The sequence below is a fragment of the Ammodytes marinus genome, assembly GCF_949987685.1.
Source record: "Ammodytes marinus genome assembly, chromosome: 6".
In the NCBI taxonomy this organism is placed as follows: Eukaryota; Metazoa; Chordata; class Actinopteri; order Uranoscopiformes; family Ammodytidae; genus Ammodytes; species Ammodytes marinus.
The window spans coordinates 7,810,252-7,882,340 of NC_137235.1; the positions used below are offsets into that span (position 1 = coordinate 7,810,252).

At 40.8% G+C, this 72,089-nt stretch overlaps 4 protein-coding genes across 7 annotated transcripts in view; all 4 read left to right on the plus strand.

The window, feature by feature from the left end:
* fhdc1 (FH2 domain containing 1) overlaps nt 1-3,221 on the plus strand; it is a gene marked incomplete at both ends in the record, with an annotated part of 11,374 nt that extends 8,153 nt beyond the window's left edge. The window contains 2 exons of the mRNA XM_080030062.1: nt 1-25; nt 1,032-3,221. The exon at nt 1-25 is cut by the window's left edge and continues 140 nt beyond it. Coding sequence (XP_079886188.1) covers nt 1-25; nt 1,032-3,221 — 2,215 coding nt within the window. The remainder of the gene's footprint in view (nt 26-1,031) is intronic.
* A 14,684-nt stretch (nt 3,222-17,905) lies between these two features.
* Nucleotides 17,906-38,266, plus strand: trim2a (tripartite motif containing 2a). 2 transcript variants are annotated; one of them, XM_080028781.1, is made up of 12 exons: nt 17,906-18,014; nt 26,211-26,389; nt 28,672-28,909; nt 29,613-29,764; nt 29,955-30,135; nt 32,826-33,549; nt 33,887-33,990; nt 34,190-34,357; nt 35,251-35,431; nt 35,877-35,947; nt 36,203-36,343; nt 36,783-38,266. In XM_080028781.1, the coding sequence occupies exons 2-12, from the start codon at nt 26,256-26,258 to the stop codon at nt 36,933-36,935; spliced, it is 2,247 nt and encodes a 748-aa protein (XP_079884907.1). In that variant the 5' UTR covers nt 17,906-18,014; nt 26,211-26,255; the 3' UTR covers nt 36,936-38,266. The 2 variants fall into 2 exon arrangements, with proteins under 2 accessions (XP_079884907.1, XP_079884908.1); XM_080028782.1 differs by having other exon boundaries at nt 35,251-35,419.
* A 3,824-nt stretch (nt 38,267-42,090) lies between these two features.
* rbbp6 (retinoblastoma binding protein 6) lies at nt 42,091-58,483 on the plus strand. Of its 3 annotated transcripts, none has more exons than XM_080029624.1 (20): nt 42,091-43,214; nt 44,096-44,195; nt 44,328-44,367; nt 47,235-47,276; nt 47,406-47,494; nt 47,633-47,729; nt 47,848-47,990; nt 48,154-48,326; nt 48,672-48,775; nt 48,913-49,262; nt 49,357-49,420; nt 49,855-49,912; nt 49,996-50,044; nt 50,788-51,123; nt 51,255-51,347; nt 52,684-54,328; nt 55,060-55,676; nt 55,796-55,860; nt 55,978-56,062; nt 56,427-58,483. In XM_080029624.1, exons 1-20 carry the CDS (start codon nt 43,049-43,051, stop codon nt 57,349-57,351), a joined length of 5,241 nt encoding a protein of 1,746 aa, XP_079885750.1. In that variant the 5' UTR covers nt 42,091-43,048; the 3' UTR covers nt 57,352-58,483. The 3 variants fall into 3 exon arrangements, with proteins under 3 accessions (XP_079885750.1, XP_079885751.1, XP_079885752.1); XM_080029625.1 differs by having other exon boundaries at nt 50,791-51,123; XM_080029626.1 differs by having other exon boundaries at nt 47,854-47,990.
* Nucleotides 58,484-67,353: 8,870 nt separating this feature from the next.
* The window catches only part of LOC307251621 (voltage-dependent T-type calcium channel subunit alpha-1H-like), a gene marked incomplete at its 3' end in the record, with an annotated part of 43,126 nt that continues 38,390 nt past the window's right edge, over nt 67,354-72,089 (plus strand). Inside the window, exons 1-2 of the mRNA XM_080028996.1 lie at nt 67,354-67,391; nt 69,717-70,000. Coding sequence (XP_079885122.1) covers nt 67,362-67,391; nt 69,717-70,000 — 314 coding nt within the window. The 5' untranslated portion in view covers nt 67,354-67,361. The remainder of the gene's footprint in view (nt 67,392-69,716; nt 70,001-72,089) is intronic.

Sequence of the window (72,089 nt, forward strand, 5' to 3'; positions counted from 1 at the left end):
CATCAAGTTCAATAAAGCAGTAAAAGTCAGTTTTAGTGAGAGGATCACTTTGTTTTATTACAACTTTTCATTATGGACCTCAGTCCCACGATCAATAATAACGTTGTACTCACTCAGCTGATTGCTGAGATTTGGAAACAGATCGAAGTCAGACTGGGCAGGAAACCCAAGTCGACAATTACCCAGGCTTTGAATAAACAAAACAAAATCGAAAAACAGTCAAATTATTACCAAATTTGATGTTGTAACTATCGATCATTGTGTACAGAACTTCAACTTTAAACCTGAGCTTTCACTTTATTGTCCCCAGGGGGAAATTGTAACACAGCCAGGTATCCAACTTTGGAATATATTTTAGCCGTTCTGTTCAATTATGTCAAGCAAAGCAGTCTTCTATGTTGTTCTGGGAGTAGAGATTGTATCAACAAATCAGTCCGCTAAAATAAGACATCAGGTTGTGAATGATCCAGTTCTTTGGTGAATACAACTTACTTAGCTGATTCTTGCTGTTCTCGGTTTGTACTCTAACAGTTGAATGCACTTATTGCAAGTCACTTTGGATAAAAGCGTTGGCTATATGATTGTAATGTAACTAGAATAACTTGAAAATACCCAATAAAGGGGGATTCAGCAATTCTGGTAAACGCTTATGGTGAAAATCACTTCTTGTCAAATTAGGTGAATATCTCTTCACAATTTGCTACCTGTCTGTACTGTGTGTGCACTGCAAACACCTCCTGTGTTGATACAAAGCCTAGGCTCTGCACACGGGCATGTAAACAAATGAGGCCCACCATAGCTAGAAACATGCCTGTTTACAGAGCCTAGGCTGTGGATTCTTTTTCAGAACTCACACAGTACATACAGGTTAGCGGATCGTGAGGAGTTATTCACTGATTCCGACAAAAGCGATTTTGACAACAAGCGTTCTCCAGAATCACTAAGTCCACCTTTTAAGATGAAGATGATGATATTTACATGATTTATTGCGTCTCCCTCCCCACCTTCCCTTTCATCCTTTCATTTCTCAGGACAACACAGACCGGGAGTTGAAGGAAGCGGCCAGACAGCGGCGACTGCGGGAGTTGGAGGAGAAGCGTTTTGCGTGGTCGGGTGCGGACCAGAGCGGCGCTGGGTTTGGCCGCAGCAGCAGCGAGAGCGACGTGCAGATGCTCACCAAGGACGGCCTGCTGGACTTCTTCCAGCAGCGCTCTCAGAGTCCACACAGCCCGCTGGGACGCTCGGCCAGCGCCCGCCGCCACCGACACACCATGACCTCCATAGCCGACAGAGAGCTCAAAGGATACCTGGAGCTATTTGGAGGGGCCGGGAATCCCCCCGACTATTCCAAGTTTAACAGCCTTCCTCGGTCGGGCCGCGCCGTTCAGCGAAGGTCGGCCCCCTGGATGTTAAACCAAGACGACAACCGTGAGCTGGGCTGCGACAGACAGCTGACGTCTCCACACACAGAAACAGAGCCCATCAGCCCACTGGCCAGGTTTTCTTCGTCTGGGCTAAATGACAACGACCCGTACAACAACTACAACAACATTTACTCATCTGTGTCGGAGGGCAGTGCTCTGCCTCGACCATATTGTGTCTTTCAGAAGCCCGTCCATCTTCCCAACCCGACAATTACCGGCCACATGAATGTCAGTTTGGAGAAGCACACTTTAGTTCGAGGTCCTCAAGCTTTCGACCTACCCAGTCCAAACAATAACAGTAATCCTACGCACTTTGTCAACCAGGGGGATGTCGTGGTGACGGATTTGGAAAAGGAGAGACAGTCACCTCCCATAAGTCTCGACAACTTCCTTCATGGCAACGTTTTAGAAAGAGGAGCAGATCCCGAGGCGGCTTGGGAAGGGAAAATAGATATTACGACGCAGGCTGGCGTCTCCCCAGAGAGAGAAGAAGAGGACAGCAGTACTTTTTCATCAACTACCTGTGATACACCCCTCCCACTAGATACCCCTACATCCAATAAGAAATCAGTGTTTAATGTACTAGACTGCACAGAAACAGACTGTTCCGTCGCCTTGGATTACTCTGAGGTCGAAAGCTCGTCTCTAACAAAAGATGGACTTCATTTCAATACGACTGAATGCAGCAAAGATCAGGAGACCCAGCTGGATCCAAGCTCTCTGTCCTCTAATTTACAGTCCTTGTCTCCAAGTGACCAGTCCGTTTCCACCAATGAGCTTTCTGCACCAAAGTCTATGGACACGTCGTCCTTGACTCCGTCCGCTACCACAGAAGAGTGGGACACCGAGAGCTGTGACACCGCTGAGGGGAAACAAGCCGGGGAAAAAGATGCTCAGAAAAGCAGCAAGAAACCAGTGCAATCTAAGAGCAAAGCTAACAAAGCTACTAAGGTTAGCGGAGGCCGCGGTGTGCGAACGCTGACCACCAGCGAGAGCCAGGGCATGCGGAAAGTCGTGCCCATTAACAAGCCTACGAAGACAAGTAGCAGCAAGAGAGCAGAGAGACCTGTGGGGATCGAGAGTGTAGAATCACTCCGGCCTGTTCGTGACCAGAGCACCCCAGCCAGAGGAAGGAGTGAGAAGACCTCAAGACCTCTTCGACACTCCAGTCTGCCTCCTGACGAGTCAAAGGCTCAGAGGGCCAGTAGCCTCACCGGCGCCATTTCCAGATGGGCCCGCGACTCGACCCCGGGAAAGGCTTCCATCCACAAGCCCAGCGCCAAACCCCTGAGGAACATCCCCAAGCCTCCACCAGAGGAGAAGATGTGTCGCTCCACCATGAGAGCCCTGGCCCAGGCCCAGGCCCAGGCCCAGGCTCAGACTGGAGCCCCCTCTGAGAACAGCAGCTGTCACACCATCACCACCAAAAACCCCTCCGATGTCCCTGGCTTTGCCCGCAACACAGTAGCTTCGCATTCCAGGACCAAGAAGGAGCTGGCCACCCCGTCAGTCCCCTCCACACCCTCTCGCAGTCCCTCACTCGTAGGTCGACAAACACCCGTCAAGCAGAACAAGTTGTCGCCCGCAATTACCGCCAGCGAGGAGCGGCCGCAAGTGACAAACCTGCGACGAGTGCAAAGCGTGAAAGCGTCCAGTCGCAGCACCTACCGCAGTGAAACTCCCCCACCTCCTACGAACCGAGAAGACATTAGGAAGACTGGTAGCTTTACTGAGAAGTTCGCCCAGCCTAAAGAGTTGATGACGCCCAGCAGAAGCGCGAAACCAACCTGGAAGTAAAACAAACCTAGTAGAAACTGACTTAAGAAAGACAAAGATAGACTTTCTTGATGTAAATTGATATTCGCTCTTCTTTCCCATGTACTGCGCAGACTTATCCGCTCATATCATGCAAAAGACAGAAATCTGAAAAAAAGATATATGCTATCTCACATTGTAAAGGTTCCTCCAGTAGATAACTGTGTCAGGTTTATGGATTGCAAAGAGCAAGATGCAATGAACTGCACCTCGTGTTCCCGTTTTGTTTGTACAAAAAAACTATTGTAATGTTTTTTGCATTTTTTTCTTCGAAAGGGGGGCTTTAACTTAACTGACAAATGGCAAATATGTGTTTTTACACATACGCGTCTTTGCCTGCTTAGCTGTCTATGTACTGTATATGCTGGTGTCTGTGATGATGTTGAAAACGACTGACGAGATGATGCTGCTAATTAGCTCAGACAATTTGAAAGTGAGTTTCAGTGTCTGTTTCATTCAGGGTTACAAGATTTTGTTGTAGCTTCTCCTGCTGCTCTTACGTTGCATCCTCCTGTGAGATTTGCTCTGTTTGATTTTCATTCCTTTATTTGTTACCTCAGAAAGATCGTAGTGGCCTTGTACAAACAGAAAAAAGGTAGAACTTGTTTGTTAGGCTCTGCATGATAAAGTTCTAGACGAAATATTAATAATTGGATGAACTGCAATGTCACTTTTTACAAATCCCTGGTATATTAACATTACAATTACAATATGTAAAGTCACAGATTCTGAACCAACTGTGGTACTTGAGGTACCTTGTGTTTGTATGTGTCAGTAGTTTGCTAATTTGTTAGAACTCCTCCATAATATCTTGGAGTAGACGTGCACGTAGGAAATGTTTCCTGTATACTGTAGGCTAATACATGATCAACGCTGATGCTTTGAGGCACTGAATGTGTTAGAAACGACACCTGAATGATCATCACATCAATCATGTGATTATTTCTCACATTCTGGTCTTATTTTACTATTGTGAATGTGGTCATCTTAGGCCTGCACTTTTCTTTACAAGGTTAAACTGCAACAATTGCCCTAACTGGTCCTTATTCAGCGTACCCCCAGTTTGTGCCTCTCATGTACAGCCAGTACATTCAAGTCACAGAGCTAAGCATCAGTTATTTCCAAAAAATAAATATCCGCAGATCTATGAAAACTATAGGTGGTTGTTTAACAGCAGTACAAAATATTGTACAACAGTATTTAAGCTATTTCCAGAAACCACAAAGACTCTTCTGATCATGTGGAAATAATTACATCCAGTGCAAGGTTATTTATTTTTCAAAAAGGGCAGATGCTGCTCTCCCTGACTCAAACGTTAACGTGAGGCAGAAACTGGGGTTAAATTCAGCCCTGTTGACCATTTCACACCACTTGCCTTTTCAAACTGCATTGTGCCATTGCCTCGATGGCAACAACACTCACAACACTGCATTGCCTTAAGGATAAATGTAGCCGGACCATCACCAGTAGAAAACACCTTCATCATTGTAAAAAGGAGAATAGAAAGTTTTTCCTACACTCCATCACACCGAGCTGAAACAAGTCACTCCGCTGCTTAGTCATTCACTTTGTACATAATGTAAAGACATAGTATTTTTCTGACTTATCAATATGTTTACATAGCATTAAAAACAATGAAGAGTAAAAGAGTAAAGTATGTGAGCGCACATATATTTTAATAAAATGGTCCAAGCGTCCATATCTCCTATCAGATTATAGAGAGCCCTGACCTGCGGGTGCCTTCCTCTTCCCTGTAATGCAAATTAAGTTGATGAAACAACGACACAAAAGACCCAGTGTGACACATGATGTGTGTGTGGCCTGCGTGTAGCCCAAAGTTAAGTAATGTAAGTAAAGCAGATCTGAAACAAACTATTACTTTAGTTATTCATCATCTGACTTGTTTTCTTGGTTAACCATTGAGTCCATAAATGGTGAGAATATGTTTTTCTTTTTAAAAGCCCATTCCAAATACCAAATATACATAATAAAATCTAGTCTGTGTCTGTCTGGGCATGATACAACTTGTGAAATTTCCACTTCCTATGTTTTAATAGTTTGTAACTTCTTAACCTTTTTGTTGTCACCCTACAAGGTTAAATCATGGAATCAACTTTTTATTTACATGTGTATTATGGATCTGGCTCTTCAAAAAATAAAAAGACACATTGTCTTTTTTTGCCACTTCACCAGCTGAAGAGATGCTAGTCTCCCAAGCATGAGACAGTTTAAATACATTAAGTCTGGATCCTCTGCACCCTCTCAGTCCCTCTTTGTGTATCCCACAATGCCCCCTGCTGCCATCTCTTTAACAGCATTACAATGGATGCCCTTTACATTACTCTGACTGGCTTACGGCGGTAGAGCTGCTGTGGAATTTGAACACTTACTCGCTCTTTTCAGCCCCGATGTCCTTGTTACCGTAGTAACAGTCCAAACATCAATTACCACTACTTTACTAACGGCCCTATAAACCCTGAAAGTACTGTGCCGCTTGCAAACCTTTGTCACGTTGTAGCCCCAAAGAGAAAAGCCCACAATATGTGACTATAGTTTGTTTAGAGTTAATCTTATGTGCTGTTCTTAATAATAACGTGCAGAATTTCTGACTCTCTGGGTGTACTTAAATGTATTGCCTGAATTATCTTTCACCAAATGATTAAATGTGTCTTGCTTTGGCTGTCATTTCACCAAGGATGTCTTATGTACACTGTAAAGGAAAGTGTGTGTGTGTGTGTGTGTGTGTGTGTGTGTGTGTGTGTGTGTGTGTGTGTGTGTGTGTGAGATGAGATTCTCAACATGACTGTTGTAGTTTTAAATAGGCGCTCCACTGCTCTGCTCGGACTTTGACAATCTGAAATCTCTCAATAATAAAAAAAAAAGACTGATTGCTTTGTTGAACATCTCTGATCACTTGACCACTATTGTGACACTGCAGTCTATGTATTTCCTGATGATGACAACTGAAAGAGAAATAAAAAATCACATGTGTGTAAACTGAAAACTTGTTCTTGGTGTTTCTTCTTATGGATGGCCGAGAATGGACACTGTTTATAATCTAATCCTGACTATTTTTAAAGCCACAATGTAAAATCTGAAACGATCATTCCAAGCTTTGCATTTGGATAATGCTAATGTAGTCCGCATAGTTTAAAATAAAATTATTATTGGAAACTAAAAATAAAATTAATTATTTAATTAAATTACTTAAATTAAATTTAAGTTTTGAGTATTTCTCATGTAGATTTTCATCTGTAATGTGTATGATTTGATTCTAAAATAGAAGATAAAATATACTATTCTGAAAATATTTAAAGGGTATTTTGTCATATTGACCTAAACTGAATACTTACTCATTTATAGTGAAATACTGCTGACAGTAGAACAGTACAAAAACACATTAAAGGGATAGTTCAGTATTTTTTGAGTGTGGTTGTATATGGTACTTATGCATAGTTATCCTGTTACCTAATGGAGATGTAAATCAGTGCAGTCATTTTTAAGGACCTTTGGGGAGACATCGCTGAAGCAGAATTCATTATTGTACTGTTGCAGAGGGGGCCAGCTGAAAAATGGTTCTTTGCCACGTATATAAATGCTTGCCCTAAAAAATTAATATCAGCTCAATTGTATGCTAAATCTAGGATGATTTCACTGCTGATTTGCAGACTGATATTCTGAACTGCACCTGCAGATAGCTGTTTATTTTGCACTTTTTTCTGCTAGCCCCCTCTGAAACAGTACATGACTGACTACAGAATAACTACATAATACAACCCTACTTCAAAAATACTGAAACTATCCCTTTAATGGATGAACCTCAACAATCAACCACTAGAGAGCAGCAGAGCATCTCCTGTGTCAAGATTGTTCACTGATTTGTTTCTACAATATAGGTTTGAACATGCAGAGGTTTTGCCACTGCATTTAAGTATTTTATATTATTTTATTTTGTAACCTTTGTAACCTTTCTTGATAATTTTTAAAAGAGATGCGGGGTACAGTTTGGGATGTTAGGCCTATAATAGGGCGAGGGTTAGGGTTATGACTTTTAATTGGAAACACAGTTGGATCTGAGGGTCAGACTACATTGTAATATAATAAAACTAATACAATAATCTTGGCTATTGGATTCAGACTTTTGGACTCCACTGTATGTCACTCTCTATATGTTGTTCATCAGCTATCTGCTGTTTAACTGTGTCTCATTTTCTTCAGAGCTTGAGAGGGTAGGCCTTAACAATAGATCAGGTTTGGATATTCTTGATTTGATATCACTTGATTGCTCTATTTGTCTGCTGAGGAGTTCCAAAGAGACTGTAAAAAAACATTTTTTTTTCTTGGACGCCCTATTTTCTTATTTTAAAGGTCACATATTATACACATTTTCAGGTTCATAATTGTAATTTGGGTTTCTACTGGAAACAGTTTTCATGGTCTAGTGTCCCAAAAAAACTTTATATTTCTCACAGTGCCATTACTGAATCTCCCTTGTTCAGCCTCCATCCGAAACACTCCGTTTTAGAGTCTGTCACTTTAATCCCTGCCTTCCAAAAAGCCTAGTCTGTTCTGGTTGACTTTAACTGCCCGTTTGAATCTTACTGCCAGTTTGATTTTGCATTTTGCATAATAGGTGACCTTAAATATAACTGCCACATTTGGATTCATAGTGCAGATGATATGACATGTGTCCATAACATATATGCGCCTATACTATACTCTAAAGGCACTGACCACTGACCAGTATGGGTGACTGCTCAGTACTGGGTGGCTTTTGACTTGGCACGTTTATCTCTAGATCAAAGTCGCTGTAGCCATGTGCGAGGGATTATGCTCCTCTCAATCCCTCCTTATCCTACAGCTCAACGCAACACCTGAAGAGTAAGATCTTTACTCTCACTCTCTTGCTGCTGCAGGAAGGTAGTGGCGGGTCTCGACATCATTGTTACATGTAATCCTGCGCTAGTGAGGGAAATTCTCATGTTAAATAGTTATTTTGTAGGTTAAGAGATCAGCTCAAGGATGTTCTCCTGCTCTTCATGAAGGAGACAATTGGAATTCTCAGCTACCTGTTTCCTAGAAAGAGTGAGTCACAAATTCTGTCAGTTTTTATCAAACATTTTCAGAACAGTGCATTCTGGGAGTTAGACATTTCTAAAAAAGCACATCTTCTGGTAAATGTGGTAATTGTTCATTTGCAGCCAGTTTTTTTCTGACATTTAAGACAACAACAACAACAACAACAACAACAACAACAACAACAACAACAAACTAAATGCTAAATGCAAATGTTTCTCCTAAACATACACAACTTCTTTTTTTATTATGCAATGCTGAGTTCATGTGAGTTCATTCCTCAAACTGGGTTTACTCTCACTCTCCCTGTCACAATGTCAGTGCTAATTCTCCTCAGCACTCTGACCTTTAACAAACACAGCACGCTAGACATACATACGGTGCTACAGCAGACTCTACAGCACATTGACCAACGTACAGAACCTAAATACAACCGCCTCTTTGTGTCCAGAGACTGAACAGGTTCAAATTCATCCAAATGCAATATAAATGCTTGGGAAGCCTATTTTATGGAATTGAATGGCAAAACCACTATTTGTTTGTCGTGCAGTGATGCTGATATATTCCTCGTGTCTTCAGATCTACATTACATGAACACAAAGTGAAAGCCTCTGAACCGACTCCACAACTGAGAGAGACGAGACCAGAGTGATACCAGGGAAACAGACATGGGGTGAGACTAACACGGTTTTACACAGCGGATTAATGTGATGAACTGCTTTCTCTTCCAGTTGGAATGCTGCTTTTTACAGATTGGGTTACAGTTCAATGCTCTTCAAGTTTCTTTATCTACCTAGCATGGTGGTAACATTCAAACACGCCTCCACTTTCACCTTCTAAATATCAGTGAATCTCCTATTCACTGTACAGTGCAGCTTCTTAATAGTTTCGTTGTTTTCAAGAAGCCCTCTAATTACCATTTCCTGCATCAAACTTTCATTGCAATTTGGTCCCCAACATATGTTTAATAAAAACAGCATGAATGAGACAAAGGAGGTTGGTCAATTATGCAGCAGCCATTCACAGGACTCTGTGCTAATCCCAGCATGCTCTAATGGACTAATGACAGTAGCAGGTGCAGGCAGCTGTGACCAGTTCAGGAGGAAATCATTAAGAAAACTCTGCTCCCAAATGTTCTGCTTTTGACCTCAAAGAACTGTGGAAAAACTGAAATTTCTTTGGCCTTGTTGGTGCAGAATTTATCGACTGTTGACGTGTTTCTTCTTTGATGCTCTGATTTCTATTTGACTCTTCGTCTGAATCATTCAAAGCAAACAAACATACTATTGATTTTCTCTCCAAAGTTTAATCATGAATATGGATTTAGCTTTACAGCCAGCTGCACTATGTTGGTGTTTAATTCTCCAGACTAAAGCACTGTGCTGTTGTGAGTTCATACTATGTGTTTGAATGAATGGTTGAATGAAGCTGATACTGTAGTCTACCTATTAAGTTATTTAGTAATAAAAACAGACGTGAGATGCCGGAACGAACGGAAATCTTTGCACAGAGCCTGTGATTGCCCACTGCATGTTAAGCAGGTGCCCTTTGGCCGTGGCACACACACACACACACACACACACACACACACACACACACACACACACACACACACCATGAACGGTGCTTTCGTTTTTTTTCTAAAATAGTTGTGAGGCCTTCGGATGCATTCAGATCGTCCCCTCCCCCACCTCCAATACACACTAAACAATAAACCTCATTCCGCCTTTTTTTTCTATCACACAAAATCTTTAATGGAAAAGGAATGCAAATAACTTGTTTCTGTCTCTCTTTTCTTCTTTTTTTTTGATCTGAAAAGAGTCTTTCATGGGCTGCTGCATAATGTAACGTTGTCATGGCAACAACCTCCCTCATAAGAAGGGAGGGGCTTGACTGGAAACAACAGTCACTGCTTCAGCTGGGATGTCCCATCAGGAGTGGTCTCTTTTACATTTAATTTGTTTCTGTTCATAGTAGATACTATGAATGTAAATAATCATTGTAGTGTTTTAAGGTTATATGTGTATCTGTTCTAAGATGAGGAACATAACTGAGAGCATTTACTTTAAAGCTAGTGCGTAACTTTTTTATATAAATGGATGACGGTTACATTCAAGCCATCACCAAACGAGTTGACACAAAGTTGATGAAGCCTAACAGCTCTACAATACACTTTCTGTATTTCTCAGTATGGCAGTGTTTACAAACTGGTGTCACCCCTCGACACTGGCACTGGAGCTCAAAAAAATCCCAAGAAGCTTCCAAGAAATGTATCAGTTGTTGATTCTACTGAGAAAAATCCTGGACGTACAGCAGAAGGTATAAAATCCATACGCGATCACCGAAGGCTAACCTCATGTTGATGCACTCACAGTGTTGTTGTAATTACTCAGAATTCCCCATGGGGGTGACAGATGTAACGCACTATAAAAGCAAATGTTTGATAATTTGGGAAGTCAATTTTTTTAGCTTTCTGGATGAGAATGAGATGAAATTATGACTATCTGTTAAGTAACAGACAACAGCCAGAATAAGTTAACCTTAATTTAGTTTAGCTGAGCTTAAATACTGGAAACAGGGGATAAAGCAAAGAGGTAAAAGGTCAAGAACATCAGACAGAGGACAAAGGTGCTCACAAGGCCAAACATCGAACTTTCTACATCCCATTCCCACTTTGGTAAAGGAATAATCTGACCAGATGTAATGTGAATATCAAAGTAGAAGCAGCACAATGTTCAAGTTCAAATTATCATTATCATTAATTACCTTATGTTTTCTTATTTCATCTCAAGAACGTAGCATATATTTTATTTATTTAAAAAAGAAAACCCATGTAGCTGCTTCTCAAACACAACGTTTTTTAATTCAAAATGTGATTTAAAATAGCCTATATGAAAATCATGAAACTCTCATATATTAGCCAATTTAGTGAATCAAAAGTTGTAATCTATAGCCTGCAGTTCCTCCTATAATAAAGTAAAATACTTCATTGTAGCCCTTTGTAGCTCTGCATCACATGACATGACAAAAGCCTGCTTGTATAACCAGTGTAGGAGTTGTACAAAATAGAAATAAGCCATTTGTAACCGAGGCTATTTTTAAACGTGAATGTAATATTGATGAAGTTGGACTGGATCAGCTCTAACTGCATCCGGCTGACTGCCTTTCCCTTTTATTGTCGGTCGGCAGGTCCCCTTAATTAGTGAGGTGGAAGTGAGTGGAAGCGGCTCATAGCGGTAGCTCGGCTTCAGTGTGTCCGTGCAGAGCAGCTCACAGGACGGATACACGCAGAGGGAAGACAAGGGGCAAAGAACCATAGCAGCGGGTTAAACAGGGAGAAGTCCAGTTGAGATCATCTGACACATCCACGCGTGTCATTGTAGCTCACGCACACCGGCAGAAAACCGGCACTTTAGGTGAGTGAGTCGCAACTTTATTTATTTATTTATTTAGTATTCTTTCGGACAATTCCACACAATACACAATTTTCTCTTGCAAATATTCATACATCATACTTTGTGTACTTCCTTCGCATGTCTTAATTTGGGGGAAAAACATCATCTTATATTGAACATTGCTTTAATGATTCTACATTATATGTATCCATTAAACTGTAGAAGCTTTTAAAAAATCCTAAATGTCTGGATTGACGTTGATTGGCTGTGTAGCATACACCATAAAGTGCAATTGTGTTTTTTTTCTTTCTGAGTGTGGCCTTAGTTCTTCGATGATCCATTTACACAAACTGCTGCTATATTCCAAAGACAAATCTGTATCATGACTAGTCACTCACGCTTAGTGTCAGCATCTTAAATCTGCTCAAACCTGAATGGAGTTCTGTGCTGACTGAGTTATGAGTCACACAGGATCTCGTGTCACACTGCATGCTGCTTCTATGTTTTATAGACATATTTTCATATGCACAGACTCCTTATTAATGTATTATCAGGTTTGCTGTGGGAATAGTAAGGCTTCAGCTGCTACTTTAGGCCTATATTCTCTTAAAAGAGATAGTGCCAGCTTAGTATTTTATTATTTGTGTTGATCTATTTATGGGTAAGGAGAATTGGATGGGTAGGCTACTAAAGTTCACACAGATCATGGAGGCTTGAAACGATTTACTGATCTTAAAGATTTTCTTTAAAAAGCAACTAATTCATTAACAGACTACTTATTCTAACACTAGTGAACCCTCTGTTTATGCTTGGATTATGAAAGATGTGATTAATCAGTTTTGAGTTGAAAGACGATTTAATCTGTGCATTGCAGCTACAATAGTCACTGGAAAAAAAGAGCCATAACTAGAGACTGAAAAGAAAAACACTTATCCAAAGAAAGTAGATAATGCTCTTAGTGATGTTTATTCAGAACATTTCAACTTGTTTGTGTTAGTTTTCTGCAGCGTTGTTAAAAAGAAGCATGACACCTCCTCGTCTTCTAAATGAGGGCATAGTGTGGAAGTGTTTGATGAAAACATACACACCACTCTCATGTCTGTAAACCTGCTTACAGTCCACAACTCACCATAGAATTTTCACTTTTTGGATTTCTGCTTAACAAATATGCAACATGTTATTGAATGAACATTAGCTGTGCTGATGGGGTTTTGTTTTGTACCTTTGGACAGCAGGCTAGTTGTTTCAGGATCTCGCTAAACTTACAATTAAGACTCACACGTTATACCTGGTTTGTTTTTGCACGAACAATAATGTAAAAATCCCAGTTTGTGCTTTTCATGCCATTTTTCTATCTGATTTCAGTCTTTATGCTTAGCTAGGCTAATCAACTCCTGGTTCCAGCCTCACAGCAACTATCCTAAAATGTTGAACTGTCCCTTTAACCTTCTACTAGAACACATTTATCATTTGTTATTGAAGTGAAGAACATCCAAACAGCAAAGATGAATCACAGTTTGGAATCCCTAAACTGTGAAGGAAACTGTTATCATATATTATTTACACAAAGTAATTAATTCAAGAGAAGTTTAAAAGAAAAATTCATTTATAAATTATTCAATTAAATAAATGTTTAGTCAGTAACGTTATCTTTATATAACATTGTTTTTGACACCACATGACTCATCAATATTCATGTAATTAGATGGAAAGTTTAACAAAGTGGTTTAGTCTCCATTACATTTGCCTTCTCTGTTCTTCATGTCTGATCTGCAGTTTTGCTATGGCTGCTCTTTTTTCTGTCGCTGTGACATTAGAGGTGCTTGAATGCAGCAAGTGACTCTGGGAAACTGGAGGGCGAGGGTGATGCAGTAAAGGCAGCATGACTCTCCCCCTCGCCGCAGTAGGCTGCAGCTGCAACGCTGCAACTATGGAAGGAGATATACACAGCAGCCCCATTAAGACGATTGGTGCACTGAAGTAATGCAGAATATGCACTATAGTCGGTCGACGTTATGCCATGCATCAATGCTGCTCAGTAAAGTGAAGGCTGTAACAGCATTAAAATGTGCACCAGTTCAGTTTGGCGTCATCTAGCGGTGAACATTTCTAGATTTCAACACTCAGTCTCAACTTGTTTATAGTAGGTTGACCCTGAGTGTATCATTATCCAGATAAAGACGTACATCGTATTCCACTGCAGATGTGGACTGGTTGTTGTATTGATGTTTATGTAGGGCTTGTTCTGCGACTGACGGCCCCGCAGGCTGGACTGTGACACTCAAACCTCTCGGAATCAATGGCCATCGGTCGTTGTGAGTTCTGCTGGGGCTTCACAGCAACATCTGTCTGGTTAAAGCTTATTGATTGGCTTTGGACAGCAGCCACTTTGTGTGTGTGTGTGTGTGTGTGTGTGTGTGTGTGTGTGTGTGTGTGTGTGTGTGTGTGTGTGTGTGTGTGTGTGTGTGTGTGTGTGTGTGTGTGTGTGTGTGTGTGTGTGTGTGTGTGTGTGTGTGTGTGTGTGTGTGTGTGTGTGTGTGTGTGTGTGTGTGTGTGTGTGTGTGTGTGTGTGTGTGTGTGTGTGTGTGGTGTCATCATTAACATGTACTGCAGCACGACAGTAACGGGAGGCACTTCAGGGCTGGTCACTCGATCTATAAGACTGTTTAATCAGTGGATGCTGCCCAAACTGTAGCAAAGCTTACACGTGTGATAAAAACATGGGATACAACTTGTCTGTTAGTGAGCTTCTTCGAAATGCTCGAAAAATGCAGCAAATCCTCACATGCTAGAAGAAGCAAAAGTTTGGCCTTTATGGTTAAATGTTCTCGCACACCTAAAAAAGGTTATCCGTTCTGGCTGGTTGGAACTCTTTTTAGGACGATGCTTGGCACAGCTGTGATGGGATTTACACGGAGGCACTAAAGATTTAGGACTCAGGAATGGAGCGTTAATCCGGTTGATTCAGTGATAACACCCATGTGAGTGGACCATGACTTTGTAGAGGTTTGAGACCATTTAGTGCTTCTTATCAAGATTACTGTATACTTTTTGTTGTTCCTACGCTGCGCCTGCAACCTGGAACAAGCTCCAGCAGAGGCTGAAGCTGTCCAGTTTTATTTCTTTAGGGGATTTTAGACTGCTAGTAGGAAGGCTGTTGAGACAGTCCGTGGGGGTCTGCACTTGTACATAACTTAACTTGTACTTAACTTGTTCTTTGCCCTTTGTACTGCGTTATTTTACCATTTGTGTTCTGTGTTGTGTCTCCTGTATGTTTAGTTAGTCTGTAACTTTGTGTTGCTGCTGATGCCTACCTGAACAGGTCTCTCTTGTAAATGATACCCTGGGTCTCAATGAGATTTTACCTGTATAAATAATAAAAATAAAATAAAAATAATTTAAAGTGCATTTCATGCTCCAGCCAGCAGGGGATATCAGTGTAGCACAAATGAAACTCCCAAATAATCAATATGTAGTGTAAGCCCATCGTATTACAATTTGCTCTACCTAATGAAAGGAAACGCATGATATATAATGCACAATACAGTGCTCCATATCAGTTTAACAGTCTTATTTGATCGTGATTAAGAGAGAGCACACACTGGAAGTTCACAGCAAACCAATAATTGTGTGCACAGTGGGTTTGTGTGCACTACTCTCCTCACCTCTCTTTTGTCATACAGGCAGACTGTTTGCGTTTGAGAGTATTCTGATTTCCGTCGCTGTCTGTTCTCTTCCATCTAGGTCGAGCTTTTTGTCCTTTTTAATGTTTTTCTTTGCTCAAGGGAACAAGAGAAGTAGCAGTCAAAATAACTAAATATCTAGCATTCTTGTTTTTGTGATTCCTATTCCCAGTCTCATTTTCTACACAGTGTGTCTTCAGGTAATCATTGTACTCGCTTATTTATATTTGAACATGTTTTATAGTACTACTTTTTTTTTGTTCATATTAACATGCTTTCAGAGATCAAAGTGGCATTTTTAGTTGAGTTTTAAATCGTGTGTACAGTAGTATATTGTTGTAGATCTTTTCAGCAGGTTTCCCTTTACTTGGTTATGCAAAAGACACAAGTTGAAAAATAATTGAATCATATTATCCTTGTGTCTGCACAGAGCCATTCTTTCTGCTCAAAGTAATCCAGTTAAGTGAGAGTGGATGCATTTGGATAATTACTACAAACATGGTTTGTGGCCAGCCAATACGATTTAAAGCTTTCAAGAAATGGGAAAAACTCTCTTGGGGAATACCCATATCTGTGTCACAAAGTGTATGTATGTTCCTGTCACGAAGAGTGTGTGTGTGTGTGTGTGTGTGTGTGTGTGTGCAGCCTGAAAAAGACAGCATGAGTTATTTGTTGTTGTGGAACCACCAACGTTTCTCTGCCAAGATGGAAGTATGAAAAGTGTCAATCAGAGCAAGGCTGCCCTCATGGTGTCAGACAGAACAGGATGCTTAGGTTGAACCTTTGAACCAAGGTCTAGAGAAATTCAGTAATGACAGGCAAATACTGTAACTATCATTCTACAGTACATCCTGCAAATGACTTCAGTACTTTTTTTGGTACTGACCAAAATTAAGTTTCAAAAGCTGCCCTAAATGTCAGCTCAAATTTGTAGCCTTGCTTACTTATTATTTAATGTATTGTGCAATGCCATGTTTAATGGGTAGGTTAGAAAACAAGGTCCATTATCTCAATCTCAAAAGCACTTTTAAACTTCTTAAAGATATGATTAAAATGCATTTGAACATATATGAAATCAAGTTTGAATGTCATACCTTTGCCAGTTGTAGCTGACGACATTTAACACTGTAGAAATGTGACTTAGTGCACTTGGTGTGCGATAAGAAAATGCCAACACACTCATAATAAAACATGCTGATATTAAGCAGGTACACTGTTTACCATGTTCGCTATCTAACATTTGCTTATTAGCACTAAACACAAAGAACAGCTAAGGCAGGTGGGAATGTGAGCCATGGGAAACCAATGGAAACATTAACGTAAAAAAAATTTAAAACCACAAATGTCAACCTCTTGTTGCTAGGTGAAAAGGTCGGGGATCAGCAGAGTCATTATTATACATCATTTAGGAACACTGAATCTTATTAAAAAAAGGTAATTAAAATCTATCCAATTGTCATTGAGACATTTCAGTCCGCACCAAAGCAGTGGACTGACCAGTGGACATTGCTAGTATAGCTAAAAACCATTAAAAAAAACTTGGATATTGTATAAAGTAGAAGCCTATTGATAATTTCCCAACTCTACACACCCCTACTACAAATATCAAAATGAAGAGTTTCTCAAACTTTGATTTGCGTTTATTCCGAGTGAACATGTTTATCCCAGGGATTTGTGGGAAAAGCAGTTCTCTTCCTGTTGTCTCTCCTGAGTTGTAGTTTTCTTCTGTTCTGTTGTATCATCTCTCTTGTTTACCGGCGTTGCTTCAGTGCATCGTGTCCCCAAGGGCCAAATGGCAACAGATACAATCCTGTTTGTTTAACTGTTAAATTACTGCATCAGAGGATTGTTACAGTTATCGTGACCATTTGGAGCATTTTTGGTTTTACATACAGTAGCCTACATGCATAACTTAGCTGCCTGTTACTCTTGAACTCTTAAGTCAAGGATTCTCAAGAATGGCAGTTGTGCAAATATTCAACTGTTTAAACTTCAAAGACATAAGTTTTATCTTTGACAAGGGAATGTCATTCCAGCTGGCTAAATGTACACGTTGGGCCTTTGCACATAATATAATCAGGGTTCAACTTGATCCACCTACATTTTACTGAAAAGGGCAAAACAGTAGACCTTGAAGCATGTAATAGGCCTACAGAATAAGATTACCAGGTTCAGTGCTTGAAATAATGAAATTATCTAAAGCTCTTGCTGGAAGTTTTGGTTTTCCTTTCTCTTTTCTTTCTATCAGATTCCCCTTCCCCACCATCACCCCATATGTCTTACTCATGCCACTGGGACTCTCTGGGGTTAAAGAGCAGCACAGTCTTTAAGCCCAACCTTCTCCCTTGCCTCAAGCAAATCTCTGATTGGTCCGTGGGTTTTTTCCCTCTCTATATCACCGGCCGGGCCCTCCCTCCCTCCCCTCCCCGTCTCTCACTGTCAGTCTGTTTGGATTATTGTAACAGCTCAGGCCTCTCACATGCGCTGCCCTCTCTGCGTCCACTACACACACTACACACACGCTACACAGCGCATCAGAGATGAGAAGGATTAGGTGACGGAGAGCAAGCGTTTTGTTTTCACCCCCAGGGAAGAAACAGCAGAGCAGCCATGGAGTCAAAGTAAGTGGGATGTTTAGGATTTAGAGATGTCGTGCAGAGGAGCTTTGGAAAGAGGGAGTCATTGATGGAAAAACAACATGAGGAAAGATATTATGATTTAAAGGAGAAGTCAAATGGTACCAATGCGGTTTTGAAGAAAGTCCTCATGCAGGATTCAGTGTTTATCAATTTTGTGTGTGTGTGAGTGATAGTCTGTTTGGCTTCTGCAACAGGGAAATGTTGTTATTATTGTTCAAAGATGCCTCTGTAATTCCAGGATATATCTTTGGAAGGAAGTCTTGTGAATTAATACTAGAAATACAGGTTCCAGCTATAGTTTACATGATAGTGTTCACATACTCTAGAGAAATGCTTTAAGTCACTTTTTTCTGTGCAGGTGTATAGCCTGCAGTAGCAGGAATATATTTGCTTTATTCTCATTTCCTTTTTTTTATCTAACCCAACCCTTTGTCTTCAAAGGGCTTACAATGTGTACACACACCCAATCTGCATTTGGTTAGAAAATACTTGTTTATTTATCCATTACATAAAAGTGTTTGTAAGTCTGACTTATCAGTATATGGAAGCTTCAGGATGACATCCACAGAGAATAAACAAAAATACAAAATCTGGCAGGCAATGTATCAGCTGCTCATTTAATGAAATATCACATCCAGCAGCATCATTAAATTGTCCAGGCTATAAGAACTGGCGCAGTTATCATTTTGAAACGCTGGTCACCTACTGACTCATTGACTTTTAGCTAGTTTTTGCAAAAGGCCTGCAGCTATTTTCTTGGACATGGGTTTAGGTACTACACAGCTTTCCCTCTGCAGCTTGTTCCATTTTGACTGCCAGGAAAGTTGGAAAACACAACTCTGACAGCAAACCCATTACTTCACTTCTTTTCTCATTTAATTCGGTGCCAGGCTAAACATCTGCTAATGCTACAGGGGATGTGGAAAGTGTGGAAAGTGTCGTGTAGTCCCTACTTTCACAAAGGAAACAATTAAAATTATTGCATTTTGAATTATTAATAGATATATGAATTGTTTAGGATTCTGTAAAAGTGCAATTATTTGCATCTGGCAGGGAATTTGATTCTTGTACTTAATAAACAAACAAGACATAATGCCTTTTTTATTATCTTTATCGAATTCATCTACTGTAGAGGTGCTGGTAGTTAGATGGTGTTACCTTTTGACAGTCAGGCTACCTGTTTGCTCCTATCTCCAGTCTTTGTGCAAAGGTAAGCAGTTTCTGGCTGTAGCCTTATATTTAATAGATGTGTGAGTGGTATGGATCATTTGATCCAACTATCTGCCACAAAGAAAATAAGTAGGCCTATATTTCCTAGTAAAAACATTTGAGGTTAATCTACAAAGTATATTCATTGTAATACATCTTACAATATGAAACACATATATTTTTTTCTATTTTAGCAATAAGCAGTTTCTTATTACAATATATGTCAATAGATTTTGAAGTGCCAAGAAGGAAGACTAAACCCATTTTCTGTTGGTGCATTCTGTCTGGACATTGCGTCACGATGTTTTAGCTTCACTGAATTCTGTTTGACATGAGAGATGTGCTGCATGGACAGTCTCCAATGGCCCTACGCTCGCACATCTGTAGGCCTTTTATTTGAGCTTGAGTAGTAGAAATACATGCACTTACACACCCAGACGCCCAAACAGAGCATTGTCTTATCTTGTGTCACCAGAATGCACGCTTGGCTGATATATGTATAACCCAGTGATGCATTGACAGGGTTTCCTTGTTCAAGTCAGAGTAGTACCGCCTTCTTTTCTCCACACAAAACATCAATTTGACCCGACAAACCTTTTGAAAGGACGATGACTATAACAGGAATTGTAAACAACAACCCTCATGATGGGCGAGGTTGAAAGCCCTATCGATCGGTCCACTTTCATCTGGAGGTTTTCAGATGCTGCTGCAGGCTGTTCAGACTTTTCAAAGAGGAAGGGGCGGATGTGGAGTAGAATGAGGGGGGATGTTCGGGTTGAAGGCGTGCCCTGCTGCTGTAATCTCTCATCATTCTGTCCCCAGTGGATCCTCTAGATTAAAATGAGTCTTCTTATAATGCAGGGACGGGGCTTATGTCGCTCAATGAAGTGTTGAAGCCATGTGCCGCCTGATTCCACTGAAAGCTGGAAGGCACTATATAGAGGTGTGGCTTCTCTTCTATTTCACATGAACTTCCTAAAGCTGATGCTAAATAATTGCTTGGCTGATGAAATGGTGTGTTTGCCAATGGACATAAGTCTTATAGACAGACCATCTGGCTTTAGGTGCTAAGAGGATTTCCAATAAAATAAATGCTGAAATCCGACCAACACAATCAGTTATGCCGATGATATAGTGGGATCCATAGTGTGTAGAGTCAACACAGTTGCTGTAGTATTCAGTCCATGTTGTCCTCTCCTGATTACGGTCATCAAATGTGAACCATTGTCTTATCTCGTGTATCCAGAATGAATTGTTGGCAGACACAGTATAGAACCAAGTGAAGCATAGACATGCTGCAGGTAAAATGTGGTTGGACAGTTCAAAGATGAAAAGATTGAAAGCGCGTTCGTGCCTGCTTGTTAAGTTTGTAGCAACTGTGAAGATTCCATTAGCCTAGCTTAGCATACAGCAAGGGGGGAAACGGCAAACAACATCCCGCTATTCCCACCAAAACGCAGTTGGTATTTATACTAGCAGCATAGCCCATTAGCTATGTTGGTCTGTTGGGTTCGTCCACAAGCCTTAAATATGTTGATAGATTGAAGCTAAAAGGCCTGTATGAGTGCTTAGAAGGTCTTATATCTGAAAATATTTCCTGGTCATGGTTTACCTTAAAAAAAAATGCACTGTGTTAAGGTGTGTGGAACATAACATCTATTAAAGTGCAATAAAAATGACTGTTAACATAATAAAATCTGATTTTAAATTGCTGATGTGAAATATATCGGCTTTGCTTGCAGTAAACTGTCCTGTGACTCTGTTATCAGTTGACACAAATGTGTGAGCATAGCAGTGAAGCAGCATGTGACTATTGGACTTCTGCCCCGACAAAATAATGAGTTGTACGCCAGAAAACATTATGAACCGTTTAATAAGGTGCAGGTGTAGTGAGTCTCCCATCTGCTTTTCCAAACAAAAACTCTGAATGAAAAGAGTCCGCCTGTTTGTCTTTAACCTGGTTTACAGTTTTAAAGCGGTCTTTTATGGGCAGTGTTGTTATTGTGCAGGGCGACGTGGCATTTTATTTTTCTAGAAAGGGAGAGATGGTGAAAAACAGCTGAGGTCAGTGCTCTGGAAAGAGCTGTGGGCTGGACACCAGAGGGAGACCCAGAGTAACATGTATGTAAACCAAAACATAAACTATACCTGAAAGAACCGTTTGAAAACAATTTCCTCTTCCCCCATCATACAGGTGAGTGGAAATAAACTTAGTTAAAATTTAAGATTAATTAGTGTTCTTGTTGTGTTTTCCGATTGAAGGGCGGAATAAGAGAGCATCGGATGCTTTTATTTGTCTGATGTGGGTGGGAACAGTGAAGCAACACAATGCCATTAAGTGACATATTTACTCCTCAATTTGTGAATGTTTGTGTTCATATAAGTTTGTACTATTAGTTAAAGTTGTCTTCTTACCAGTTATCCATTGGTCATGCTCACAGCGTGGCTCTAGAAATAGTTGATCTGTTGATTGGTCCATTGCTTAATCATTATGGCTTTGGTGATTCCTTTTACTGGAACATCATTGTGTGGTCACATCTGTGTTTCTACATCTTTTAGATTGATTGCCATAAAACATGGCACAGGCAGTTAGGCCTTTGACTGGCAGACACAATCAGTGTCTTTACTGATCCTTACTTAATATAATAAAGTATTTTTCGAGCATCAGAAGAAATCTCTAATAAGTTTGATATAGCTGTTCCTAATGTTGGCACCAAACTGTCAGTCTATCCTTTTGGAAGTCGTAGCAGAATCCAACTTAATGCTTTTGAAATTGATTGATTGTGTCATGCATCTGCACAGTTGACTATTTGGCCGTTAGGTTTTCTTCTTTCCTCAGGAGTTTCATTTGTTTTCTCTTTTGTGTCCCACTTCCTACTGACTCAGAGCTCAGTGAGTTTGGCAGTGGCTGAGATGAGATCACAGAAACGGCCTCAGCGCTGCCAGGCATAACAATGTGTGTGAAAAAAGCTCTGTCAATATCAGAACTGTTATAAATTAATTGAAGTACTCCACTGATATTATACAGTTATGTACTTGTGGATAGAGAGCAGCAATTTCTCAGACAAATTTTGGTTCTCCGAGAATCTTGGAAGTCTTGGAAATGGTGTCAAACTTCCAAAATAAATGTGTTAAACTAATGAAGACACCTGACAAATAGAACAAACTATAAATAACACATACTTGAAGACTAGAGACATTGTGAGTCTCAATGGCTGTACTGTCATTGTTATCAAAACACCAATTTTGATTCTGAGCAGAATGATCTTTAACTTAAATGTTATTTAAAATATGTACTATTTTTTTAAAATCTTGAACTATTGGAGTAATTCATGTCTTAAAACTTTATGTTCTGACATGATATGTTTGATTTATCAAAGATACTTGACAGGAATAATGAAGTATTATGATATGGAATGTAGTTTCACTTAATTCATTCAGTCGAAATTGTGTTCAATGATTTCTTGTAGGGAGCTAGGGAGGGTTATTTTGTTTTGTTTTGCCCCAACCAATCAGTGGTGAGGTGCGTATTCTTCCAGCTGATGTCATTTTCAGTCGACCATTAAGATGTGCTGCAGCAGCAGCTGCCAAAAGCAGTTAACACTTTTCACATTGATCAAAGAATATAACAACTGAGTTGTTTTTTCTGTGTTAATCTCAGCCATTTTTCCTACGCTCCTTTTCAAGGCTGCATTTAAGTTGCCATGCAGGACAATGATGCCCCCATTGTCAATCCTGGCCTCCAAAGATCTACTTATTTGGTTGACCGACAGCTTTGAATGAGCAATGACACTGGACCTGTTTCAAACATGGAACAAATCAAAGATGTAGGCAGTAATTCATGCGCTTTATTTAGAAAGTCAGCGGTGTCACCACTGATTGAAGGTTGGTGCTTTGCTTTCTTTGTTAGGTGATTTATTCTAGTAAATGCACAGAGCTCTATTGCATCCTCTGAAAGCACATGTACCTTCTGCAGTCTTCACCTTTTCTCAAAAACAAGGAAGTAGGGTTCACCTACAGGTCATGTCAAGGGGCCATGAAGAGTAACCACATATTGTTAAGAACTGACCTACTCATGCTTTGTCATACATCATGCCAAGGTGGAGAGTGTGTGTCTAGGCATATATACATGCACATACAAGAGTCTCTGCTTTTGCGGTCTCTCTCTGTCATATTTTCATTCAATCCAGATCCTCTTTCATCTTTTCATATTTGTGCCCGTCTTATCTTTTTGTCTTGCTAAGCCTCTGCGTGTACAGTGAGTCAGCAGCAAGCACGCACAGACCCCCACAAACACACCCCCCCACATACCCACACACGCACGCAGCAAAAAATCCTTTTGGCTTTAACTGAATTGGCCATTCAGGGGACCCATAACTGCAGCATGCGCTTGTTGCACTGCAGTGAGCCAGCATTTATTTCAGACACACACACACACACACACACAGAAAAGTACTGTAGGAGGGCAATGAATGTGTCAAACGGACAGAGCCGAGAACACAAGGGAGTGAGGAGGGATGGAGAGAGAGAGAGAAAAGGGTAGGGAGGGAGGGGATGAGCTGAAGCGAAAACTGAAACACAATCTGGCTGAATCGCCTCTCCTCAACTTTGTGTGTTAACGTGTGTGTGTGTGTGTGTGTATGAGCCGAGGAGCTGTCTGTGTCTTGCTCACACACATCCTGTCGCCTCTCTCTTATGGTTTGCCTCGTCGCTGCCACCTGCAGGGAAGCATCGTTTCACGTCAGCGATGGCATGACTTGAAGGCAGGTTGAGAGGGATTTTCAGGACACAGTCTCTGTGCGTTCCCACACACATGGAGCCAGCGTTTCAGTCCATGTGTTGGAGTGGATGAAGCCTGTTGATCGGCCCATACATGCAGCACTGTAAGTGTTCCTATATCCTTAAGATTACCAGCCATTTATTGAACCTTTTTTGGAAATACCTGGTGTTTCAAGCTTAGGTTTGTATGGATTATGATTATCACAATATTTTCCTCTACGTGGGGATAAATAAAAGCTCAAAATCCTTTTGATTCAGTATAGTATTTCCCCCTTCTTTCATGTGTAGCCTCTGCTGCGTATTGGATGACGGCTCAATCCAAGCAGGAATTATTCTGTTTAGCTGGTGCGGACCTGATTATGTAATAGTCGAGCGCTGTGTGGCTGCATGCTGCTGCGACCTTGTTGTGCACCGTCAGCACAGGGCTGCTTCTGTCCTGTCCTGTTGTGGCTGGCTGCAGGATTTAGAGGAATTTTAAGTTTTATAATCATTGCCATGTTTGATGATCTGTTTTATCTGTGTTTCTCTGGTCTTAGAAGCTGGTAAATCATTTACACATAGACTGAGACTTGAGCGTATTTGTTTGTGCATGTCTGTGCTGGCATTTAGTTTATGTATTGTCATATACATTAATGAATCAAGAATATGGAATGTTAGCCTAGATTGTGAACATCTTGTCTTTGTTGTTGTAAAAATCATTATTTTGCTGCTACAGTGTCAACTGCAAGAGCAGCTCTGTCGAGCTGAACTGAGCTTTTCTCAACATCAAACTATGTGTAAGCAAATACATCACATACCAGCCATGTGACATCTTGGAAGTTTTGGTATAACCCACTTTGCAGCATGATGCCTTAATTATGACCGCTCCTCCATTTTTCAAGCTGGCCAAATCACCACATTGTAGTTACAGGATCTGCTTTCAGAAAAGGGGGAGAGTGAGAGAGGAGGAGGCCTGTATAAAAGAGAGAGAGAGAGATGAAGAGAAGATAGAGGAGAGGAGAAATAGTAACAGTCCCTGAGGGGTTTCCTCCTAGCAGCAGAGGTGGCCTGTTTCCGTGCCTGTCTCGAATGTGAAGAGACAATAAAAGCATTGACACACTTTCTGTGTCCAAGTTAGCTGCCAGATAACGTTACGCAAAAGCCTGACATTGAAATAGATGCTGCAATGAAAAGGCTGCTTCACGCTGGTATAGGTCCCCCCACACTGAACCATCACAGTAAATATAATGTCTTGGGGTATTAAAGTAAAGTGTTTTTTTGTTTTGTCTTTTGCTGATGAGTGCTGAACGCAGAGTGCTTCGCTTTCACTTTTGTAATCAAATATTTATAACGCAAAGTGCTTCCTTTTTATGACATAACATCCAGCCATAGCTGAAGATCTTACTCAACCCCCACACACACACACTCTGACCGTGTGCTACTGCAGTGTTTCACATCATGGAGGTCGAGAGCCTGCAAGTGTTTCTCAGACTTCCTCTTCAAGCCTAAAAAATGAATCATCACTGAGATACTTTTTGTTTATGTGAGGAAACATGAGTCCAGAGATTACTGTCGTGGCCAGTTAATGAATGTACAGGTTTGTGACAGCTGAAATCTTACAAAGGAACTATGAGGGAAGTCCCATCTTGGTTTGTTTGTTTATTTGGCTCCCCATTAGCTAGAATCTAATCTTCCGGTCCTGCAGTTTAAATTGTGTTAATTAAGTTTACACAATCCCATCAATCGCAATAAACAAAAATTATACATTACACTACATTACACACCAACAATTAAAAAAATCTGATCTAATCTAAGAAAAACATACATTACAAAACTGCGTATGAATATATGTCTAGAATAAGTGATCGCAAAAAAGCCCAGGTTTTCAGTATTTCAGATTAACGTGGTTCCTTAACATATGAAGGCCATAAGCAAATGCTCTGAAGCCAAATTATTTTTTGTAACTGAAAGAACGGGTCTGAGTTGAAGGCTGTAGCCCCAGGTGCTGATTGGTGTGTTTGTTTGTGCATTTGGCATTTCCCCCCTCTCTCTCTCTCTCTCTCTCTCTCTCTCTCTCAGTGAGGGCACAGAAGGAAGGACGCATATTGCTTTGAACTCTGATCTTTACAACCCACAGATTTCCACTCACTGTGCGTTTGATCATATGTGGTGTCTTTTTTAAGCCTTTTCCTCACTTGTTCCCCTCGGCAGGGTGCAGGGTAAGAGGAAGGGGGAGGCCTATGTCAGAGTTTTAGGATGGCCAGTGAAGGCTCCACTCTCCCCAGCCCTGTGGTCCGCCAGATTGACAAGCAGTTCCTGATCTGCAGCATATGTCTGGACCGCTACGAGAACCCCAAAGTTCTGCCCTGCCTGCACACCTTCTGTGAGAGGTGAGTGGAGTTACACTGTCGTACTAATGAATGGATTTTTATGCTTTCAAAACATTACTTGTAGTAAAAGTATTTAAGTAAAAGTATTAATTCCAACCCTTAAATCCTACACAACATTTTTCCATGTTAGGCTCTTATGAAAATTCCAGTTCAAAATCACCATATTTGGAGATACATGTTTTTTACTGGACAGAAAGATTTTATAAGTTTTAATCTGAAAAACGTAGCTAAAGCTGTCAGACAAATATAGTGGAGTAAAAAATAAAATATTTGCCCCATGACATTAAGTGTAGTAATAAGGAATAAAGTTCAAGAACCTGGAATGTATACTTGCATGCAGAGCTTGAGTGAAATGTACTTGGTTTGCATGTGCACACCCCCAGTATTGTACAGTAGTACAGCTGATACTTTGATACTTTCTAGATTTCTCTAATCAATATTGTATTGTTTTTGTAAAATGAGATGATGCTGCATCCGTGCTGTTGACTTTGGTGCATTGGTGCCGTCGTCTCTGACAACCAGCCTTTGTTTCTGTCACAAAAGAGAAACTGTGGACTGTGACCGTCCGTCCCTTTGCTCTGGCTGCTTCTGGAGAGTCATTAAGCCGTAACATTGAACAATGCAGCCATTTTGTACTTTTAAGCTTATTCATTTATTCCTGTGTGTGTGATTAAAAAAAAATAATTATCTCATATTTGTAGGAGGAACTATAGTTGATATATCACATTTCTGCTTTGGATTTGATCCAATCACATTTGCTGTTCTGTTAAAGTTAAAGTTTAATTTTTAAAGTTTAAATGTTTATTTTATTTGTTTAGTGTCCTGGGCTTTAATATAGTATAAACTTTATTTGATGTTTTATATATAGATACTGTATAGTGTATATACTATAAATTATGGTTGTGAAAGAGAAACTTGAGCCCAGTTATCAAATACACATGTATAGTCTAGTGCAATTCAATACAATAACCATGCAATAGATTTTTGAAGATTGTTTCTTACTTAATGTTTATTTGTGTGGGGGAAAATATGGCATGAACCAATGCATACAGCATTCAAAATAGCAAAATGTACCCATGGAAACAACCCATTTTTCTGAGCCAGAAATCCTGAGAGGAACTACCAGACATTAAAGCTTGACAGTGACAGGATGGGCTTATTTAAAGGCTTTTGTGTTTGATCGAACCAGAATGTTACTTCTGCTACTGTAAATCACTTTTGGACACGAAAGGTGTCAACCACTAGATGGCCAGAAGGGAAAGATTTTCACTTTTCTTCACCCACTTGAAGGTGGGGTCAGCAATTCTGGAGAATGCTTGTTGTTAAAATCACTTTTTTTTCAAATCAGTGAATATCTCTATTACCTGTCTGTACAAAAAAATCAGTGTTGATACACAGCCTAGGCTCTGTAAACGGGCATGTTGGCTACACTGGGCACCCTTTCTTTACATACCAGTTTAACACCCGATTTTCATTCAGCACACACACAGAAGGGGCAGGAGATCGTGAGGAGATTTTCACTGATTTTGACAAAGTGATCATGACAACAAGCATTCTCCAAAATCGTTGACTCAAGGTCAAATAACTGATTCGTTTTCAATGTTTGTTTTGTCGTTATGTTTTATTTATATTCAGCACAAAATTACTGTATTTTGAGTAATCGCTGCATATCTACTACTTACCATCACTCTCTGTATACAGTCCTTTGTTTTTCCTTTTTCCTACTCGACGTCTACACACACCAGCTTCCTACGCCTCTCTCCAGACCCTCTTTGATCCAACTCATAACGCTCCCACTCAAATGTTATACAGTTGTGTTCAAAATAATAGCAGTGTGTTTAAAAAATTGAGGAAAGATCAAAATCCTAATAATAGCTTTTATTTCCATATACGCAAATGCATTGGGGACATTGCACATTCTATTCCAATTCCAAAAAAAATGCATGAAAAATGCATGAAGATTTAGCTTTCCCATAGGAAAGCTAAATCTTCATGCATTTTTCAGTTGATACAGTAAATGTTTGAGTTGTAAAGAAAAATGCAGACACTGCTATTTTTTTGAACAGTCTAATATTCCTTTTTCTTCACTTTGTGTAAAGATGAAGAAACATTTGACAAAAGTTTCTTCATATTTGGATTTGGAATAGAATGTGCAATGTCCCCAATGCATTTCCGTGTTTGGAAATAAAAGCTATGATAAGGATTTTGATCTTGCCTCACTTTTTTAAACACACTGCTATTATTTTGAACACAACTGTATATTCCCCCCTGCTCTGCTCCAGGTGCCTGCAGAACTACATCCCGGCCCACAGCCTGACCCTGTCGTGCCCCGTGTGCCGGCAGACCTCCATCCTGCCGGAGAAGGGTGTGGCGGCGCTGCAGAATAACTTCTTCATCACCAACCTGATGGACGTGCTGCAGCGGGCGCCCGACAGCTGCAGCCAGGAGGCCGCCGCGCTCAACAACATCACCACAGTGGCTACGGCCCAACTGCTCTCCTGCCCCAACCATGGAGGCAACGTAAGGCTCACACACACGATCTGTGGGTCTGCCTTTTCATTTTACCTCCTCTCTCACACACACGTGTGTTGGTTGACTGACAGCTTTGAATTAGCAACAACACTGGACCTGTTTCAAACATTGAACAAATAGAAGATGTAGGCAGCAATTAAGAATGAATTTTGGTCGACAAAATTAATTCCTAATTGCTGCTTTGGTCACACTGATTTTATTTTTTATTTTTTTAACCTTTTCCAAATAAAACATTAAGAACAGTTTCTTATTTACAATATTGATCTGGTAACACTGATGTGTGCGTGAAGATAGAAGCTTAAATAAGATAGCTTATTAGAACTAAACACAAGTTACAGTGGAAGCCAAGTTAAGCCAATGTGTTAGGACACTTAAGATTTTGACCAGAGAATTTGTCTAGGGCGGAAATCAATTTCTGTAACAACATTTCATGATAATCCATCCCATTCTATCCATTGAGAGATTTCACTCAGCCAAAAATATCAGCCTATGTATACAGTCTATGTTCTGTAAGGCTGGGGAAGTAGTTCAGACACAATGTCATTAGAGATCCATCCAATAGATTTTTCAGTTTGGACCAAAGTGATGGACCGACCAACTCATCCATTAGCCACGCTGCAAAGGAATTCTGTACTAAGCCTCCACCCCATATTTAGATTATGTCTGATCTTTACTCTTTCCTGTCCATTAGGTCATGGAGTTTTACTGTCCACCTTGTGAGACGGCCATGTGTCAGGAGTGCACAAGCGGGGAACACGGAGAACACCCAACTGTGCCTCTTAAAGACGTTGTGGAACAACACAAGGCCTCGTTACAGGACCAGCTGGACGCCGTCAAGAAGAGGTACAACGACAGCATTATGTAGTTTCCATTGTTCCATACTGCAGACTTAATGCGCATTACTCAACTATGATGGCACTATAGAAACAAGCACAATCCTCCTTTCTGTCCTCGCTCTGTCATAGGACTGTTAGTAAGTCTCACTGTATGGAAACTCTCTCCTCACTCCCCCGGTTCCCTCTGCTGCTCCCAGGTTGCCTGAGATCGACTGTGCCCTGCTGACGCTGTCGGAGATCCTGCAGCAGCTGACCAATCAGAAAAGCTCCATCGAGGACGACATCCACAGCACCTTCGATGAGCTGCAGAAGACTCTGAATGTCCGCAAGAGTGTTTTACTCATGGAGCTGGAGGTCAACTATGGCCTCAAGCAGAAGGTAAATAGGAAAACAAGCACATCTCATGTAGAGTGTGAGTTCAGTGTTACACTTGGATGTTTGGTTTAGACATTGATCCATTCTAGGTATGGTCACAAGTATCAGCATGTTGCTGATATGTTGCCCCCATGAGGAATTCTGAGTCATTACAACAACACTGTCTGTGCATCTACATGTATTTGTTTTTGCTTTGCATTGTTTTGTTTGACTTGAGGGTCACCCTTAAATGATCTCTCGAGTATAAATAAAGGTTGGATGAATGAGTGAGTGAATGAATGAATCTACATGGGGTACGCCTTAGGTGATAGTGCATGGATTTTATACCTTCTGCTGTACGTCCAGGTTTTTTCTTGGAAGTAGTATCAACAACTGAAACATTTCTTAGGTGCCTCTTCGGATTTTTCTGAGCTTCTGCGCCAGTGTCAGCAGTGACATACTGAGAAATAAAGAAAGAGTTTTGTGGAGCTAATACGCCTAACCAACTTTGTGTCAACTTGTTTAATAATGGCTTGTATGAAAAACGTACGCACTATAGCTTTAAAGGGGTTGTATTAAAAAGAAGCTCTGATTTGTTCTTATACAGTTTATGTAATGTATGACCAAAGAAAATACAGAATGAAACTGAGCAATATACTGTTTTTGCTGAGCAATGTGTCAGGGGCTCAGCTGGTCTGATAGGGGATTAACAGGCAGAACGAGGGGGGAGATTTAAATGACCAATCGTCTAGTCTGGTTAGGAGGGAGTGGCCGCCCCCCTCAGGGAGCAGCTCCATCACATGGGTCGCAAATGATTTATAATTGACCTACTGGTGTGCTGCAGTGTAAACACTGGCGCCCATGGGAAAGTCAGATGGGTGACTTTCAGCTGTGTTGTTGTTGCTCGTAGCTAGATGGAGCTAGTGCACTGTGTGTAGGCTACACACTTGGGATGGTTTGGGTGTGTCCTATGCAGCCAGGGAAAGCGGCAAAGCTTTGCTCTGCATGCTGCACACACAGCAAGGGCTCTCACTATGAGACTTGATCTCTATTCCTACAGTGTTTATGGACAGTACGCCAGTTTTAAGAGCTTCAGAGTGTGACTTTGTCTAATTAGAAGTAAAATAGTAGGTGTTTAGATGATACATTTGACTCCAGTCTGAGATAAATTCCTTAATGGCTTCTGTTGTTGAAGAGGATGATGAACAGATGGGGGTGAGTCTGTGTTGGTTCTTTTAATTATGGTGTCACACTAACAATGAGAAATAGTCAAATGTTCAAGTACATTAGCAAAATATAACGTATTCTTGAGATATAACGTCATACTGAGAGATTTCATTATTTAAATGTGACTTGTTTGTTCGCTATAACTAGCTTTATACTTACACATTCATATAGCTTATCCAATGCATGATGGGTGATGATTTTATGCATGAAATACCTCAGAAAAGTATCACAAATTCCCGTTTGTTACAAAATTATGAAATAACTATGAGTTTACGTGATGAGTTAGCAGTAATGTGTTCATTTATATTTGACCAAAGTGGCTGCAATCCAGTTTCCCTGAAATGGGCATTGACAAATTTGTTTTGTTCATTTGCAAACGTGTACACGTTGCTGCGTGAATCAACAATGTTAGTTCAAGTTACATTTAGAACTGGGTGGGGTGTTAGTTTTTCTTTTTGTTTTGCACAGAAGAAAATTGTGCCCTAAAGCCACAACACGTGTAGCAGGTGCCAGTTGTCAAGAATAGACAGAGAAGTTAAGCTAAAGTTAACAGTGTAATGATATGAGAGAGAAAATCTGGAATCTCATACTGGCTTGCCAACGTTTCTAGAGATATTCTCTGTTGACTGTTGGGATACTGTATGTTTAAACTGTAACAGTGGTTTCACAGTCAGATGTCTGCAGGTCACCACAGCATGATGTAGCCATATATCTTACAGATATTCATCTGTTTTTCATGAGACACTGCAGCAACCCTGCAGCTGTGTTTGAGGACAGGGGAATTACAGCAGCCGTCTGTATGTATCTGCCAGCATGCGCTTGACTACGTAGCTTCAAGATCTCGTTGCTTTAATGGTGGTAATTCATGGTAGATGCCTTAGACCCATATTGATCCCTCATTGATCATTGTTCACTTGCCCTTCTACACATTAAAGGACCTGGTTGGGTTTTTATGTGTGGGATTTTAATGCTGAAGGACAGTCTCTCTCTGTGGAATAAAGGATCAAGCAGCAAAAAAACATCTATTCACAATTAGGATTGGATTTTTGTGAGAGATAGTACAATGTCTAGCCATTTTAGTGCATCTGAATGCATGCCTATTAGCAAGGCAAATCATTCTTTGGTTGACCTGTTTTCTTAAAGGGTCAGAAGTCTAAAATGGTTGGAATCAGGACATCTCTTCTGACTGCACCTTGACTAAGAATACCATGATTGGTTTAATAAAAAATAAAAAATTGCCCTTACATGTTGCATCTACATGTTGCACTTACATGTAGCACTTAGAAGTTATGCTTATTTGAAGCTGATGCACTTGCACATGATTCTTGCTGTTCTGGGTGTATACCTTCATGGTTGGATGCACCTAGAAGTTGCTTTAGATAGAAGTGTCAGCTAAATGAAATGTAATGTAATGCAATTTAATGGAACCACTGGTCTATCTATAGTCACAAAGTAACTCTGCTGCCCTCTTGTGTCTGTGTGTGTAGGTGCTCCAGGCACAGCTGGACACCCTGCTGACAGGCCAGGACGGCATCAACAGCAGCTGTAGCTTCACGGAGCAGGCGCTGAGCCACGGCAGCGAGGCCGAGGTGCTGCTGGTCAAGAAGCAGATGAGTGAGCGTCTGGTGGAGCTGGCCAGTCAGGAGCTTCCCCTGCAGCCCGGGGAGAACCACCAGCTGGACTACCTGTTAGAGATGGAGGGACTGAAGAAGTCCATCCACAACCTGGGCACCATAGTAACCACCAACGCCGTCGCTTCCGAGACTGTGGCGACCGGCGAAGGGCTGCGGCACTGTGTGGTGGGCATGGCAACGTCCATCACCATAACCACTAAGGACAAAGACAGAGAGCTGTGCAAGATGGGCAACGCGGTCATCACTGCAGAAATCTCCTCACCCGACGGCAGCAAGGGCGAGGGAGAGATCCTGGACAACAAGAATGGCACTTACGAGTATCTCTTCACAGCTCCTAAAGAGGGGACTTTTCACTTATCGCTACGGTTATACGACCAACATATCAAAGGAAGCCCCTTCAAGATGAAGGCCACCAAGTCCATAGATGTGTCGCCGACGTCGGACGGCCTGAAGAAGAGGCTGAAGTCTCCAGGCAGCAGTCACATCAAGCAGAAGGCCATCAAGAGGCCAGCCAGCATGTACAGCACCGGGAGGAGGAAAGAGAACCCCATCGAGGACGACCTCATCTTTAGAATCGGTGAGAAAGCAAACATTTTGGAGGAGGGCTGACCAAAATGTTGATGTAGCTGTATGTAATTAATCTTCTATCTGCTCAAAACTGTTCAAACATGACCTACAAAATGTTTTACAACACTTGTGAATCGTGTTATCACTAGATACTCATAATTAAATAGTAGTTTTCATATATTTTACAGAACAAAAGCAACAGTGACGGAGAAGAAATGTTCAGTGTAGCAAAATACATTTAACTTGTCCAAACTACATTTCACATAAGATTGAATAGTTCTAAACCAACTCGTCACATCACCATTGATAATATACTGTATACATATGGTTATTGACGTGTTTTCCAGGTACAAAGGGAAGAAACAAAGGGGAGTTCACTAACCTGCAGGGAGTGGCTGCCTCGTCTTTGGGAAAGGTGTTGATAGCAGACAGCAACAACCAGTGTGTCCAGGTAAACATCTCTTCCCCTGCCCTGCGTCTACTGTAAGAACTGCAGTAAAGTCATGTTTTATTGACAGGTCACTGGTGGAGCACTTTAACTTCACTGTTCAGTTCCCCTGAACAATGCTGCCACTGCACTTTACCGCCTCAAAGGAAACGTTGCTGAATTGACTTGAGGTTGATTTAAAACGGAAGTTTCTGTGCTTCAGATTTTCTCAAACGACGGTCAGTTCAGGAGCCGTTTCGGTGTGCGGGGCAGGACTCCGGGTCAGCTGCAGCGGCCGACAGGCGTGGCCGTTCATCCCAACGGTGACATCATCATCGCCGACTACGACAACAAATGGGTCAGCATCTTTTCACCCGAAGGCAAGTTTAAGGTAAGTCTTTATTTTATACTCAGACTGTCTATGGGGTAACGTTATTTGACTCGACATCATTGCAATGAGGTCACCAGCCCCTCAATCAATCTCTCAAATATAAATAAAGGTTAAATGAAATGAAAAAATATATACAACTATGAAGATTTTATTTTCACAGAGAACAATACTAGAAGGATTGTTATCAAGGAGGTTGTTGCCAGAAGTACTAGTATTAAATGCCATACTAAGGCATGGGACATTATGAAAATCTCCCCTCACTGCTATCCTGGCCAAAATAATTGTCATTCACAAAAATATCCCAATAATCATCTAAATGTTCTTTAAAAAGGCTCTAAAAGGGAGCGCCCTTTTGCTCAGTTGGTAGGGCGTCCCCCCCATGGGCCTCGGCCAGCAATGGACCCGGGTACGATTCCAGCCCGCGGTCGTTCTCTGCATGTCACTCCCCTCTCTGTCCCATTTCAACTCTGTCTCTACACTATCAATAAAGCATAAAAAATAAAAAAAATAAAAAAATAATCTAAAAAAACCTCTGGAATCACTTTGCCTTACATCAAACAATGTTAAAACATTAACTTTTATTTGCGGAGGGTATACTATGAAAACTGCGTTTAGGATATAGGCTATGAACGCCTGAAAAGATGCAGTGCCCTCTTTAGGTTATTTAAAATATATTAGTTTGATAGAAGTTGACCTACTTTCTTACATTTACACAAGAGCTGCAGTGTGAAAATGAAAGATGCCCATGTAACATCAAAATCCTTTTCCAACTGTATACATATAATTGAATGTATACATGTAATGGGCAATAAAGTTTACTCATATTGAAATTACGCTGCCTCTATTACTGTTTGTATGGGTTGCCAATCATGTCAAATGCTTGCCTCCTCCAGAATAAGATGGGCTCGGGGAAGCTGATGGGCCCTAAAGGCGTGTCGGTGGACAGGAACGGCCACATCATCGTGGTGGACAACAAGGCCTGCTGCGTCTTCATCTTTCAGATCAACGGCAAGCTGGTCACAAAGTTTGGTAACCGCGGCAACGGTGACAGGCAGTTTGCAGGTACACTCAATGGTAATATGTGCACTGCCCCCTACAGTCTCTCTCTCCAACCAGCCCACACCTCTGCATGTGGAATGAAGACGAATGCCAAAACCAGGACCCATAAAGATCCCATAACCTTTCACTATCCTGGAGGTTTTTCTTTCTTAAAAATTTTAAAGTTTATAAAAAAGAAAACTTAGTAGACAGACGTTTTTCCACTGATATCAGCTCAAACCATAAAGTAAACGGTTGTTTTATTGGACATTTAATTCATGAATTAAATGGTCATTATAGTAATACTAAAACCGCATGCAACACCATTGGTAATGGTATAAATACTGTTGTTGTCATCAAATACAGTCATCTACTTATTAACTTGCATGCCCTCAATACTTTCTGCAATGAAGTTGTCTTAACTGAATGCCACAGTACCTATCTGAGACATTGCTGTTGTTGTTTTTTTTTTTAAATGCAGGCCCTCACTTTGCAGCTGTCAACAACAATAATGAAATCATTGTAACAGATTTCCACAACCACTCAGTCAAGGTATGTGCAACATCAGAGCGGTGGACGTGTACAGAAGTCCTGTGCTGAAAATTAAAATAATAATAATAATAATAATGTCAACCAATAAAAATGCTGGCCTGTATGATTTTACCTTTACATTGATTTTTCTCTTGTATTATCTTGGTAGTTGTGTCTGATAATATTTTTTCAGTAAGAAAGCTCTTTAATTGACATATTACTTTTTGTAATTTTATTTTGTGTCCGCTTTGACACCCTTTAAACACCATAATGTAGGTGTTCAACACGGAAGGAGAATTCTTGCTGAAGTTTGGTTCTAACGGTGAAGGCAACGGCCAGTTCAACGCCCCCACAGGAGTGGCAGTGGATGTCAATGGAAACATCATCGTAGCAGACTGGGGCAACAGCAGGATACAAGTCAGTACAACAAGTCTAACTGTAACAATATAGAAAATCCAATCAGAAGTAAACCTTTACCCCTACTGCACTTATTGCTATGTGGAATTCAATGTATGTCTTTTTGGCTAGTTTAGTTTCCATACCTTAAAGGTCATCTGATGTCATGCACATTTATTTGAATTTGGATATTTGTGCCTTATCTTCTGACCAATATACAAATGGCAAAAGGCGTCTGCCAAATGTACAAGGGTAGTTAATATCACGTTACATCGTTGGTATTTACAGTATTTGATTTTTGCCTGTGCAGAAAAATCTGATTACACTTTATCCAAAACAATATTGAGTCAAGTAATTGTCTCTCTCTCTCTCTCTCTCTCTCTCTCTCTCTCTCTCTCTCTCTCTCTCTCTCTCTCTCTCTCTCTCTCTCTCTATCTCTCTCTCTATCTCTCTCTCTCAGGTGTTTGATGGCAGTGGTTCGTTCCTGTCCTACATCAATACGTCAGCAGACCCTCTGTACGGTCCACAGGGACTGGCTCTCACATCCGACGGACATGTTGTGGTTGCAGATTCGGGCAACCACTGCTTTAAAGTCTACCGTTACCTGCAATAGCCCGTCTTCGTATTCTTCCCCTAATTGCACAAACTGTACACTGTGTATATATAAACTCACATGCATTAATTAGTACGGAGTGACTGGCAGTTTTGCACTCATTCGCTCACCCATTCATCTCTGAACCGTGCCGTTGTCGTGCCATCCGTTTGACTGTTCTCCACGTACATGTGTCTACTGTATGTGGGGATCCTGTTTCACCTGTGACGTGGAGTGAAGAAAGACAGTTATTTGTGCTTTGAATGAAGTGAGAGGATCAGTGATATTCACAAGGGAGCAGTTGCTGACTGGTGCTTTGAGAAGTCACTCATAACTTTGTTCACATTCCTTATTTTTCGCTGATTTGATTAGAAAAACTTTAGCATTGTACACATGTTAGACCATGAATTGTTGTGACATTGCAGAAAAACTGGAAAATAATGCTACTGCACTTTAAAAAAAAATACAATAAAAATAAATAAATCAACGTGCGCGCACACACATACACACACACACACACACACACACACACTGGTTTGACACTGTGTTAAGTAAGACTGTAAAATAAAATAAATATGTACTTAAGTCACCTGCAAAATAATGAGAATCCTATGTATAGTTCTAGTAACTGCAGCTTCCTGTTAAATGCTCTCAAGATTCTTCACATTTTGCCTGTTCACTATGAAATAAAAATCCACCTACTGTAGGTAGCAGGGTATTTTGGAGCATGAGTTAGCCTCTCGGTGCATGCTGTTTTCACTAATGAACACCAGAAAAGCTACTGTGCAGTGCACTACCAAGAAGCCTATTTCAGGCTGATGCGTCACAACACCAAAGTAAACTTTAAAATCGAAGCACTACTTCGATACTCCTACCTGTATGTGAAAATGACAAGTCAATATTATATGTCATCAATTTGAATGAACACACACTTGACATTTCGATTTCATCTCTGCTGTGATCATGTGCAAACATCTAAGAATTTGATTAAATGGCTAAAATTATATTCCGTAGGGTGCATTAGTCCTCGCTAAAAGGTTCATCCATCGAACAACATCAGAGCCAGAGCTGCAGAACTGTGATCACCTTCGGTCCTTTTCACGTGCTCTTATATATAAAAAAATCTAAGTTGTATTTAGTGTCTATACAAGGATGCAATATGATGTTCAACAGTTGAGGTGTGTGTTGTAAAAAAAAAAAAAAAGCACCGTGCTCCTATCAGAAAGCTTTGGTCAAATTGTGTTTGTCTTTAAGCACACCGTTTTCATCACTCATTATCCTGAATTTGGTCATCCAATTTTCTACACAATCCTGTTAAAGTATTTGTTGTCCATTGTTTTGTTTATATTTGTAATGCCAAATGGAATTAAAGTGCCCATAGGAAACACTAGCCTACTGTGTATTTGGATTACTTTTGTCCATATGTGTTGTAGGCCTACGCCCAAAAGGTTATGTCCAACCTGCTGAAAACAGAAATGTTTGTATAGCTATTTTTTTTACACAAATCTACGTGATAGAAAAACAGTATGAAGTGTTCTTACTAACAACTGTAGGAGTAAGATATTAGTAGATAAGTGACAAATCAACAATATAATTTATCAAAATAAATACTGTCACACTTGTAGTAACTAACTGTCTGTTAAAACGCTCCGTGGCTAAAGCTGTTAGTCACGTTGTGGCGGTCCTTAAAGTTAACATTACATTTCCCCACTGGCAAAAAAATTAAGAAATAAAAAAAGTATATCTATCTTTCTATCTATCTAACTAGCCTAACTAATTGTTTTCATAAAGTAGCTAGAATCGTTAGCCAAAGTTAGAAGAGCTGCCATTTTAATCACTACTTCTACAAAAGCCACACTTTCCAAACAGGAAGAAGTAGTCATTATAAGAGCATCGTGTAAGCCTTAGCCTACCATCAAGTAAAAAACGCATAGCCTGGTGTAAAAGTTAACACATTCAAACTAAAAATAAAATAATTCCCACCGCCATATTGTGTATCATAATTTGTATTAATTTTTTTTACGTTAAACAAGCAGTGTGTAGAATTTTGGGTTTTATTTCCAAGCAGATTTTGTAGAAAGTAATTATAATATCCATAAGTACATTTAATTTAGTGCATAATAGCTGAATTTTTTTTTTTTTATTATTATTTTTTTCCTTAGAAAGGGTCTCATATATGTCCATATTTCTGCATATTTTGGACCAAGGCCTAGTGCCGCCATCTTGAAAGTGTCATAGTTGGAATGTCATCAGGTGCATTGTTTAAAATTTTGAATTGTTCTTGTCCTTGAAGGCCACTGTAGCTTCTGTTATTATTCGAAAGGGTTGGGGTTACCCAGGGAGTGTTGCATTCTAGAACTTTCTTGATGATGTCATATTACACACTGCACCTTTAAAGGTACAGTGTGTAATATAACATCATCAAGAAAGTTTGAGATAGTTCTAGAATGCAACGCTCCCTGGGTAAACCCACCCCTTTTGAATAATAACAGAAGCTACAGTGGCCTTCAAGGACAAGAACAATTCTAATTTCTAAACAATGCACCTGATGACATTCCAACATGGCGGCGCCCATGCCTTGGTCCAAGGTATGGAGAAATATGGACATATATGAGACCCTTTCTAAGGAAAATAATAATAATTACAAAGAAAAATGTCAGCTATTATGCACTAAATTAAACGTACTTGTGGATATTATAATTATTTTCTACAAAATCTGCTAGGAAATAAAACCCCAAATTCTACACACTGCAGGTTTAACACCATAAGTATTGCTAGTAGCATATGTAAATTAGTCTAACGTAATACGTTTTATTTTGAAGATATTAAGCGGATGTTATATAAACGTGTCTAGCGCATGGACATAGCGCCCCCATGGACATGCTTTATAAAGTTTTACTTTGAAAAAAACAGGAAGTATAACTACTGAGTGATTGCGTCTGGCTTTACACACGTGTGGTTGTAGTTACTGATTGTGACCACAATATGGCGCCAAAGCCCGTGCTCTGAATAGGATATTACTCTTGTTACACCCTTCGCTTTTACCGTGTCTTGCGAAGCTGGTTGTCTATATTGTCACTGTAACTCACAGTAGGCTACATTTAATCATCTAACTCCTACTTCCTACCGCTTCTCTCTCTCTCTCGCTCACTCTCACACCCACCCACCTACACTCAAACACACACACACACACACACACACACACACACACACACACACACACACACACACACACACACACACACACACACACACACACACACACACACACACACAGGGGCGTAGCACCAAATTCTGGTCCCCTATACAAAAAGTCCTGATGGGCCCCCTGAAAAGCGGTCTTACAATACACTGTGTGCACAATTATAGGCAAGTTGTATTTTTGAGGATTAATTTTATTATTGAACAACTACAGTGCTCTCGGTCAATCCAAAAAACCTGAATGTTTACAAAAAACCTGAATGTTTACGAAAGTAAAAGTGAGGTTTTGTCTTTCTTACAAGAATATATATATGTTTTGCTATTATTATGCAACTATTATTATGCAGAATTATTATGCAACTAAATTAAAAAACGAAAATGTTCCCATCTCTCTTGTTTATTTTCATCTGTTAAAGTGAGAATAATAAAACAACTTAAAATGTATTTCTGACATGTAAAAAAAATAAAAATAAATTAGTGACTAATATAGCCACCCTTCTTTTCAATAACTGTCACAAGCCTTCCATTCATGGAGTCTGTCAGTTTCTTGATCTGTTGACGATCAACTTTTTGTGCAGTAGCAACCACAGCCTCCCAGACACTGTTCCGAGAGGTGTACTGATTTCCTTCACTGTAAATATCCCGTTTAAGCAGGGCCCACAGGTTCTCAATAGGGTTTAAGTCAGGTGAGGAAGGGGGTCATGTCATTATTTTTCATCCTTAATAGTGGTGTATTTTAAATGGCCTGAAATAGAATATGATTGTGTTTTGTACAGTCTATGTACACTAAGTATCTCGTAATTACGAGAAAAGATCTCGTAATTACGAGATCCTGAGTGTGCTAACGGCTACTTAGCATTTGGTTAAATTATATGCAGTTTGTTCATTATGCGCCACCGGAGCCACCGTACTGTGTTGCCTCATCCAATCAGAATGTCCGGTGGGCTAGTTCACTTTTACCTCCTGTTTGTTACTGTATCGGAACGCAGTTTTATTGAATGCTTTGATTAAATGCAGTCGTTTAAACTCGGTGTGATCCTTGACTCATACAAACACATAAGAACTTCTACAAGGAGGGCATGACAATGAGTATAGCCATCATGCCATGTCAACTTTGCGCAGAAGTGCAGTCACTGGGACTGTTCAGGAGAAAAGCCCAGTCGGACCTCAGCAGCTGATCACGGGCGTAAAGCCGAAAGTCTGTCCCTCAGTATGGCTACCCGATGCGATCGCTGATTAGTGAATGAACAGTCAAAACATATTTAAAATAATTGTATTGATTATGGGGCCCATTGTAGTCCGGAAACCAATGGCAATTGCCTACGTTTGCCTATGGTTCACCTCGTCTGCAAACACACACACACACACACACACACACACACACAGACACAGACACACAGACACAGACACACTATAAGTTTGGCACGACACCGGAACCGCAAACACTAAATTGCTAAATCAACATTTAGGCCATTATTCTCATAGGCCTACTTGATATCCTGGTCATGGATTGTGTGTAAAAATAGGCTAGAGTAAAGTGTGCTTTTAGGGCAGGAATAAAAGACGATAAGGTCGGACAGAGTTGTTGCCGTCCTGCAGCCAGCCAACCATCGTTATTGATGAATGAGAGGGGCGATCCTTATCTCGTAATTACGAGATCCTTATCTCATAATTACGAGATCTTTTCTCGTAATTACGAGATCCTGAGTGTGCTAACGGCTACATTAGCTGTGAAACTTTTTTTTATTTGGTGAATGCTCAGCGCCACCGTATCTATGATAGCAACATACATATAAATAATAACAATGTCAAAGTTATCAGAAAAGAGTAAAATACTTAACATTACGTTAAACTGTTATTATTATAATCAATCAGACCGAAGATAACTCTCTTGTCTCCATGTGTACTCTTTTCAAGAAGCGTCAAACTGTCTCTCATCCGGTTCCGTCAGGCGCCATTTTGATGAAACAGCGAGGAGAGAAGCAGAATGGACAACCGAAATGGATTTTATGGATTAAAAATTCAAGATGAAACTGGATAACACAAGTATTTTCAACTTTTCATTGTGGGAAATAACCGTGAACGGAAGAAGAATCTCTGTTTCCTGACAGCGTAACTGGTGGATTTTGAGAGATTATTCGAAAGCTAACGTGGGCAACATTGTTAGCATATCTCCATTAGCCGTTAGCTTTTGTTAAGCAACTGTTTCCACTTTGTGTTGAGTGCCGAGGTAACATTTAGCTAATCTTGATGTGTAGCATGCTAGCCTTGGCATTAGCCAACTAGCTAATTTAACATTCATATTTATGGTCTTCTAGAGATAACTTGAACCCTGTGGACTCGTCCCGGAAGCTGTGACGCCGTTTTTTGGACTATTTTTCGAGGAGCTCGTGAAGTGCTGGTTTTGACTTCATAAGAACTGCCTTTTTTAAAGGTTAAAAACACTTTGCGACACGGACTGATGCATTGGAACCCCCAGGCCCGCTGCTAGCTGCACGAGCGGCTAGTTGCGCGGTGGCCGCGGGGGGTTTCCTCCGAGGACAATTCATAAAGGACTTTGCCTAAATTACACCCATTTGATAGATTTGCAACTTGCTGCATGGACTCTTGGATTTGGTGGCACCTTGTCGTGTTATATCGGACTTTAAAGAACTGACAAGGCACGCCGTGCCGCTCAACGGCGCTAGTGCCTCAAACCTATATTATTTTTCACTGGCAATAAGACGTACTCTTTCGTCATCTGCGACCTGATTCTTCCCCATTTTAGTCATTTGTCCACAGTGTTACACCAATATAAAGGTTTACATATTAAAAGTCACCAAATTTAGCCTCCTGTGTTCAGTGTTGACACTGTTTTATTTTGTTATCATACCAGGCCTGTGTTTTTTTCCTTGTTCTTGATTCACTTAAGCTCTTAAGACCTGTACAAAAAAATGTCGTGTGTTCACTATAAGTTTTCTTCCAAACTGGACTACAACACAGTCACTTTCGATGGGCTGCATATCACCCTCGCCGAGCTTAAAAGGCAGATTATGGGCCGAGAGCGCCTCAAGGCCACGGACTGCGACCTGCAGATCACCAATGCGCAGACGCGTGAAGGTATGTAAATCAGCTGACGCACAACAAAACGCGTAGTTGGGACATTTTCCTCTTTAAAAAGGAGTTAAAATGAAAGCAATTGTCAGGACACGGGGTTAGGCCACATTATTTTCCATACAAGTTTATTAGGGCTGCAACTAACGATTATTTTGATAATCGATTATTTTCTCGATTAATTGATTATTAATCGATTAGTGTTTTGGTCCATAAAATGTTGATACATTTTCCAAAGCCCATGTTGAAGTCCTCAAATGTATTGTTATGTCCAAAACACACAGATATTTCAGTTTACTGTCATAATAAGATTAAAGAAACCAGAAAATATTCACATTTGAGAAACTGAAATCAGAGAATTTGGAAATGTATTAAAAAATTACTCGAAACGATTAATCAATTATCAAAATAGTTGGCGATTATTTTAATAATCGATTTGTCGATTAATCGTTGCAGCTCTAAAGTTTATATACTTTCTTATTCTCATTTCTATCCACTTTTCGATTAATTATGGGGTCTATATTGAGACTAACAACAAATAATCAGTTTAATACACATACAAGGGTATGAAGGATCCCAAAATTGTTCTGGTCCCCCTCTTTTTGTAATTTTTCATAGAAAATAAATATATATATATTTACAACCATGGGTGTCCATCACATTTGACTTGGTTGGCTGAAACCAATGAATCAATTAGTTTGGTCAAAACATAATAATAGGAACAAATGTACCAAAACCATAATGGTAAACACAAAAAATAACCAAATAATAATTTATCTTAATTCAAGTTCTATGAATACCATGTATGCTACTGAACACATTTAGCTAATATGTGTCAGGTGACACTTGTTTTTTTGTTTTCTAATTTGTCTCCCCATGTTTTGTAGAATACACAGATGATGAAGCCCACATCCCCAAACACTCGTCAGTGATCGTCCGCCGCACGCCCCTTGGTGGAGTCAAACCTGCTGGCAGGACGTTCATTGTGTATGTTTCCTTAAAATATGATAATTTTTTTCTGGAATCATGATTGAGCAGTACAATCGTAATTGATAGGAATCAACCATTTTTGTTCCAAACCAACTGATGTTTTTTTTCCTCTTGTCTTCTTCCCTGCAGAGATCGTTCTGACACAGCTGTGGTGGGATCTTCTAGACCCGTATGTAAAACAAACCCAAAATCAACACTCTCTCCTCCTCTCACCTCTCTCCCCCTCTTTCTGGCTTTAGTCACCTTTCTTGAGAACATTTTGTCAACAATGATTGAGTTGTTTGTATCTTCTATTCACTGTGTGTTGGCTACATTTGTGTTATCTCAACCTATTTATGTTATTTGATGTCTTCTTAGAAGGTTTTCTTGAGTTACCAGAGTTGAAGTAGTTTGTTGTTTCTCTAAAACCCCAGGTTTCTGTTTTGACATTAGCAGATTAAAGTTTTTGGCTGAGTGAGATGAGGTTGAAATGAGAAACAACAGACTAGTCACCATTGTTTTTGAATGCTCTGACCTGACCAATTGTTTAACTGTTGCCACTTCATTATTGATTGAGAAACCAATTAAAATGTTAATGACTGTATTTCATACTGAAATGGTTTGTAGCCTGCTTCAGGCCAGGCAATTGTATTTTTTAAGGGGTTTGTAAAAGGAAAATATTTTTGTATTAATAATTCATTGTAATTTTATTTTCTGTGAAAATATTTTATTTATTTGGTTTAAGAACCTAATGAAGTAAAGTGTGGCTGGGATTTATTGTAATTAACTCTGATAACAATTACAAGACTCAAATTGTGTGAGTGGAAGAGACTCACCAGTGATCTTTATTTTAAAAGCTTACCCTGCTAAACTTAAATATACTCGTCTGTTGTACAGTAACATTTTACAATGTCAATTGTTTTTCCTGTACAATTTCATCATGAAGATGTTCTATTATGCACTAAGTATGGACTGCACATTACCCATAAACCTTAAGCGCTCATTCTGATGAGTTAATTGCTTTGAAGTAATTAAGATTCCGAAGTGTCTGTTCAACAAAGAAGCAGGTTCTAGTTAGTGACTTAACCACTGACGTATAATGTTGTGACATGATCACAAAGATTTGACACATTATCAGTAACGTAAATATCTTGTTAATCTCTGGAGGCCTTCCATGGTTGCTGCTGTGAGAAGTATACTGGTGTAGTGTGTCCTGTGAGCTGTAAGCTGCAGAACCTGTCAATAAAGTTGTTCAGTGGTTCAGTGTCAGAACCGCTTGCACCAGATCCCTGTGTGTTCCCTCCACAGCATTCTGATACCTAGTCTTTCCTGTGAGCCCTGCATATTTCCACAAGAATTAGGCACAGCTGCTTTATTTTGGTTGTTGTAAATTTTTATTCTCTGTATATTATTTCCATGGTTCATTGCAGAGAAATCCCCCCCACTTGCTTTCACCCTTCACTCTAGTGGTGTTGGGGCTGTTTTAAGTAACACTTAAAAGGAACACTTGACAACTCTTGATAGTTTTTTGCCTCGTTTCCACTAAGTCGTTTGGTACAGCACAATAGCTTCAGTTGGGAAGGTATCAAAATAAGCGAACCGTTCCGTATCTATTTTTGGCACCCTTTTGTTGACGTACCAAGTGGTCCCCAAAGGGTGGAGCTACACATAGCATTTAATTGATTGGTCAATAGAATTATCAGAGTCCATTGTTTGGAGTAAAAGTATCAGTGCAGCTCTTGTTTATTGTGTGGTATTTTTCCTCTTCATTGAATTAATCAGCGGGCTACCCTGTGTCCCGCTGCTATGATGTTATGGCCGTTAATGTCGCTGACCCATAGACTATACCAAAGCTATACTCTGGCTGTGGCTACCACCATATCAAACCTAACTGCTGTTCAGTGGAAACGAGGCATTTGTTTCCATCATCAGGCGATTCAAAAAAAACAAAAACAAGTGTACGTGTGTGTCTCATCCACCCTACATAATAACAGTCTTTGTTTTTTTGTTTTTTATTGAACCATTTTGGTATAAGGTTTTGTTAGTTCGGGTCTCGATGTCAAACCTACTTTGACATCAGGTGCAAACTACTGCAGCCTGGTGAAGAGAAACTGCATGCTAAAATTAAAAGTCGAGTTTTCTTTTCTAGTATTCTAGGAAATTGCCCTCTTACTCCCATAGCAGGAAAAGCTTCAGAATCTGGGTGTGCGCGAGTTACTGAAACTTTTGAATGTGCTGATGAAGCCCGGATAGTGTAGACAGTTTAAGATGATTTTCTTGACATGGCCAGGCTCAGAAATTAGGCAGGTCTAGACTTATACGTGAATGGTATATAGAGTGAGAGTAGTTTGAATAAAAGTTTGCTTGTTACTTTTTAAATGTCAATGCAGCTTAAGTTTTGTGCTATTTAGCAGTGTTTCTAAGGTTTCCATACGGTGACAATTTTAAATGTTTTTATTTTTTTATCATTTAGATTTTTCATTAAGTTTGTTTGACTTTTTGACACTTGAACATTTATGCACAAAAGTTGTGCATGATCTTATATATGACGTAATTATCTTTTCACCTAGAAAAGGAAAACACTTTGCACAATCACATTTTTAAAAAGAAGAGTTGCTTAATGGGCAGAAAACTGTTACTCCTTTCTTTTTAAAGTCATCATTTGTAACTCATATTCCGGTTTGGGTGATTTCTAAATTTGATCTCTAAAATAAACAGCTCTTAATAGTAACCACCCTGGATGAGGTTGTCACAATATTAACTTATGCTTTTTAGATTTTTCTTAAAGGTTTATGACACAATGTTGTCAATAGAGGGATTAACATTGCTCACAAGCCTTCTCAATCATGTCTTGATTTAAACGCTCACTCGTATACATGCATTATTTCATGCACTTTGAGTGCCTAACAAAGGCTTTAATTTTGGTGCAAAGACTTGGAAGGAGACTAAACGACTGGACAAGGATGTGGTGGGGAACTATCTGGGCTCTTATCTTCCACTGAATGTATTACATATTATGTTAACGCCATTAATATATCTACTCTGATTCTCCTGCAGACGGATTCTTCTCCTTCTATGTCACTTGCCCAACTTGCCAAGGTACTGTATCTATTCATGTTGGCTGTACTCCAGAAAATATTTCCTTAGTTAAATAGATCCTTATAAGTGGAATCTTTATTAATAGTACGATTGACATTCTTCTTTTCTCTCCTTTCTCAATTGTTTTAGACTGCTAACCTGGTTGACGCAAATGCATCTGAGGAAGACAAGATTAAAGCCATGATGTCTCAGTCCAATCATGAATATGACCCGATACAGTTAGTATACATTCTCACCTTTTTCTTGATGACGATCACAATATTTGTGATATGCAATTTATGCTCATGAATCGATGTACTAACAACATCATTTTCCAGCTGTATGTATTTTTAAAACAAATCTATATATTTTTTTAGTTATTCCAAGAAAGCAATTGGACCTCCACCTGCTAACTACATGTGCTATCGTTGTGGAAAGTCCGGCCACTACATTCGGTTTTGCCCCATGCTAGTGGTAGGTTTCATGTATAATTTGATTGTCATAGTCTGTGGTGATTTTCTTTGAACAACAATGCAGTGCAACTTCTAAGACAGTACTAATTATTGTTTGAATGATTATTCTTTTTCTCGAGGTCCAGGATAAGAGTGTGGAGCCTCCCAAACAAGTGAGGGTTAGTAAGGGAATTCCTCAAAGTTTCATGGTGAAAGCAGAGCCAGGCACCAAGGGAGCCATGTTAACCAGCACAGGAGAATATGCCATACCTGCTATAGACGCGTATGTGCCAACCCAGAAAAATTCACAAATACTAACTGTTCAGTATACTTGTAGTACTGTCAAATCTGTCTGTTTAAAAAAAAACACTTATGTTTACTACTGTTGCTTTCTCTTTGCTTGAAAATTTGTCCTCAAAATGAAAAAAACATTTCTGTTTACACAGAGAGGCATATGCACAAGGAAAGAAGGAGCGTCCTCCGTTTGTTCCACATGAAGCGTCATCATCTGATGATGATTCAGACCCAATCCCAGATGAACTGTTGTGTCCGATCTGCAATGACCTGATGACCGATGCCGTAGTTATACCCTGCTGTGGAAATAGTTACTGCGATGAATGTGAGTTCTTACAAGTACTTAATGCAGATCTCGATTTGTACAGGTCTAAAAGTAACAGACAAACAAAAGAGAAAAACAAGTCTTTTCCATGCGTAAGATTGGCTTAAGTATATTCATTCTTTGGTTTTGGTCCTGCCAAATATGTGTTTTTAAGTTTCCACATTCTACAAAATGTTTAGGGAAACTTTAAAAGGTTCACACTCAACCTTTTGGTTTGACATTATATGTAGACTAGGCAAGTTGAGGGAATTTTTTTAAGAAAAAATTTAAACATAAGTGTCAAGACCTGGTGTTTTTGTTTGTCAAATGAATATGAGCTTTTGTCTAACTAAGGACTGTTTTCAGGTATAAGAACTGCCTTGCTGGACTCAGAGGAGCATATCTGCTTCACATGCAAACAGACGGATGTTTCACCTGATAATCTCATTGCCAACAAGTTTCTTCGACAGGTAACCAATTTGAATTCATGTTTGTTGATGAGTTGCATTGTTCATTTAACTTGCACCCAAAGCTCAACTCAAGACGGGAAACGGAGAAATTAAATCATCGTATCATCCGTTTGTTTTTTTGTTGTTTTTTCATGCAGGCTGTGAACAACTTTAAGAATGAGACAGGATACACCAAACATGTCCGCAAGCAGGTCCAAAACTGGGCCCCACCTCCACCGCGGCCTCAGTTGCTCAGGCCTCTGCACTCTAGACAGCAGGACCCACTGCTAGCCCATGTCACTAGAGTACCTTCCCCTGTCCTTCAAGCACAGGTCTTGCCCCCTGCACCAACTGCCAGTGCTACTCCTCCTTCTACTGATCCTCCCACTCCTCCGCATGCTGCTTCTCCTCCACCCAAAGAAGGAGCTTTCTCACCAGCTACTGCACCTGTTGTTGATAGCCAATCTCCTAGTCAGTCCACCAGTCATGTGGAACCGCCCCCACCTGGGTAAGTTTAGATACATGAAACCGCAAACTAAAAATGTCGAGCTTGAAGTGAACAGCCATCTTTACCGGTAATAATTTGTCTGTTTATATTTTAGTGAGACAGCTCCAGAACCTATGGTGAAACCAGAGTCATCACGTCCCTCAGAAAGTGGATCACAAGTGAGTCTGCCTTCATATTCATCTCATTTACTTTTAGAAGATGTTTGCCTACAAAAATAGATTTACATGATTGTAAGTCACCTTTTATGAAAAGTAAATGCAAAAACTCAAACTCAGTTAAGGTTGTTGAGTAAGACTTAATTCTTGGCTAAGAGGAATTAATGTGTCTTGCAAAATCTATTAATAGTATTATTATTATTATTATTTGAGATGCACTGAAGATAATTTTTTCCTGGCCACTGGGGTTAGATTATTAGTAAAATTGTTATTATGATAGTACTATAGTATCCAGTAAACATTTAGAGTCTAACTTCATGTTTTACCAATGGCAAACACAATTTTCCCCCTAGGCTGGTGCATTTTTTGAAAATAAGTCTACACGCATAAGAAACTCTTGAAGGTAACAAAATGTCTCACTTTGATTTCTCCCACAGAGCTACCATTTACCTATTCGTGGCCATCAGCCACCTTCAAGACCACCTCATGCATCAGGTAAAAGGCTTACATTAAGTAATTTGATGACAATAAGTAAGCTTTGAGATAAGAGATTCAACAACGTCAATCTGCTTTATTAGGTCACCAGTCACGGCCCCACCCCCCTCAAAGAGGCAGACACTGGGAGAGGTAAGATTTGTCTAAGGGAGTGATCTATTAAAAGCTTGTATTATAATTAGGGCGATTAAAAAAATTAATCTAATTAATTACAGGCTCTGTGATTAATTAATCTAAATTAATCGCATACTTAAATGGCACTTTTATGCCTGTTTATAAACAACTGTAGGCCTCTCTCTCTCGCTCTCTCTCTTCCCCCCCTCTCCGTCTTGTAACTTCTGTCTCCTCCTCTAAATAAAAAACAAGCAGGCTAAATGACGACTGTCTATCTCCCACAACAGACAACGCTGCGGTGCGCATAGTCTATGTCGATTCATTCACCGTCCTACTCGTAGCCAAAAATATTGACACACACACACAAAGGAGGAAAAAAGACAGGCATATGCTAGGAAGAGTGAGAGGGGGCGGGTGTCGATCGCAGCTAGCAAACAAAAGTGAGACACGGAGGAAGATTGAGAGATACTGTTTTGAACCTACTTGTTAATTAGGCACCCACTAAATCAATAATGCACAGACACTGCGGAGAGCCCTCCATAGAGCCCTCGGCCCATTTCCCCTTCTTCTTTCTTTACTCTTTAATCCCGTGCGGGCCGTTCAGCAAGCTACAGGTACAGCTCCGCTATCGCCTCACCTCTTTTGCACCGGGTCAGAGGGCAATATAGAAGTACGATTAATCTGCGTTAATTTTTTTAATTAATTTGACAGCCCTAATTATAATATGTAATCCCTCATGGTTTGTGTCCTTCTGTTTGTAGCAGGTCTTACCGAGGTAGAGGCGACCACCCACCCCCTCACCTCCAGAATGCTCCGCCTCCCTTACCCGTTCCTCCCGTGTACCCTGCCCTGTCATTGTTCCCACCCCCACCACAGTCATACCCCCCTCCCTACACCTCCGGCCCGGGCCTTATTCCTCCTCCTGTGCTCAGCTACCAGCCCCAGCCTGTCTATGGCCCTGGACCACCAATGCTTAACCCCCCTCCTTGGATTACTCACTGTCCCCAGCCCCCTATTCTCCCTCTTCCACCCTCACTCACTCAGCCTCCGCTCTCTAAAGAAGATTTCTACAGACAGCGGCACCACAGACAGGACAAGTGAGTCATTTTTTATCTTATGATCTTCAAACGGTTACAACCACTACTGATTGGGTCAGAATTTAATAGCACTCGATAGTAGTAGATTAAGTAGTTTTAAGGTGTCAGTGTTTTTGTCTTTGTGTCCACAGTGTTACCTCTAAACTGGATGAATTTACTAAAGACTTCCACAAAGAGCTTATGAAGTACAGAAATGCACCAAAGAGACGAAGATCTTATTCAAGGTAACTTAAATAAAAGTACACACTAGGGTTGCCGCGGTGTGGACATTTTCATACCGAGTAATACACGTGCGTGAACACCGGTGTTACCGAGTAAACACCACCAGACAGGGTCTTTAAAAAAAAAAAAATAAAAAATTATTAGGCTTCACCGCAGATTTCAAGAGAAGACGGTCCGTCGGCTCTGTAGGCGCTTACTTTGATCTTAAACATTAGATAGCGCAATTTATTCTTGAACGAAACAAATGCTTAGTGTTTGTAGATCATTTGGTTAAATTATTATGCAATTTGTTCAATATGAGCCACCAGAGCCACCGTACTGTGTTGCCTCATCGAATCAGAATGACTGGTGGGCTACTTCACTTTTACCTGTCTGTAGGCTATCAGAGCCATGATCGGAGCGCAGTTTATTGAATGCTTGGATTAAATTCACTCGTTTAAACTCGGTGTGATCCTTGACTCATACCAACCCATATGAACTTTCTACAGTGTTGTCAATAACTGTTGTCGTGCACTTTGAGGTGTGTCGGTGACGCGACGTCATTTTACCGGGGCTTCAGCTCCAAATGTTTTAAGTGAAGCTACCACGGATAGGCCTATATTTGCGGCGTGATTTCCACTGGGGACTTAACATGTTCTCTCCCCCCCACACTTTACAATTTATAATTTTTTCACCGCAAGCTGTCATCGACACGGAGCAGCAGCACACAGACAGCCTGCCGCTGTGTAGGCGCGGGTGTGTGAGTGTGTGTGTTACCTCCGGTTACCTCCCGTTGCTGAATCTTCAACAGTTTGCAGACTACCTAGTTTAGCCTACGTTTTCAGGTTCCCTAGTATTGGCGTTTCATCAAAAATATTGCCAAATAGGCGCGTTTGCTTTGGGCTTTGAAGCCAACTCCTCCGCCATCGTCTTATAAACTCTCTACGGGAGACTCCGCTGCTGTGACGCGGCTCTGCGCTGCACGGAGCGGAGCAGACACTTTCAGTTTCATTGTTTTCTGAGTAGCTTTATTATAACTTAGAAGTTAGAGTAGCCTTAGACATACTAGTTTTTTATTTAGCCGAATGAACTGCCGCCGTCACGCAAAATTTAACCAATTGGCTTTTATGTCTATTTTTTTTAATAGGCATCTATGCCTAGACTATCCGGTGTTGCTCGGTGTTGAGGCTCCCACCGGTGTGAGCCTTCAACACCGAGTAACACCGGTAACACCTACTACCGCGGCAACCCTAGTACACACCAAAAATGGTTTTAGTTCTTACATTAGTCATTTATGCATAAGATATTTGTTAAACTTTTTTTTCATAATGTTCACCCCTCTTTGTCTTCCTCTTGTAGGTCCCGGTCATACAGTCGCTCTCCATTCAGCCGCTCTCCTTACTCTCGCTCTAGATCAAGATCCAGATTAAGATCCAGGTCTTACTCTTATTCCCCCAGTAGATCCCGTTCACGCTCCCATGGACGGGCTTATCCTCGTTCCCCTTATACCAGACGCAATGGACGCAGTTATGGTCGTTCACGGTCAAGGTCCCGCTCTCGTTCGAGGTCTTTCGGGTTTCGGCGCTCTGGCTCACCGCGGTCTCCTCTGCCCTACAGGGGTGGAGGAGGAGGAGGCTGGGAGGGGCCAGAAGGTCCAGGAGGTCCAGGAGGTCCAGGGCCCTACAGGTCCAGGTCACGGTCTCGCTCTGCTGGGGCCTATCGGGGCCGCAGCCCTGGTGGGAGAAAGCCCCCTCCTCGGGAGCTTCCACCATTTGAACCGAAGGGTCCAGGTCCTGGAGGCCCTGAGCGCTGGGAAAGAGACAGGTATCGACAGTGGGAGAAGGAATACGCCGACTGGTACGACAAGTATTACAAAGATTATGATGGGCAACCTCCCCCAATGCATAACAGGGGTCGTGGCAGCAGAGACAGGGAAAGGGACAGAATGTCCTCGTTAACTAGAGAAACTAGAGATTACTCGCCCCATGGGAGAGGAAGAAGAGGGAGAGAAGAGAGACCTCCTCCACCCCAACAGCCTCAATCCTCTTCCTCATCAGCGACCAAGTCCAGCACTAAAGTCTTGAAGACAAAGAAAGTAAAGAAGAAGAAAACTGGGGAGGATTCAGAGGCATCACAGTCAGTGGACAGAGGTGATGCTACTCCTGTTAGAGATGAACCAATGGACGATATGCCTTCACTCAATAAAACTACTTCCTCCTCAAAATCTCCAGTTGGTGCCACAACCAAAGCCCCAGCCTCTAAAAGCAGCGCTGCACCTGTTAAACCCCCAACCAGGTCAACATCTAAGACTGCGTCTGATAAGAGTAGGAAAGATAGGGGTCAAAAGGTAAAGGCCAAAGTTAAGACGGAGGGTGCTAAGGTAAAGAGTGAGAAGGTGAAGAAAAAAAATGTAGAAGGAGTAGTGACCAAAAAGAGAGACTCCTCCTCCTCGTCCTCCTCAGCTGCTAAGCCTTTAAAGACCATCAAAAACAAACCAGAAGATGCCTCAAACTCAACCACCCCGAAAAAGGAAAAGGGTAAAAGCGTGTCAGTGAGGCCTGCTCTTCTTAAGACCCCTCCACAGAACTTGAATCTTCATCATCAATCTATTCACGATGGTCCTCGACTTGGCCACGACATGCGGGGCAGGAGAGATCTTCCTCAGGGTGGTGGTCTCCTCCCCCACCCCCATCCCCACCTCCACCCCCATCATCACGGACACCCACTCCTGCACCGGCCCCCCTCCCCAGGGGACGGCCGGAGGAGGATGGGAGAGGAGGGCCGCCTTTTACTGGGACCTCCTCCAGGAAAACTGAGGAGAATAGATGGTCTAGGAGGAGGTGATGTCATGTCCCACTCGCACATGTCTCATCAGCCCCAACACCACAGGCTCACGTCCTCCTCAGACAGGCCAGGGCTTCTGCCCATACCAGGGAGCCGGGAGATGGGCCGGGGAGACACTGATAGAGGATCCATCAGGCCTCTAATGGACCTCCAGCTCCAGGTGGGTTTATTGTTTGTGAAGTGGAGACGTATACATCTTGTGTTTTTGAGGGTATTTACAGATATCTATATCAACTAAAATTAATTAGAAGCTTTGTTCACATTGGTTCTTAATTTTAGAATGAACCAAACTCACAAGTTGATTTTTCATATAGTTATTTTGTAAATTCATAATCACCAAACAAATTTTCACGAATCAAGACCAGTGAATTATGAAAATGGCTTGTTTCAGCTTCCTTAATGACAATATTTGTGGATTTTCTTGGGGTTATAAATGGATTATGTTTGGGTTTTGGACTGGTACCTGGATTAAAAATCTGTTTGAATATGTTGCCTGGGCTTTAACAAAAAGTTTCTGATATTTTATAGAGCAGTTTATTGAGATAAAAATCTGACAATTAATTAATGATAAAAAACAAAATAGTAGTTACTTGCCTGATTTTCACCAGTTTCTTTATTTATTATTTTTACAATAACTTCATCATTGTTTAAAATGCTTAAATGAATAAAAATGGACATCACAGATTTCCTCAGTTCAAGGTGACTCAACGGGTTGTTTACCATTTAGTCCATGACACAAAAAAAATCAAGTAGTAAATTTACCAGAGCAACAACCCTTGCAGTAAAGCATCTGGTAGAGAAATGTTGGCATTTGTTTAAAAAACATCAACATTAATCCATCAAACACTCAGCTTTTCAGCGTTTTTGATCTACTTATTAAATTGTTTTAAGGTGAAGCCACTGCCCCAGAGGAGGATCAAGTTGAACAGAGACCTGGGGAGAAAAAACAGCAGTGACTCAGTGCCTTCAGATAAAGCACCTTCAGGGCCGGAAAAGACAACCTCAAGCTCAGATCAATCAGCGGCTGCTAATACCAACGAAGAAGTCCGACCCAGCAGCAGTACAGGAGAAAGTGCTGGAAGAAAGGAGCGTTCAGCATCTAGTGAGAGGGGAATCTCCAGAGAGAGACCAGGCAGTGCTGGAGAGAGAGTGCACGCCTCAGACAGAGAGACAAACAGAAGCTCTGGGCAGGACAGGGAGCGGGACAGAGCCTCGGGATCAGAGCGGGAGAGAGATAGGAGCATTCCCTCTGACAGAGAACGGGCCTCTGGGTCAGCACCGCAGAAAGCAGCAGTAACTGCGGAGAAAGATCCAGATGTAGAGAGGACGGGCAGGACGAAACAAAAGAATTCCAGTAGTGGAAGTACAGGAGGAGGAAGGTCTGTCTCTCTGGATAAAATGACCATTGCTGAGAAATTGTGCGTTAACAAGAAAGACCACCAGGAGAAACCGAGCACTTCCTCTAAGGAGAGAGTGGAGGAATCAGAAAGAGCTGCTAAACCTGACAGGTCAGTTACATTTGTTCTTCCTTATACTTGATTGAAAGAGAGCATGACATATTAGATTTATATAGTGTTACTGTAAACACTGTTGTGAATTTGTGTAATTATATCCTCTGATTTCCCAGGAGTGTGTCCAAGGACAGAACAGAGAGGAGTGTCCCCTCGGGAGAGAAACCAGCTCACAGAGAAGGTAATTTGAATCTGTGTCCTGTGTGAGGAGATGATAACTTTGATTTTGTATAGTGCAATCTAATTAACCATTGATTTAACAATGTGTTTGATGTCCTCCCTCCTTCTCTTCTTTCAGCAGTGAAAGATGTGAAGGAGCCTGTTGTGAAGAAACCAAGGATCAGCCGTAAGGCCCTGATGAGCCAGAGCGTGAGCTCCACTAGGTGAGTCAGTGTTGTATAATTTTATCTAGGTAAAAAAAAAATGTCTTCATTGTCATTGGTGCATTCTTATTATCTATGTGTCCCTTGCAAACCAAATTTTCTTTAAGATCAGAATAGAATTAAAGTTAAAATTAATGATGTTTTGGAAATAAAGGAGCTTTAGATCAGATCAGTTTTTTATTTTAATAGCCCAATATCACACATGCATGTGGCAGGTTTTGGAATGTGGAATAAAAAAAGATTTCACTAGTTCTGCTGCATCAATTTTGATCACATTTTGTTTTCAAACACGTTGTGAGACGGACAGTGTTTTACTGCTAAATCAGTTCTCTTTTCAACATGTCTGTTCTATCCTCAACACTAGGTCAACTCAAGAAACAAAGCGGGACTACAAAGACCAGAAGAGTGTTTCGTCTAAACCTGCAGAGCAACCTCCACCTAGTCCAGTGAACAGCCGTGACCGCAGCCCAAGTGTTAGTCCAGCAGCCAGCCCGGCCAGGGACGAACCGCTCATTCAGCCTCCTCCTCGCTCCAAGTGGGAAAGAGATGAAGATGAGGAAGAAGGACAGGAGAACGGCCTCAAGGAACTGTCACCAGTGCAGCAGACGGCCCCAGGCCGAGAGTTGCCGGAGGAGCCTCCCAAACCTGTCAAGAGTGAAGGGCGAGACATCCCAAGGGAGGAGAAGAGACTAGGAGCAGTGAGAGAAGAGAAGAAAACCAGAGTACACAGGGAAGAGGGTAAAGGTGGCAGGACGGCACTGACAAACTCTGACAAACCAACCAAAGCTAAAGTAGTGAGGGAGGACGGGAGAGCAGGACGAGAGGAGGCGCGTGGAGTGATTGTGAAGGAGGAGAGAACAGCAGAAGGCCGAGGACGAGAGGAAAGTCGCGGTCCGGAGCCCAGGAGACATCGTTTGTGTTCCGACCTGGGCCGCGAGACCGATGAGGCCGCCTTCGTACCCGACTACAGCGAAGGGGAAGGCGAAGGCTCAGAGCCTGACAAAGGCAGGAGCGGCAGCGGCAGTCCGTCCCTCAGCCAAGCCTCCCAAAGCCCAACCCACAGCGGCTCGGGAACCATCGCGACCACCACCGCAGCAGACAAGAAGAAGAAGAAACACAAGAAGCATAAAAAACACAAGAAGCACAAGAAGCAGCACGGCAGCCAGGAGAAAGAGGGAGAACCCAAGGAACACAAGCATAAACACAAGAAGAAGAAACACAAAAAGAACAAGAACAAAGAAGTGGAGGAGGGGGATGTGGAGAAAGCTGAGGATGGGACCTCATGCTAACAAGAGCTAAGCTAAGACTGCAGGCTGAAATCTATAAGGAAATAATGATGCGTCTAGAAATATACCTTACATTGGCAAGCTGGTCCATGTGCCAGTTGAAGAAAATGGATGAATGAGGTGAAGGGCTGTTCTTACACAGTCACTGCAGGTCCTCAAACGTACACGGTACTTGGTTGATGTCAGAATTGTGGCCGCAGCTAAGGCCTCTTTAATGTTCAATGTGAGCTTCTTTGGTGACTTGGCCATGAAAAACTCTTGAAAGATACTGTGCTGCACTATTGTGATCAACCTAAAAATGCCCTGATAGGACTTGATGATAATAACTGATCACACAGCATTCAATCTATATGATTTGAATAACAAAACACTGTACTCAGGGATGTGATTGCTTCTTTGTAGAGGAGGAATTGCTGTTTCTCTGCCTGTGATTTATTTGTAAATAGAGATGGACTGTTGCTTCACATAATAATTTCTCCTCGGTTTATTTTGCTCACATCCCTGTGTGCTGTTCAAGGCTTAAATGATAAATAACCTTCATTGCAATGAGGGCCATTGTGAGCGCTTTTTGAAATGCATTACTATTGGTTTTGCATGTTTTAGCACAAATCATGTATCGTTTCCATTACTGCTAACCATTTTCAACGTTGATAATCTCTTTTTTAGGTAGTCGTTTTCATTAAATGCAAGTACACATTTTTTTTTTTCATAGATTGCCTTTCTGAGCAAGGCCAAATCTCTGCAAGTTAATTTTCCTACCAAACTTAACATGAATGAAATCCAGTAGATACCTGCAAGGTTATGAAACTATTTGAAAATGTTCAGCAGCATAGTATTTGTGATTGATGTGCTAAAACCTGCAAAATTACCAATGTAGTCTTTAAGTTAATACAAATTGTTATGTATCCATGCTACACTGAATTGTATAAATCTAGGATGTTAATTAATAATGGCAAATCAGATTGCATGTTTTTGTTCCAAAGTTGCAGTAGCTGTGTATCACGTTGTCTGAGTGATTGAATGTGTGTTTGTGTCGATGAGAAAGTGAAATGTGATGGAAATGAGACAAAGTGGAGGAATATTGTTCTTACAAATTAGTTGTTAATTTTTTTTTTTTATTAAAATGGTTTGACCTCATGAATTTGTCTGAATTGTATTTTATTGACGTTTCAACTCTTAATCATTGTCCACATAAATGAAGGAATTGACTGGATTTAAACATTTTGACTGAATATGTTCCAGGTGTTGTTGCCGATTAAGACCTTTCATATGGATATGGAGATCAGACTGTTCAGGGGCCTGATTTATAAACGTGGCAAATATTGGGATTTATAAAAAACAAACTTGACGGGAAGATGTGTGGTCCTCCACGCAAGCTCTGACCCATGCGTACGCACCGAAAGTGGAGAAAGGAGAAACGGCGACTCCGTCGGCACATGTATTGTATGAAGTGCGAGAAGGCGTATGTTTTTGTGTAAAATGAATCCAGATAGGCCTATTATAAGCCATGTAAGCCTATCATATATTGGCAGTTCCTTTGCAAAACGGATGATGCAATTTTTACATCTAATAAACAAATGCCTCCACGGATTCTTCCATGGAGTGATATCACAAAAAAAATTATGGGTCACGTTACTTTGTGTGCATTTTTGAAGGCGAAAAATGCACACAAAGTAACGTGACCCATCATACTGTTTAACGCTCACAACTGGCCCTTGGGTATAAACAACTCAAGTGCTGTATGTAAAAATGAAATACTACCTAGTATAATATTACAACTGGAAAAATAATCATAATATAGTGAAATTGTTACTGAAATGTGAGATTTACACACTAAGTAGTTTCAATAAACTTTGACAGTAACTAATGGTGCGGTAGTATCACCTGAAATAAACATGCTCATTTACCAGTTTGTATTAAATTAGATTTTTGATGCGCTCTCTGACCTCAACATTTTTAGTGAAATTTTTTCCGACAGTCTGTTTCTCTTAGTCGCTTGCGTGCATTGTACAATTTCTTTACAGATGTTACAAACTGAGATCTGGATTAAGTTAGTTTTGTTGTCAATACTGTTTAGATCAAACATTGTTTTTGTTTGTGCTTGTTTGATCCAATCATCTAAATGTGTAGAAACAGGAGCATTGGTCTAATTTAAATCTAGTATCAACAGTAGCCTATATATTTGAATTATTTTGGAAGTCATTTACATTTAAAAGGATTGTTACTAAAAAAGTATAGGTAAAGGTTTTCTTAGAGTTGGTATGATATTCTGTAAATTATTTTTAGCAACAAAAATAAAAACAGTAAATGCCATAATAATAAAATAAAAACAGTTGAGCTTGTAGAAAACGATGTTAAAGCTGATAAAAAAATGTGTATATAGAGAGTATACAGTAGTTTCCAATAAGTTGTTTGTATTAACTGGCTTTGATATGAAAAATAGTTTTCCATGCAATTACAGCAACAAGGGCATTATAATGACTGGACCTCTGCACATTTTTAATCATCATTATCTTCTGCTGATATGATGGAAGAGGCACTGCAGCACATCGTGTACCAGATATATTTGGAAATAACTGGATTTTTCAGAGATGATTAAATACGTCCTCAGACCCAAGGGTGTGTGTTTTGGGGTCTCTGGCAGCTCATCCCTTTACAGACATAAATAATTTAGGTGAAACATCTCAGAAGGAAAGGAGTGCAGTGAGACAGACTGAACACTGTGTGGAGCTGTAAGTCCTGTAACTTTTAACAAGGGAGGGAATCTGATTAACGATTATAATAGTAAATGACAAAAATCTTCTCTTATTTTCTTCACAGCTCCCAAACACAACCCCCCATGTCAGTACCTCTCTTCCCCATAGCACACAACAAAAAGCTTCATTGTGTTTATGTGTCTGTGTGTGCATACAGTTAGTGTGGTGGCGTGACTGGGGATCACAGATGAAACATGCTGAAGAGAATTGAGAGAGCAGCGTATGTATTTTTCCTTTAAATAGAAGCACATAAAAGGACATCCTCAGCTTAGTCTATGCATTGTGTGTATGTGTATATACATAGGGTCATTCTTAATGGAGTCAGAGATCAGTCAAACCATTAGAGAAGATTAATATATTGTTTAAACCTATGCCCAGATTATCATCACAAATCATTATTCCTCTCATCCACCATCCAGCTAGGTACACTCGCGTGTGTGTGTGTGTGTGTGTGTCTGTCTGTCTGTGCGTCCACACGTTTGTGTGTGCATATGTGCATCTGTTATGAGTCTGTGTATTTGTGTGTCCTCTTGTGTTTTGTCTTACAAGGTGACATCATTTCCTGTCATCAAGGCCAAAGGTTGCTAAGCAACTCCACTTCTGCCAATTGTCAGAAAAGATGCTCCTGCACTGACTGGCTCAAAACATAACTCTCTCTTACCATCTGTCAAAAATGTAACTATTTCCACAGGAGATGCTGCCTATGTGTGCATGAATGTCCATGCATCTGTACAGACCAATGTGCATATACTGTATGCTTGAACAGGCTGACAGAAAGGGAGAGGAGAGTGGGATGTGGAAAAACATTGTCCAAAAGATTTTTATGTTTCCTAGAACCAACAAACAGGAGGAGTCAGAAATGTAACTGCATGGTGGAATCCCTCTGGTTGTTTGTCTAAAACACAGCAAAATATGAGCGAGTATGAGCAGCTGTTGAAAAAGTTACTTGTGTCTTTGATTTATTATGGCAGCGTATTGCTGCCTTAACTTTATTTATGTACAAAAGTCTGATTGAGATTACAAAGAAGGCAGTGATATCACCTTTACATACGGTATGTGAATACTTACTGGGGTCTATGTGTTAAAGTGCATTAAAGTTAGGACAAGCGTCTGAGGGGTAAAAAAAAATGTTTTTATTAGATGCTTATGAAATTTCATAAAGCATGTTCAAACACAGAGTACAGATACAATAAGCAAAGTGTTTAGTAGGTAATTATTGTTACATGGTTATATCTCGACAACCCATTTCTATCAATGAGGTTAGACAAAATAATAGAAACATCTCTCAGGATAAATACAACATTGCCTTTTCAAAACACCACAAGAATGATGTCCATAATCAACTAATATTTTAACACATTTTATGTAAAATATATTTTAACTACTTCCTCTGAATATGAGTAGGCCTACAGTAACCCTCTTTTTCCTACACTTCCTCTTTATTCCTTGTATGTACCCTTTAATGGTTTCATATGCGCCAGGTTAACATTAAACACATTTCAGTTTATTTCTAGGTCCCTCGCAAATGCTAATTTGTCATCTTCCTATTCCCTGTGCTTTATCCTGCACCAGCAAGTTCTCATGGGTAGTTTATTGATGGCCTGTATGAAAAACCAAAGACTCAGAGGCAGAAAATACAGAGACAGATCATGACTGTTGAGTTCTTTATCCCCTGACCTGCTCTGAAAACTGAAACTTGACATGTTTCTGGGGAGGGGAGGGGGGGGCTGCTCTTTTAACCTCTTCATAGCTTACTACTGGAGTTTCCATGTCAAGTAGAGCAGGATGGCTCAATTTTACACCACTTATGTGTTTCTGCACACATGTGAACTCAGTGTGTGTGTGTGTGTGTGTGTGTGTGTGTGTGTGTGTGTGTGTGTGTGTGTGTGTGTGTGTGTGTGTGTGTGTGTGTGTGTGAAATTGGTTTTGATTATTCTACATGTAGCTGGTTTAGGGACTATCTCTGATAGACAGCAGTCAGTAAAACTGGGAAGCTACCAAACTGAGTTTTTAACAGTTACAAATGGTGTTCCGCAGGGCTCAATTTTAGGTCCAGTCCTATTCACAATTTACATCAATAACATTGTTTCATCACTACAAAACTGCCATGCCCATTTGTATGCGGACGACACTGTACTGTATTGCATTTCTGATTCAGTGCAACAATCTGTTCAGAACCTACAGAGCTCTTTTAACACCCTGCAGAACTGTCTAGTGGATCTCAGGCTTGTCCTTAATACAGAAAAAACTAAATATATGTGTTTTTCCAGAGCAAGAATTACACATTTTAATGATCTTATTATTCACACAAATAATGGATCTCATATTGAAAGAGTCACTGACTATAAATATCTTGGCATCTGGATAGATGAAAAACTCTCTTTTACATTTCACATAAAAAATCTTGTCTGTCGTCTGCGACAAAAGATTGGATATTTTTATAGGAATAAAGCCACCTTCCCGTTGTTCAGTAGGAAAAGGATTATTGAGGCAGTTTTTATGTCTGTCCTTGATTACGGTGATGTGGTTTATCGGCATGCATCTCGTTCATGCCTTAAACTCCTAGACTCTGTATTTCACTCTGCTTTGAGATTCATTACAGGAGATGCTTATGATACACACCATTGTGTTTTATATGAAAAGGTTGGGTGGTCCTCCCTTAAGGAGAGACGTGATGCACATTGGCATATGTTTATATATAAAGCTCTGACTGGAAAGCTACCACTCTATTTGACAGAAATGCTGCTTATTTCAGATGGGCTTTATCAAACCCGCTCAACTGACATGCTCATGTTATATGTTCCCTATGCCCGGTCTGAGCTTGGTAAAACCGCTTTTAGCCATAGTGCCCCTGACTCCTGGAACAGCCTACAACATACAATTAAAATAAATACACTCATAACTGTTAACCAATTTAAAATCATTATTTTGAATCAGCCCCTCTACACTTGTAACTGTTTTAATTAGGCTATTGTCTCTTTCATTCAATTGATCTGAATGTTTTAAATTGTTGTTGTGTGTGTGTGTGTGTGTGTGTGTAAACTTGTTATGTATTCTCATTGTATATTGTGTATCTGTACAAACTCGACGTCATTGTAAAAGAGGGTCACCCCTCAATTGATCTTTCGAGGTTAAATAAAGGAAAATGAAATGAAATGTGTGTGTTCATGTTCTGTATCAGGACGTGCCCTCAGGTGGTTGTCATAGCAATTTCAGTGTCCGATCAGGATTATTGATCTGCAATCGAATCCCTGCGGTAGGCTACATGTGTACGACGTTATTGTGACAATGGCGCGTAATAAAACATTTCCCCATATATAATGTTATGTGATGGTCACCATGGAAACGCACCCAAGGGGCGCTTACCGCACACTGATTATCATGTTTGGCCTAGATACCCATTCTCAACTGATAACACAGGGAAGTATTGCTGCCTGTGTGTGTGCGTTTGTGTGTGTGTGTGTGTGTGTGTGTGTGTGTGTGTGTGTGTGTGTATTTCAGTGACTAATGTAAACCATCATTTGAACACACCACAGTGACAGAGGTGGAGTAAAAAATGCATGAAATGATCCTGTGGAGCAGAAAGAGGCTTGCATGAGTTACAAGAGACAGTAAGTGAGAGGAGAGGGATGAGACGAGCTGGAAAGAGAGGGAAAACGAGCGGGAGTGGGAGTGGGAAACACACAGCCAGGGAGAGCCAATAACAACAGATTACTACCAATTCACACACACACACACAAATACACACTGGAACATGCACATACACAAAGGCTTCAGACAATACTCATCAGTTTACGTCTCGAGGAGAGAAAGAGATCAGTGAGAATGTGTCCTAGATATCTTGAACTCTGTTGTTGAGATATACTAAATGTTTGATGTATGCTGCTGTTATGATAGCTGCCAGGAGTCTGCCTGCTACGAGCATTGATTGGCTATTGCACGGTGTTCCTCTAGTCTGAGTGAAAAAATCTAATCTTTGTTTTAGCCACGCTAGGAGTCAAAGCGTTGTTCCGTCAGATTGGAAGTGTAACTTTGGCCCAGAGGAAAATATCTCCATTGGTGCAGAGAATCAGATTGGCATGAACCCTTTGTAGCTCCATCAACAGATGGAAAAATATCCTATTGTCCAATTTAGTTAATGACTAGATACAAATGGGTGACAAAAAAACAAACATACATCTGGCTTAAGGCTTATACTGTACAGAGTGGTATAATACGTTTAATAATGTACAACAAGCTAACTTTAAGATTGTTAACGTGATAAGTAATACAAAGCAAGTGACGTTTCACGTGTAGGCTACAGCTGAGGCTGATAAATTGTTGCAAATTGAGAAAACATGAGGCAAATTTATTTTTGCCCCAAACAGCCAGAACACTATACACATAGTATAAAAAAGACAACATCCTTTATAGGGGAGGGGCTCAAATAAACTCAAATTAAATGTTAATAGCACACACACCCATCTTATCCAAACACTTTGATCACAGTAAAAGACTAACAGTGTCACAAAAACATCCAATTTCAGCACAATTAAAAAGACAGCAGCATACAACATTTCTAATACCAATCTACCAGCAAACAGTCACAGCCACAATAATAAGTTAAAAGGACAGCGAAACATATCCAAAAATACCAGTCACATTCCAAGCATAACGTCTACTTAAGACTTGCAACAGCAGGCACAACACACAGCACAAGAGGAGCAGATATGTGATGAAACACATGCAATAAATAGAAATAGGCAAATGGCAAAGTGGCAGCAGGAAGAGGGCAAAATAAATGGAAAAGACAGTAAAAAGCCAGCAGACAGGGGTTTTGGAAGAGTTAGTGAGCTGAGAAGTTGCATGTGTCAGTGAGAATGTCCATAGAGCAACTTCAGCAACTGGTCTTTTTGGTGACTCACTCACTTCACAGAACTTAGAGTATTTCAGTTAATTTTCTCCAGTGTCTCTCCCTTTTCATGACATGTTGTTTTGTATCTGTATATTTATTGTGATTAGTGCCAATGTTGGCCCACATTGACTCCATGTGTAATTGTAAACAAGTCAGATATGCTAGAAATGACCATTGCATTTGGGATGTACCATTTTGACTAAGGTCACAGCATGGCTTTCCTTCAGCATCGCAATATTTGTATGTTTTTGCCCTGCTGGAAGTATCTAAGAATAGTTAAGCTGTTTTTATTCCATACAAATCAGTTTACTATCATGTAATGAGCATTATAGCCTTTCAGAATCAGAGTCACAGTGGGACTCTTGTTTAACCATCTAATGGAGTGTTTAACAATCAACCTAAACATCCCCAGACAATAACTTGGCCATATAGATATGAAAAAAATTAGCAGGGGAATACTTGAGACTATTTCGCCCTGTAAGCTGTTTGCTTAGTACAACTGTTTGCTGTTGTGGTAATATGAGTTCCCATAGTGGGATCCAGGGACTGCCAGGGGGCCTCCAGTGATGGAACCCCAGAAAAATGAGTAATAGTAGTCAGGGTTGTTACGGAGGCCAATTCTGGTCTATCTATCTATGCCTTGTTAGTAACACCTCAGTCTCACTTATAGGTGGTTTCACGATAAAATGTTATAAAAAAAGCGTACAGTTAATTATAATTTTTTTTTTATGATTGTGAAGGGGTGAGCATGATCAAAAATGTGCAAATGATTGCAGACACATCAACATTATTAATACTGATAACATAATTGATAATCAATAGTCATAACTTAACTTAACGAGTTAGGACTAAACGAGGAGAAGCAGCTTTTAGTTTTTATGCACCAACAATCTGGAACAAACTCCCAGAGAACTTGAGGTCTGCTGCAACTCTCAGTTCTTTTAAATCGAGTCTGAAGACTTTTTTGTTTCCTTTTTAACTTGCAATTTTCATTTTATTTGCTTCTTTATAAATCGAGTTTTAATTTTTTTTTTATATTATTTGCTTCTTTTATTCGCTTTTAAATGTTTTATAATGTGTTTTATGTATTCTAATCTTGCCCCTGTAAAGCACTTTGAGTGGCCTTGTGTCTGAATTGTGCTATATAAATAAACTTGCCTTGCCTTACCTTGCCTTGCCTTAACTTAACTTAACTTAACTTAACTTAACTTAACTTAACTTAACTTAACTTAACTTAACTTAACTTAACTTAACTTAACTTAACTTAACTTAACTTAACTTAACTTAACTTAACTTAACCTAACTTAAGTGAGGAACATTTATTACTTCTCCCAACACTATTATGGAAAGGAAATGTTGTTTTATAAAGAGTATCTGCCATTCCTCGATATCTGAATGCTGACACAGCATTAGCTGATTTCAAGCTATCACACACACACACACACACACACACACACACACACACACACACAGTCACACACACACACACACACACACACACACACACACACACACACACACACACACACACACACACACACACACACACACACACACACACACACACACACACACACACACCTAGGGACAGAAAGAGGGGGTATTAGGTTGGGGTTTAAGCCTTCTGTGAAGAGGAGGAGAGTAGACAAGTCACATGCTCCATCAGAGTCAAGTTATCCAGTATTGGCCTATATAATGTTCTCAAGTTAAAACTTTCAAAATAAAATCATCTTTGGAGAAGAAACACAGCCATATTTATTCAGTTATTTATTTAGTTATTTATTAACCACTTATTTTAGGGTGGTTACACATAAGCTGGGGAAATAAAAATATGCTATGATAATAATGAGAAACATGTTAACAACATAATGTAAACAATCTAATCAAAAAGTAAATACAATATCAGGGAAATAACCTTGCAAATATTTGATATCTTTATGGTAAAAACTGCATATTTACATGGAAAAGCCAACAGAAAACCCAGTCACCAGCTTCCGGGACTAGCTTTTCTTATTTTGAAGGTAAAATCGTAGTATCTCCGGTCTGCCCCTCTCCGGCTGGCTTGACGCGCCTCTCCTTCTCCCCGGTGCGCCTGAACTCCGGTACCTGGCAGCAGCGCAGAGCGTGTCCAGCGGCGGTGGGGACGCAGACGCACGGAGGGAAGCCGCCTGCTCAGCCTATTCAACTTTACTTTACCCGGTTATTACAACTTCTGCGTCACGTTCCACCCTCGTTTTTCTCCTCTTTTCTTCTCACTGACGGAGAGAGTTTGGATACCGGTGGGGGGAGGAGGACTGGCGGGCTGCTGTCAGATGGAGCACCGGGGCTCCGGGAGCTCAGGGCGCACGGCGGACCCGGAGTGAATGACGCTGGTGGATGGACGCTGCTCCCCGGTAAGAACGCCTGACAAAGTTTTTTGGGGCTTTTGTGTAATAATGTACTTTTTTTTTGCCCTTCTGTCCTGGGCAACGTGCTGGGTGAATGCCAAAGGCACAAAAGAATATGTCAAGATCCTCCCGATGTCGCTCTGTGTCAATGGCGCTGTGTGTGTGTGTGTCTTCCACTAAAAAAGGAGAATATTGCAATAATATATTAGGCAGTTATAAAGTGCCTGTGGTAGGGAACAAGTTAGTGACCTAATAGTGCGTTATGGTATACTGTATGTTTTTACATTATAATAACGCTGAGACTTTTTAAATCTAATATATCGTCCTACAGATTATTATAGGATGAATTAGACGGGGTTTCGTGCCCGAAAAAGAGTAAGGGAAATGCCATAGACACATAGATGTCATCTAAAGGCTATATGATACTGGTTTGGTGAGCAGAAGCATAAATATCACTGCATTAGACAATAAGAATAAAAATAAGAGGTATATGCTTTAAACTAGACCATTGGTGTTTGCTCTGGTTATATTGAGCATCAAACTGTGTTCTTGGTCAATTTCTCGGGCAGTTTATTCGTTTGTAATGAGTGCACACAGCCTATGAATATAAATCATAATGGGTTTCAGAGGTCTTCCAGAGGTATGAATATATTTTGTTCTGGTGGCTGGTTGAGAGGGTGATTTAATTTCCACATGGCCTGGCTCTGAGCAAGGGAGGCTCATGATGAGTTGTTAAAAATAATTTCAAAAGGACTGATCAGCAGGTTTTTAAACTGTGCAGGAAAACAGCTTTACTTCCTTTCAGTTGTTAATTGATGCCAGGGTAACAGCTACTATTGAATCTCAACAAAAAGCCTTCAACTGTGAGGCCTTGGACTCCTCGTACAGTGTCTAGGCTACGTGCCCATAATGAAAAGGCTCAGTAAAATGAAGGATACTGGCAGATGCAATCTCATTATTTTTCATCAAATGCACACACACTGATCCACTCCTCTCCACCACGCTGTGAACTCTCGTGCCAGCTTTCCTGTTGTCCTCTCACACTGTTCAGCAGAGTTAATGTGCCTGCATGCCTGGACTCATGGATGTCCTGGACATCTGTTGTTATAAATTCTTCTTGATGTGCATTTTGAGTATAATCCAGCTCTTGCTCCCACTTAATAACAAATCGGTCGTGTCGGGATACGTTTGCCAGCCTCTCTGGGGGATCGACAAGCAATGGAAAGGAGCACTCTGTGGACCTGCGGGAGGCATTTGCTGTGTATTCGTGACAATGTGGCCTGCTTCACATGCTCCGTCTCTCATGTGTTCTTGACAAACTCCAATGCATGCAGCCTAATCAAGCAGAGAATGCGATGATATTAAAAAGAAGAAATATGAAGACTAGAATAAAACATGCTCTTGTGATCACGCTCTTAATTTAAAACTGAGATTATGATTCGATATGGCATTTCCCACAAGATAGTCCAATTCCAGCCAGCACTTGGGCTACTACTGTATCTCTTGACAATGCCACTATGTTTTAGGATATATGACATCTTAAATTATAGCTCAAGGAAAAATTATAACTCATTGAGCTTTAACTAGCACTAATCTTCTTGAGCGGGAATTCATTATAAATGAAAAAGAGAAGTCAAAGAACTGACAATATTTGTTCGAAATCTCTGAATTTTTTTTTCATTACAGCAATATGAAAAAAATTGTCTAAGCTACTTACCCTCTGCATGTCCGGATTGATTAAAGCCAGTCTGGATTAAAAACATCAGCAGTAATGGCCTGTTGTCATTACTGAATTGTACAGCTGTAGGATTATAATGAAGCGGTCTAAGTGCTTCCTGTTATCTGCGCTGACTCTGTTTGCACCTTTGCTCATGTCTATTAGTTCATTCTGTTTGGATTTATTTAGATTTATGTTTCCTGCACAGGAGTGCTCACTGGCTGGCTCTGAGTCTTCTCCTGAAGGTCGCCTATTGTTTCAGAGAGAAGCAGAGAAGTTATTTTCTCTTCGCTGCTTTGCTGGAAGGTAAAGGGTCTGGCGGACAGGATGGCAGGCCTGACAGCTAGCGCAGTTTGTTTTGGGGCGCTGCAGTGCCAGCCACGAGGCAACACAGCAGAAACATACACGTACAAAAACACACACACATACTCAAACACACACACACACACACACACACACACACACACACACACACACACACATACTCAAACACACACACACTCACACTAACACATTGCCATAGACACACACACATGCATACAATATGTTGCATCCAATATGTTGCCTTGTCCTGAACAGTTTTGCGGTGCCCCTGCGCCCCCTCTTTTTATTAGATTCAAGCTGTTGACAGCACGGCCATGACGGGCACTCAGGACCCAGACCTGCAGAAGCAGCACAGAGGACCAACGCAGGAGGACGGCGATGAGGAGGAGGAGGGGGAGAAGGTGCATGTGTCAGTGGAGGGAGAAGAGAGGGAGCAGTATGGGGAGGAAGAGGAGGAGGAGGAGGAGGAGGAGGAGGAAGAGCTGCCCTACCCTTCTCTAGCACCAGTGGTTCTCTTGGCTCTGACCCAAACCAGCCCACCCCGCTCCTGGTGCCTTCGAGCTGTCTGCCACCCATATCCTTCAGCGCCCTGAGTGCACCTGAAGCACTGCGGACATGCGTGTGTCTCTGTTTATAATGGGAGACAGATGTATTGCCTGTTTGTCTTTTAGCTCTGTACTTTCTCCAAGCCGTAGTGTCTACAAGACACCCAGCGCCTAAATGTTTACTTTACATGTAAACACAAGGGGGATGGGAACAAGGTCACTATTGTGCATGTTCGAGTGTGTATGTGTGTGTGTGTGTGTGTGTGTGTGTGTGTGTGTGTGTGTGTGTGTTTGTGTGTGTGTGTGTATGTTCGGAGGACCTAAGGTATTTCCTTGGACCCATTAGTTACAGGAAAAGGTGGCCTAACATTTCCCCCTGATTGGAGGTTTCCATAGTGACAAGCCCTAATGAATCTCCTGGGTTACAGCCGCCTGTCAGTAGCATTGTTACTGGCCTCCATTTATACAGCAGAAGTAGTCACTCACTCACGATAGTTGAAACTCACGTCACCTCCTCCCAAACCCTGCTCTGCTTCTGTCTTCTCAGCGTCTCACCTCCCGCTCCCCTCACTACCTCGCACTCTCCGCCTCAACCTCTAACCACGTCTGCTGAAGAGGGGAAGGTGTGATAGTGTCTATGTGTGTAGTTATACCAGCGCTGTAGTGTGTTTGAGTAGAGCTATGAATACTCTGAAGCATGCATAAACGTCAGCAACACCTCAGGGATTTGTCAAGGCTTTCCAAATTGAATATTTTCTATTCCTTGTGACTCTATGCGTGCACGCCTGTGTGTGTGTGTGTTTGTGTGTTTTCCTCAGCTTGAGACTCCATGTGTCGTTGTGCGCCCGTCAGTGCACGTCTGTGGATATTTGCTACCGTCAGCACTCTGTGTACTCCATCAAATATAAATACATAATTGCTGAATAAATAAAATGTACAACAAGAGGAAGAGAAGATGAAGAAGAAAAAAAAGATATAAATGCCATGAACTAAGCTTTACTGTAGCCTGCTGGGCTGTTACCATGGTCGCATCCCAGAACATTGTACGCTCACTGTGTCAGCAGCCAGCACTAACTTACCACACACACTTACAAACACTCACACTCACTATTACGCGCATACACACACACACGCAAACACACACGCACACATATGAGCATACACACACACACACACACACACACACACACACACACACACACAAACACTCACACACAGGAGCAGTTAATGCCCTCACACAAACGAGGGAATCTCCCATGGAGAGAGTCTATAGAGGAATCACCTGGTTGCTTGGCAACAGCGTAGCTCTGCCCCGACTGCCCGGTTACTTCCGATTGCAGTATTTGTTTATTTTGGTGTTTGCCTGTCTGTGTGTCTTCCTGTGTGTTTTTGCATGCCCATATAGCACTGGCAACTGGCTTGCAGCAAATTTACTTCTATACTTTATACTTTGTTGGTGTGTGTGTGTGTGTGTGTGTGTGTGTGTGTGTGTGTGTGTGTGTGTGTGTGAGTGTGTGTGTGCACGCGCGTGTGTGTGTGTGTGTGTGTGTGTGTTGCTGTGAGTGATCTGCGGGGGAAGTTATGTGGGTGGACGTTGTTGGACAGGGACATTAATGTGAGCGCACAGGGGGGGCAGGAGGAGGTCCCGTTTTTTTCCTGAGGTGACCCCTCCTTTCTCTTTGCCTCTTTTGAACTCAGTGCGTATTACAAATTAATTTCCCATCTCCTTCCCCTCCATTTACTCCCTTTTAGAAACACAGTCGTTCCCCTTTGAACATCTCTCCCAGCACATGGAACAAATCTATTTGGAACGAAAACACCGTTGGCTTTTTTGCTATTATATAACGGTCTCTTGTATTCCTCTCAAGCTACGACGATTTCTGTCATCTCCTGTCTCTTTGTGAGGACACGTTAAGAGTGGCTGTTAGTGTGGAACAGCTTGTCGACTTTGTGAAGTGCTGAGCTTTCCAATGTGGCAGTCATCAAACTCCTTTACGCTGAAACATGTGACACACACAGAAACACGCACGAACATGTAGGGAGGAACACACACACACACACACACACACACACACAGGACATAACTTATTAAGCAGTGCATTAAACATTCAGAGCGTT

Bases quoted from the DNA above. Each gene is read 5' to 3' on its own strand.
- trim2a (XM_080028781.1), top strand. From the start codon at position 26,256: ATGGCCAGTGAAGGCTCCACTCTCCCCAGCCCTGTGGTCCGCCAGATT. The intron at 26,390-28,671 runs GTGAGTGGAGTT...GCTCTGCTCCAG, and splicing joins CTGCACACCTTCTGTGAGAG to GTGCCTGCAGAACTACATCC. The intron at 36,344-36,782 runs GTCAGTACAACA...TCTCTCTCTCAG, and splicing joins GGGGCAACAGCAGGATACAA to GTGTTTGATGGCAGTGGTTC.
- rbbp6 (XM_080029624.1), top strand. From the start codon at position 43,049: ATGTCGTGTGTTCACTATAAGTTTTCTTCCAAACTGGACTACAACACA. The intron at 49,913-49,995 runs GTAAAAGGCTTA...CTGCTTTATTAG, and splicing joins AAGACCACCTCATGCATCAG to GTCACCAGTCACGGCCCCAC. The intron at 55,861-55,977 runs GTAATTTGAATC...CTCTTCTTTCAG, and splicing joins GAAACCAGCTCACAGAGAAG to CAGTGAAAGATGTGAAGGAG.